The following is a 72089-nucleotide window of genomic DNA, read 5'->3' as shown; positions in this document are numbered from 1 at the left end:
TATTTAAATGTTAGCATGTCATGGAGAAACTTTAAGACTTCTCTATCCTAAAATTTTCCCCCATAGTAACGCAGCATGGCTTACAGAATACTGCAGAGACAGGTTAGTGCATGTCCCTTCAGTGGCCCTCTCTGTGTCTTTTGGATGCTGACCTTTGTGTTGTGCCCCCACGTGGGCTTTGCTCTTAGCGTATGGCTGCCCTCTATTTCCCTCTGTGTCCTCATATTCTTCAATTTACAAGAACAGGAGTCACTTTAGATTGAGAATGACATAACTGCTTCATTTTTATTTAATCACATCATGACAGTTTCCACTTCCAAGTAACAGATAAATTTAAATGTTTGAGGGTTAGGAGTTCAATACAGGATCAGAAAACATGAGAACGGAATACCACCCATGATGATTCTCTGTGATTTATCATTTAATTATATCCATTTTATCCGGTTGCTCACAAACCTAGGAATGACTTGAACATTTAAGTTCTCTCAGGAGGGTCTGTTAACATTCACTGCTTGCTTGAATTTCAAAAAATCCCCTTATGACCACTTGAACCATCTATACACCTACACCGTGTGGCTCCAGGGCGTATTTCTCCTTTGGAGGACTAATTAGCGTTCCCAGCAGAACTTGGTAACATTATTGACCTCAACTCCATGTTTTATTAATTCTTAAAGTCGTAGGAATAATCTTTTCAAATTAGAATGAAGTCGTGTCAGCATTTCACTGAAAATTTCATAAAGATTGCTCACTACACTTGTCATTAGATATATATTGCATTTTCTATTCTCCACAAAACCTCGTGTTCCTCTCTCTCTCTCTCTCTCTCTCTCTCTCTCTCTCTCTCTCTCTCTCCTCTCTCTCTCTCTCTCTTCCTGCCTGGATCTCTTTCTCTTTCTATGTGTGTTTCCCCTAGCCATTTTTATTTGCCCTTTTAATATCTTTTTCTTATTATGTCTTAAATTAGTATCACTGAGTAGTTCAGGCTGGCATAGAACTCAAGTTCCTTTTTCCTGTGCTGAGAGCTTGGAATAACACCATGTGTCACTTTATTCAGCTCCCTTATTTTACTTGAAGAGTGACACATTCTATAAACAGAAAAGAAAGCTCATTTATCCAGCTTTGTCAAGCATTAACTAGCTTGAAACAATAAATTGAGGTTTAATGGGAAAAATGAACACATCCAAAATAAGTGAATTGCCTCTGGACAGTTCCAGACCACAATAGGTCAGCTGAACTAGAAATGCCACTGTGATATTTAAATAAATCAACAATTTTGTTGACATAATTTGGAAACTATATCAGTGGCCCGAAGAAGTATGCATTTCCTTGATTTGCCTACAGATTCTGGTTGCATTATTACGATGCAGGTGCCTATGTTTTAACGTGATTTTGATGTTCCATAACAATATGTAACCAAACTATTTTAGAATGTTTATGTTTTAGCAACCTGTCCTCAACAAGGTTACTTACACTACAGAGTAATTAACCAGTTTATCCATCAAACCAACCTGCTAGTTTTATGTGGTTATTTTAATGATCTCACTTTGACAGTAGGTTTACTGAGTTCCAGTTGTATGTTGTTTTGAAAGTAATCATTGTTCTAGGAGGCAGTTGACATGCCGTGTTTGAGGCTAGCTAATTTGGTGTCTAGAGTTTATTATTATGTTCTATTGTTTTAATATCATTTATTTGCTTCTAAGTTAAGAGAACCTGTACTCATATTACAAACTACCTAATGTACAGTATTTTCTGAGTTCTGGCAGACAGGATTAAGAAACTTTTTCTATGAATGATATTTTTAATGTTATGAACACACCATCTCAGTCATGTTGCATGACCCCCTTTCCAATGTAGATCTTCCACAAAGCAGTTCGTGCAGATGCTCCTTGATACACATACACAAAGGTTTTTCATGGGGGTCCTGTTAACATCAGAAAATGTTGTGTATGTTCTTTGGCATGGATTACACCCACTGTTCCTTCTAATTCAATGTATGTCATTTTGGAAACCTAAGAGGCATACTTCTAAATACATTGACTACCACAGCATCTATGTTTATACCTTTAAATTGTATTCATTCCTTTCTCCAATTGTCACCTGTGCCCAGCCCTCAAAGCTAGAGTTACATCCACAGAAATCAGGTGCCAGAGAAGGCATTATCAATATTCCCATGGGGAGGCAGCTTAAAGAATTATTTTAGCAATGCTACACTGTGTTGTGAACTTATGATGACTGCTTGGAGTTTATAGTAAAATACAATCACAGTTTCTTACATAGGATATACAAAGCATCATATATTGTCTCTATATTTTCTGAAGATATACATGATATGCAGCTATGCTTACCAGAGGGATTTTGTTCTAGTGATTAGTGGATAATTCACATTTCCTTAAGGTGAGCATGAACATTTTTTTCTCTTGGAACTAGGAGTTCTCTCCTCATGTTTAAGAAGATCAGTAGTATCATAAATTCCCTTCACAATGTCTTATTTCAGCTTCCATACTTTTAATACAACAGCCTGAAATTTAGGATGTGTGACACATTATGTATTTCAGAGAATATGTGTGATAGTATTGTTTGTCTAATGTCATATGATGGGACTTGGCATCCTGCATTTGAAAGGAAGGTTTTGTTTCATTCCCCGGAAACTCACTCATTTTGTAACTGCCAAAACCAACACAGCAGGTTGAAGAGACTTCTGATTCTAGATAATAAAAATGCCATGTTATTCAAAGGTATTTTATTAGTACATGGGCAGGTTCTCAAAGGAATACTATGAAGATGTACAATTAAAACTTAAAACTCATTGTATTCATAATCATTCCTGAGCATCATTTGGTATATTTTTTCTTTCGGACTTAAAACATCCATATTTATCATAACATAAATTTTCACCCTTAAATTTTTCCATATGTGAAGATTATTGGCCATTACATGGTGCTTTAAAGGTTGGTGCATGCTTTATATTATAGTCTGAATGATGGGCCTGTATTGATTTTCTACAGTTTATACATGGTTAGCTTCCATAATTAGGAACATTATCAGGGCCCAATACTCAGAAGCTATAAACATAATAGGAGAGAAATAGATAGGTGAAGAGAAAATACAATCTTACAGATAGGAATGAATTAAAATGGGCATTTTCAAGATTTTCCTACAAGGCATAGTACTGGATGTATGGAACTAGAAAAAAACATCCTGAGTGAGAAAACCCAGATTCAGAAAGACAAACCCAGCATGTATTCACTCATAAGTGGATATTAGATGTAAAGCAAAGGATAACCAGACTACAATCTACAGTTCCACAGAAGCTTGGTAACAAGGAAGACCCTAAGAGGGACACATGGATTGCTCAGGGAAGGAAAATTAGATGAGATCTACTGGATAAATGGAGCTGGGGGCTTGGTAAGAGGAAGGGAAGGGGGTGATGAGAACATAAATGCTTTCTCTTATAAGTTGTCTTGTTCATGGTATTTAAATCATCACAGCAATAGAAAAGTAATTAAAACAAAATACTCCAACTTCCAAAAGTCAGTATTTATTTAATTACTGGGAGTACTGTGGAACTGTAAAGGTGAAGTCACAATCAAAATCCCAGGATGCTGTTGATGCCAGAATCATGCAATTTCTGACTCAGAAAAGCTTTAGGCATGGAGTGCAGCCAGGCTAAGAGAGAGAGATTCTGCTTCCTGCAGACAACAGAGCTGAAGAAATGGAGTTAATCAAGTCCTTTGAAGCCCAGATGATGACATCACAAGCCCAGAACCCACATGATTCCATCTCAAGTACCAGGTAACTAGGATGGAGCTGTAGGATTGGAAGAGTTTCTATATTTTGAACTTTCTTTGGTTCCATCTTTCCCTACCATGCTCTCATTCCTTTCTTTTGGAGCATTGTGTTTTGATTATTCAGGAGCTCATGCCAATTTCACTAAGTCTCAGAAGAGACTTCATACTTATACTTTTTCTTACTATTTTATCTTTAAGAATTTCCTTCATGAGTCCACTCTATTTACATAATTTCCACAATGCCACAAGGTGAAGAAATATAGGCAGACAATGGCTGTTGATGGAGAGGAGAATCACTTTTCTCCTGGAATGAGTCATTTTCCAATCCAAAACAGTCAAATATAAACCACATACACATGAGCAATGTTAAGCAGACTCAGTAATTGTGTGTGTGTGTGTGTGTGTGTGTGTGTGTGTGTGTGTGTGTGTGTGTGTAAAGCAATAATTAATAAGAAGCGATTGTGATTCTACGAAGCTTCTTTTTTTGTCACTTACACTTGTGAATAACATCACAACTGTTAAAGATTCTGCAGGCTTTTGAAGTATAGCTGAATGAAAAGTGCATTGTGAAGTGTCTTTACATCTATAGCAACCAAAGATAGAAGGTTGTGGCTTAAAAGGAACATGACTGCATTTCAGGTTGACAAAGCAATCCTGTCAACTTGAAAGGATCTATAATCACCTTAGAAAGAAATCTCCAACTTTGTCAGTGATGGGTTTCTGTGGGTTACATTAATTGTGGTAAGGAAACACACACTCAGGTGGGATGAGGTTTGGGGCTGCATAAAAAGCACAAAGATAACTGAGTACCACCACTCCCCTCTCCCTGCTTTCTGAAAGTGATGCAATGTGACCTGCTAGGTCCCTGGTCCTGCTTTCATGAATGACTCCCCCAGTGTAAGTCAAATATGCTCCAGCTTTTTAAAGCTTTTTCCCCCAGATATTTTGTTACAATAGTGAGGAAAACCACTGATACAGTTGGAAATCCCATGATGAAGAGGCCCTCGTGTTTAGTCTTAGCACTCTTTTGATTATAACTGCTACCACTAAGTCTACGCATTTTTTTGTTTGTTTCAGTGGGTTATCATCCTCAATGCTTTCATGCACAGTACAAGGTAGTTACCAGTGTCCTTTTAAAATTATTGCAATAAAAACCCAGCAGAGGCTTGATATTTTATAAATGCTTTTGGTTGGATCAGAATTTATATGCCTGGAAAGTTCAAGGTCATGACACCAACTTCCAGCAAGCATTCAGCCACCAAATTTGTTTTATATCAAAACATGTTCATAGTCCCACGAATCAGATGAAATGATATAGGCATCCCAGATTCTGGCATCTCTATCATCCAGTAACCTTTATCAAGTCCCAATGCCTAAGGATCTACCATTGTTCAGTAGAACTTTTAGGGTCCACATTTCCGGCCACAAACTTTCAGGAAAAAAAATGTTCTATGTAAATGGAGGTTCATTCCCCCATCAGTTCTACTCCTAACCACTGAAAATAACATACCCAGCACAGTTAAGAGATTAAACAAAATGTCCAACTCCATTTGAATCTTAGATAAGCAATAAATTATTGTCATTGTTCATTTATCATATTAGCGAGGCCTTTTATTTTAAACTTATTCCATCAATCCCACCACTCGGGAGGCAAAGGCAGGCGGATCTCTGTGAGTTTGAGGCCAGCCTGGTCTCCAGAGCGAGTGCCAGGATAGGCTCCAAAGCTATACAGAGAAACCCTGTCTCAAATAAATAAATAAACTTAGTCCATCATTCTACATTTGTGACACATTTATTTTATAATTATGTCAAAGAAAACTTATAAAATTGAATTATTTTATTAAAAGATGAAGATTGTACCTTCTATACTTTTATTTACTAAATCTGCCAATTCTACAATATAACCCCCCCCCCATTTTAGCAACTAAATTTTTCTGAGATAATTAAGCGTCCACCAGGGGGCAGAGCTACTCTATGTTGAGAACGGTGGCCAAGGAAATTCAGGCCCTTGTGGAAGAGAAACTGAGGGTCTGTGTTCTCAATTCTCTGCCTTTACTACTCATTGTTTCCTGGAATCTAGGATTTTGTGCTTTTCACTAACTTTGTAGCTTCTTAATGTGCATCATAACTGTTGTTTTTAACTTCACTTTTATTTGTGCTATTGAGGTTCAAATCTAGGGCTTCATAAAAACTGGGCAAGAGCTCACCCCTGAGCTACACTTGCAACATGAAGCTGTGTTTTTCAAAGAGCAGGCATTGGCAATTTAATTCAGCAAACTGAGTGGTTTGATTTGTTTCCCTTGAAAACATCCATATTTCTTTGTAGTAGTTTTCACTTCTTTTTTTTTTTTTCTACTATCAATTCCTGGAATTTTCCTAGTCTTATGACATTTCTAACATAGGGTTTTGTCTTCTTTACATTTAACCAGTTGAGTATGTTTTATATTCTTCTAAACACTTGGATGCTAGAAGAGAAGTCTTGTGGTTTTAATTTTACTGAAAATTCAGAATTGGGCCACTTTGTAATAACTGCATTTGTAATAACTTTCAGTTATGTGTGCCTCTCAACAGACTTTGTTATGTTCCTTAATAAATGTTTTGCTGAATCATATATCCTACAAACCACTTTATTTCAGCTTCTAGTTTTCAACCGAGGTGACCATTTTGAGGATTGTGGTAAGAATTAAGTTTCTGTTTATATATTTAGCTTGCTTATACACAGACACTCATGTAATGTGTTCTGATTGCAATCCATACATTTCAACTTTAAGATTCATCTAATTTATCTATAAATTTTTAAAATGAAATTAGCTATACTAATTCTTATAGAATCTCAAGAAAAATATATTGTCAATATAATTTTACTATAGAACACATCTTTATTACTGATCTTTTTCCTTTCCTTTTAATTTAGTTAATGTCAGATAGCATATCACCAGATCTAGTGATAACATAGAAGCTGGATACAAAGCACAGGTGTGAAGAACATTGAATCTTCCTTGGCATTCCTGTTCTAGACCATCATTACTCACCTTCCTCAGGACTAAGGGAGATGTTTGTTTCAATTCCATTTTCCACAAATTAAAAAAAAAACATAAAATAACAACAACAAAACAGGTGGCCAGATGGATAAACCATACTATCATATAAACAAAGCTATTTGACACATAACCTTCTTGAATAGAACATTATTCTAATGTTGCCCAAATAACACATTAAAAAGAGAAACCAAAAGGAAAGTACACTGTTCATAGCTTTTGTGTGCCCTGGGGAACTAAACTCAGGCCCTCATTCTTGCCTAGGAAATGCCTCTCCAAATGACCTACCTCTGCTGTTCCATAGGTACTTTAAAACATCTAAGCATATATCAGACACATTAAACACATTTCCCAGACCCACCAGAATGAAGCCCCAGTGCCTCCACATAGGCTTGGTAAGATTCTTTAGACTACCTTTATTCCTAATAACCATAGAATTTTAACTGGAATGGAAATTAATTTCATAAAGAATTATGTCTCAAGGAAGTATTTCATAATATAAAAATTACTAATTATTGTATGCAATTAAGTTCTACTCAGCTTGAAATCAATTTGCATTTTAAAGGGTAGGAAACATACCAATAGTAAAACAACAACAAACAGATAAAATATGTAAAACATGAGGTCTCATGATGAGAAAGTTTTAAGATGTCAGGCAGTGAGCAGCACTGTTACCTGAGCACTGGAAGTACATGATGTGAGTGAGGCCTGCAACTGAGCCTTGAGTGTTTCCAGTCCATGGTGTAGGAGAAGGAGCCCAGTGGATTCCCTGAGCTGACATGACCAAGGAGTCTAAGATACTGGAATCCATAGCATAGAGAACCAAAAAGCAGAGTAATCATAAGCACTGATAAGATAACTTCCTAAGGTAAGGAAGTAACCATTCAGGATAGACAGGAAATATTGACCTTGAGACATAAAGAGTGAAGAAGTGTATCTACTCCATACTATTAATAATAGAAAATCATATATTTCTTGGAGCATTGGCCAGAATGCACAGAAAGTCTTCCCCCAGTGGTTGGATCTAACATTTGATTTTTATTTCTTAAATTATTTCAAAAGCCAGAAAAAAAGATTTAATGGTTTCTTTGCATTTTAAATGCCTCCCAGCCAAACTTGAATGGATATCTACAGGCACACACACAAAAAATAGTCAGCATTTAACATGGTTTAACACACATTGTGGGACATTCAATGGTGTATTTTTAAAGTCTGTTAAAATCCTAGCAAATTATGATGTGTAATGGAACAGATATTAGAAATACCATATAGCAGCCGGGCATTGGTGGCACACGCCTTTAATCCCAGCACTCGGGAGGCAGGGGCAGGGGGATCTCTGTGAATTCGAGGTCAGCCAGGTCTCCAGAGCGAGTGCCAGGACAGGCTCCAATGCTACACAGAGAAACCCTGTCTCGAAAAAACAAAACAAAACAAAAAATACCAGATAGCTTTAAAACAGATATTATAAATACATTACCGGTATCCAAAGGTTTAGCTATCAACTGTCCATGCAATAAAACTAGGGAGTTAAAAAATCCCAATGGACATTTATAGTTTAATGTCAAATTCTTGAAAGGACAATATATTGTGAGAGGTTAATTCCGGAAAAAAATATTCATGAACCTGAAAGCATAAATTAAACACATAAGAAAAATAAAGAATGAAATGAACAACATTGGTCTTCAACAAAGTTCAAATGTGCAATTAACATTCTTCAAAATGTTGGACTGGATATAAGACACAATGGCTAAGGGTGTTGAAAAGATGACTCAGCTGTTTAAAGCACTTGTTGCTCTTGTGGAAGACCAGGTTTGGTACCCAGCACCCACATATCCATCATGTGGCTAACAGTTCCTTGTAATTACAATTAAAAGGGTTTTTAGACCTCTTCTGGCCTTTATATTCATGTGCATGAAGGAAGTGCACATACAAGCAAGCAGGCACACATGGATACACTTAAATAAAAATAAATACAAATGTAAAAATAAACAATGGCTTGTTTCCCAAATCTGGTGGAAACTATGAACACTTATATCCAAGAAGCTCACTAAACACCTAGAGAACCTGCCAGCACACAAAAAGCACATTCTAACCCAGATTTGCAGATTAGTTTAACAGAGACAATATCAAAATATCTAAAACGAGGTGCATTCAGAGTGACCAATAAGAATTGTGTCAGATTTAGCCAGAAAAAGTGGAATAAAAGTATCTCATATAACAACAAGTACAAAAGTAGGAAAACTCTTAATTTGTAATGGAGGAGCAGATCTCAAAACTGAAAGAGATGGACATTTGCCCAGATACCTAACAGACCTACACTATAAGAAATCTCAAGTATAGTGCTCAAAGAGAGTGGAAAATAAGAATATGTAAATGATATAATGAGCAACAGAAAAAATAAAAGAACAGCAGGAATGGTAACTTTCTCATTAATATACAGAATGTTCCTTTTATTTAAATTTCATAAAAGTATAATTGATTTGTTTGGATTATGGCACACACAGAGATAAGTTTATGTTAGCATACTTTCTAGAATATAATGATACATTTGAAATAGCTCATGATAAAAATAATGAGAGAATACAGGCTAATATAGTCTTAAAGTGACACACTGAGTTTTGTATGAAGACTTATGCTCATAATACCTGTTTTATTCCAAAAGATACTCATCATCCTTTTATGAAATTATTTGCATAATTTTCTTTGTTGTTTTACTACCTAATGCAATGTCTACTTTTGTAGTTTAGTTTTGCATACAGCTGGCTTTAAGAAAATGGAATCATTTATTTTCTGACTGCTTTTTAAATTAAAACTACAGTCACTATGAAGTAGAAAATGAGAAAAAAAAATGAAGATTTACCTGAAGAGCAAAAAAATGAGAACACTGAGGGAGAGGAAAGGAGGAGAGATAAATAGCACTAAGACTGTCTGGAAAAGCCATAAGGAACTATATTATTTTATGTCTACTTAAATCACATATAATATATGCTCATATACAAATACATATATATGTATATGAATATAATATAATGCATATGTACATGGATTATTCCACTTAGAGAGACAATGCTCTTTTCCCAAACCATAGACTTTCTAGAAAAACACCATTGCCAGACAAGGACAAACTTCCTTTGGAGTAGTTAATCAGGGGAGTTCAAGAGACACCAAAATAATATAGGCTATTGCCATTGCCCTTTGTGTGATCTTGGAAAAGAAGGCAGGATCCCGTTACTGAAGACACAACACACTTCAGACACAGGACTTAGAAACTTACATCTGGGTCTGACCTGGAAGCCTTAGGAGTCATGCAAGCTGATGAGGTAGAAAGGTAATCAATAATGCTACCCAGCTTTAATGCCTTCATTGATCAGCAAAAGGTATTCCGAAAGATGCAATAGTGGCACATATGTCCTTGGTATAACCAAAACACATCTAATTGGATGGGGATTCATATCTGGTAATGTAAATTGGCCAATACCCATGGCAGGAGAGGCCATGGTAACTTGCAGCATAACTAATAAAAACCTAGAGGACAGTCTACTACTCTTGGTCACTTTCCTAAATCAATACAATCCTTGGCTGCATTCTTTACACTTGTATCCACAGCCAAGTGCAGGTCTTACCCTCATCAAATAAGCTTATTTTTTCAGTAGATGGAAATTGTTATAGAAAGCCAAAACTGAAAAAATGGAATGTCAAACCACAATTATTATATACACAACAGAACCCCAACACCCAAGGCTCAGGGGACATTGCACAAAACAGAGAGGAAATTATTCTTGGTAACACACTATCACATCCAGAAATTTTAAGAAAGATAAAGGTAAGCAGGCCTAATATCACAGGTTCTTGTTCTTTTACTAACCAACATCAAGCAGAGTTGGAGCACTGTGTAATAAAGAATGAGGGCAAAACTTATTTTGAAGAGCATCTTATTCCCCAAACAATTTGTAACAACTATTCATATACTTAATATCGTTATCATAGGCTGGAATCTGTCATAGAATATGGTGAAGCAAGTGCTGAAACCTAGTTTGCTAGCATGCAAATAAGACATGTTCTCTTTCACAATTTTGTAGCATTTTGCCTTGTTTCATATCTAGGGGATTTGAATTCACCTAGATTAGGTACTACTTAGTGAAATTTTTTTATTCTATGTTTTAATTTAAATTCTTTACTTACTGCTCCTATTTACATATCCATCCACCATTCCCTCGACCTTCCATCCACCCATGATCCCCACCCACCCCCCCAATCCATCCCCCAACTCCTCCCCAGGGATAGTGAGACCCTCCACCAGGGACCTTCAAAGTCTGTCATACCATTTGGGGTAGGGCCTAGGCCTAGACCTTTGCAGTACCTGGGCTGCAATAGTATCCATCCATAGGGAATGGGCTCCCAAAGTCCATTTGTGCTCTAGAGATAAAGACTGGCTCCACTGTTAGAGGACCCATAGACTGTCTTGGCCTCCTAGTTGACACATTCAGAGGGCTTGGTTCGGTCCAATGCTGTTTCCCCAGCTTTATGACTAGGGTCTGCATGCTCTCACTAGTTCAGGTCAACTGTTTCTGTGGGTTTCTACAGCACTGTCTTGGCTTCTTTGCTCATCCCTCCTCCCTGTCCACAATTTGACTCCAGTAGTATGGTTCAGTGCTTAGCTGTGGGTGTCTGTTTCTGCTTTGAACGGCTACTGGATGAAGGCTCTAGCAATGGTAACGAAGGTAGACACCAATCTCCTTATAGGGTAAGGTCATCAATGGCATCTTCTCCACCACTGCTTGGATTCTTAGTTTAGGGAATCCCTGTGGATCCCCTAACATTTCCCCTGTGCCAGACTTCTCTTCATACCTGTACTGTCTCCCCTTCTTCGCTTCCTACCTCCTTCCTCTCCACTCCCCCCTCCATGCTCCCACTTTGTTCAGGGGTTCTTGTCCTCCTCCCCTTCTTCAAGGGAATATGCAATCCTCTCTTAGGGTCCTCCTTGTTTCATACTTCCTCTAGCAGTGTGGATTATAGACTGGTAATTCTTTGCTATATGTCTTAGTGAAAAATTTAAAGCATATTCAGGAAATATCTTGGTTATCTGTAGATGACTTAATGGCTTCATTAGTACTATGGTTTATTGCACAGAAAATTTTGACTCACAAAAAAGATTGGGAAAAACTTCTCTGTACATTTTTTTATGGTTTATCACTGAAAATTTCTTGACATTCATTCAGGAATAAAAGCATATTTTAATATTATTTTTCCTAATGCACAGCCTTCTACAAACACAGAATGCACAGCCTTCTAAGCTATTCCTTTGTTGTCTGAAAATCTTCTAAAGAGAAATAAGCCATGAGTTCTGATTATTTAACTCCCGAAGTGAAAATGAATTTTGGCACACACTTGTTTTTTGCATTCATTCATTTCTTTCAGAACTGGTTTCTTTTTTTCTTTTTCTTTCTTTCTTTCTTTCTTTCTTTTTTTTCTTTTTTTTTTTTTTTTTTTTAGTTTTTTCGAGACAGGGTCTCTCTGTGGCTTTGGAGACTGTCCTGGAACTAGCTCTTGTAGACCAGGCTCACTGAGATCCACCTGCCTCTGCCTCCTGAGTGCTTGGACTAAAGGCGTAAACCACCAATGTCCGGCTCAGAACTGGTTTCTTTCTTTCTTTCTTTCTTTCTTTCTTTCTTTCTTTCTTTCTTTCTTTTTTTTTTTTTGGTTTTTCGAGACAGGTTTTCTCTGTGTAGCTTTGGAGCCTATCCTGGTACTCACTCTGAAGACCAGACTGGCTTTGAACTCACAGAGATCCGCCTGCCTCTGCTTCTGAGTGCTGGGATTAAAGGCATGAGCCACCAACGCCCAGCGGGAACTGGTTTCTTAACCAATATTTTTTCAGGAATAATTCTATATTTGGTATTTAACTATCATTTATTGGTAGCATTTTGGAAAAATGCCAAATGTTAAAGTCCCCTGTGATTATCATGAGAACTGCTTTGCAAGCAAGGCTGAACATGCAAAAGTTTCCTTAGGAAGGTTATACCATCTACGGCAGATCACAACATATGTTTATATTTGATCAGATTATTCTTGTTTGTTTATTGAAGCAGTGTGCTGTGCAGCTCAGGCTGATTTCGAACCTGCTTTATACCAGAAGACAAGGACCTACCTTGAACTCTTAGTCCTCCTCCCTTCACAACCCAAATGCTGCAATTATAGGCAAGAACCATGATGCCCAGATATTTATTTATATAATTTTGTTTATCAATATAAATAAGTATATGAACAAAATATGGTATGTAATACTTATTAGCATGAATATTTCTAGCTATTATTATTTTTCACTACTGTAGAAATGTCTAATTGCAAATGCTATATTCTACTTAGCTATTGCTTGTAGTTATAAGTTAACATCATATTCAACAATTGTATAAAACATTTTATTTGTTAGTCTTACTTCTTGGTGTTATTGTGGAAATACTAGAGCACTCTACATTTGCATTTAAAGTATCATCACAATTACTTACTATTTGCATATTTATATTATTTCATCATGAAGCCAATAGTAAAACAAGTACATACTTAAATACAGAAGCTACTCTGTTTCCATCTGCACAAAAAACATGAGTAGGAGCTAAAAATGCAAAGCTTCTTTGATCCTTCAGTAACATTGCTGGCTTTTTGAATCAGAAATCAAGAAAAAAGTGATCCATGTATCTTTTTTATACCTATAAATTAGCGTAAATGTAATAGAAATGACAACCTTTAATGGAATAAATCAAATTTGCTTTGTTTTCATGTTTTGTTTTTGTCCCATGAATTCAGGATGCTGCTGCTGCTGTTCCATTGAATCAAGGACAGTGCCTGCCTATTCTGAAGGTAATTCCTTTAGCTTTGCTGACATCTGCACACATTAGTCTATAAAAGCCTTAAAAACTCAGAACATCACTGTTTTATAGGGTAATAGTTGCTATGTATATGTATGCATAGTAAAGGTTTACTACATCTACCATATAATTATCACAAAGACATTTTTTTGTTCCTATGAGTTGGTTCAAACTTCCAGTGCATGCTATTGTAATATTCTACCATGGAATTGCATGTCCAATGTACACTATTCTTTTTAAAGTGGTTATAGATGTGTATTTTTCAAAATCTATCTTTGATTAAAATATCTCCAGACAAAAAGAGATAAAATATGGAACATATATTTTTCTACAAATATATGGATGAATTCAGAACACTATGAACAAGAAAATCTATTCCAAGTCAAGTTTGACAGTTTGATGAATGTTTTTACAAGTTTATCTATGAGCAAAGAAATTTTCATTTCCATAAACAAACAAGATTATAACTTACTGAAAATTTACCAACAATAACCATAAGTTATGTGTTTCCCCCTGTTTTACTTTTGAACCCTAATGTGTTTGAAAATTTTCACATTTTATTAACCTGTATTCTGCCATTCAACTGATATTACTATTAAATACACAAGTTAACATGTGTGTATTGAGTGCCTATTACTCAGAGTTATAAAAATTGTTAGTTCTTGCCGGGCATTGGTGGCGCAAACCTTTAATCCCAGCACTCGGGAGGCAGAGGCAGGTGGATCTCTGTGAGTTTGAGGCCAGCCTGGTCTCCAGAGCGAGTGCCAGGATAGGCTCCAAAGCTACACAGAGAAACCCTGTCTTGAGAAAAAATAACCTGTTAGTTCCTAATATAAGTTGATTTAGTTCCATGCTCATAAAATATTGGGATATGTTTAACTAAAATACAGAAAACATGCCACTTACCTAGATATATTTAATTAAAAGATTATCATCAATTAAATCTTATATTCTTCTGAAATATAATATAGTGACATGCAATTGACAACCATTGTTCATTCTTCCCATAAGGTAAATAATTTATTCCTAACATTTATAAATATTCATGAAGAATTCATGAATCTGAGACTGTTAACATAAATAGGAATCTTTGGAGCACAGTGTCCTCCTGATTCTGAGGAATTAAGAAACATGTAGACTGGTTTTCCAGGTGAAATAGCAACTTTTGTGTATTTGATATAAAAATATCCTATATGTTATGTTTTATTTACTATCAGAAATTTTAGAAAATTATTCTATATTAGGGAACGGTATAAATGAGTAATGTTTCTCATTACGGAACTATAAGGCCCACTTCTTATGGATTCATTAATCCAGACACCAATTTGTAGTTTTGTTAGACTGTTTAAAGTAAGATTATGGAGTATAACAACAATACTACTGAAAACCAGAGGCCAGAAGACGGTGCCAGATACCCTGAAGCTGGAGCTAAAGGTGGTTTTGAGCCAGGCTGATATGGGTACTACTAGGAGCTGACTTATGTTCAGGGAGCTATTTCTCCAGAAACTACCTTCAGCTTTTTATGAGATGAGATCTGAATGTGCAAATCTTTTCTCACACTTCCACTGCCCCTCTTCCACCCCTCCAGTGCTGGATCACAGTGGAACCATGTTCAAGTTAGTTTCTGCTTTTTTGGAGGTGGGGGGTTTGAGATACGTTTTCTCTGTATAGCTTTGTAGACCAGGCTGGCCTGGAACTCATAGAGATCCGCCCATCTCTGCCTTGGTTTCTACTTTTTTGATTACAGACATTTTTCTAGAATGAAACAGAATCTCGGTGTAGTTTTGATTTTCATTATTTAGATGGCAAAAGATGGAAGTCATGTTCTTTAATTGTCTAAGAAGTATTACAAACTTTCAAGTAATTTTAGTCCAATAATATTTGAAAATGGGGTGAAGTCAAGAGCAACACTGTGAAGCTCTACATAAGAGTTTTAAAACATTAAGAATGAGCTGAAATTGAAGTAGGGAAAGAGATTTATAGTCCTTGATGCCATCCCTGAGATAAACTTTATAGTTTAAAGACCACTGGGCAATAATTCTTCCATTCATGAAGTGTCCATGTATGTGTGTGAATGTATATCCATGCTTGCTTGCCTATGTAAATAGGCATTCTTAGGAGCTGATGAAGAATCAAGTTAAACACAGGCATGTGCTATCAGAGAGTAGTTTTCAAGGAATACTGTCTTTTGTGATGCTCCTCAGAAAACCTTGAATCTTTTGAGATAGAAACTTGAGACTCTTTGTACATGAATCTTCCATCAAAAATAAACGAGTCCATAGAGGATGATTATTCTAGATGAACCAAGTTTCACATACTGGTCAGCATCCCTACATTCTTTACATACTGGACTCTAAAATTTGACTAAAAACAAAGCTGACTATCTCAGTTGATGGATGATTAAAGAAGGAACAAAATTTACAATAATGGAACAGAATTTGTATTTATTTGCCTGCTGGCAAATGAGAATACAGTGTCCCTCCAATATCAGCACTGAAATACACTAGTCTATGGCAGAGACACAAAGGTATGTAATTAGAGACATTGTGGTAGTACAAATTTCCATAAACTTGAGATTTAATTCATCCATTATCCACACCATACTAGGGTTCTACTTGGCACAGATTTTGAATGAAGCAAGAACTCTAGTATACATTTAGTCAAGTATGAATACAATTACCTCTATGTATAAAAAGAGTCATAATCAGTAAAGTAACGCCTGCCTATAATTTTTTCTTTTTTGTTTGAACAGACACAATGAATTTACTAGAATGGATTGTCGCCATCATAATAATAACAGAATTTCTCTTAGGAAACTGTGCCAATATTTTCATAATTCTAGCGAATGCCATTAACTGTATCAAGAGAAGAAAGTTCTCCTCCACTGACAGAATGATAACTGCTCTTGCCATCTCCAGAATTGGCTTGCTCTCAGGGATGTTATTGAATTGGCATTCAACTGTGTTCACTGCAGATACATACAATGTACAAATAAGAGCTTGGGGTCGCATTATCTGGACTGTAACCAACCATTTTAGCAATTGGCTTGGGACCATGCTCAGCATGTTTTATTTGTTCAAGATAGCCAATTTTTCCAACCCTCTATTTCTTCACCTAAAAAGAAAAATTGAGAAGGTTCTTCTGGTAATATTTTTGGGGACTTTCCTGGTTTTTGTTTCTTATCCTGGTATGGTGAACATCAAAAAGATTGGTTGGGGGAGTGATTATGAAGAAAATGTGACTTTGAAGAACAACCTGAAGGACATTACAAGCTTTGCAGACATACATATCTTTGGCCTGATAAATATCATACCATTTTGCATATCACTAACATGTGTTCTGCTCTTAATCTACTCCCTAGTCAAACATCTCAGGAATATGAAACACCACAGCAAAGGATGTCAAGATCCTAGTACCATGGTCCACATAAAGGCCTTGCAAACTGTGATCTCCTTTCTTGTGTTATATGCCACATATGCTCTCTGTGTAGTTATAGCAGGTTGGAGCTTACAAAATTCACCAGTCTTCTTATTGTGCATGGCAATTGGTGCTGTTTACCCAATAGGTCATTCTTTTATCTTGATCTGGGGAAACCAGAAGCTGAAACAATCCCTTCTGTTGTTTCTAAAGCAGGTGAGATGCTGACTGAAAAAAATGGAAGCCTTCACATCTATAGATAAATAACAGATATGGTATCTTCTAGCTAAATACAACTGATGTTAATAGTAATAATTTTCTCTCCACTACTATTTTCAGAAAACATGTTATTAAAGAATTTCTAAAGCTATCCATAGGAAAGTCTCATTCCAAAACTTGTTACATAAAAGGATACATGGATGCATTTTGGTGAGAACAAACAGACAAAAAAGATTGAAAAGAACATTCTGTTCATCACTGGTTTCTTACAGATAATCTAGTTATAAAGAATATAGAAGAAATATTTCATAACCATAAATTCTTGTATAGTATCCTATTATTCTCTGAGAATAACACTTTGCTGTATGATCTAGAATTCAATGTACCTGCCATGGTTGAAACATCAAAATCTGAACTTACATTACACCATGACAATTAACAGTATAATAGAAGCACATCACATGTATATTATGCTTTTATTCTCAAATAGAGAATATTTTTTAAAATATTATCACAATAAAAATATAGAAATAATTGCACATATTCACTATTTTCTTCACTTATCAAGACTACATCTGTGAACTATATAAGACAACCATAGGGAATCTCTTGAGAATTTGGTTTCTTAAAATCTTGTATAAATTGTGGAAATGAGAGACATGTGTTGATATAATCATTGATTGAAAGTTCTACTATAGGCAGTAAAATATTAATCATTGAGTGCTATCCAAGTGTCAATTTGGGACATCATGCTTAAGCAGTTCCTCTATTTTTATTCCCTTTTAGAGTGTTTTTTGTTTTGCTTTTTTAGTAATTTATTTTTTACATTTCAATCCCAGTTGCCCCTCCCTTCTCTTCTGCCACTCCCCCACTCCTCCCTCCACGTCCAGGCTGCTCCTTGGAGAGGGTAACGTCTCCCATAGGAAGTCTACTATGTCTGTCCCATGATCTAGTTGAGGCAGAACCAAGGCACTTCCCCACTCCCCACACTCCTGTCTAGACTGGGCAAGGTATCTCTCCTTATAGAATTGGCTCCACTAAGTCAGTTTGTGCATTAGAGTTATATCATGGATCCACTGCCAGTGGTTTCATATATTGTCCTTTTTTAAATTCTTATACAAATTAATATGAGTCAATATATTCCATTGAGTTTGTTCTTATTTGTCCCCTCATCCCCACTTCTCTGCCTGTTCTCTTACTATCTCTACAAAGTCTCCTTTTCCATTCTCAATTATCTTCTATCTCCTTCCCATGATATCTTCGTCTCCATTTTCATGGGCTGCTGTCTAGTTTTAAGATACACACAAACACAGAGAGAGCCTAAATTAAATCTCAATCCATCTATGGGAGAAAACAAACAATATTTCGCTTTCTGAATCTAGTCAATTTTGCTTAACATAATATTCTAGTTGCTTAAGGTTCTCTACAAATGTGTATCACATTTTCATTACCCATTCGTCTATTGATTTTCTTCTTATCTGCTTCCATTTCTTATTTCTTACAGACAATGCAGCAATACATATGGGTGTACTAGTAATGTACTATGTGTTTATTTGTTAGCATGGCATATACCCATGAGTAGATGATAATGGTGGTTCAATTTTTTGAATGAGGTTTTGTGGACTTTGTGCCATGCAGTTTGGCATGGCTATTGTCATTGTTCAGCTCATGTTTAGAAAATCAAGTTGGTGATATTTTAATGGGTATATTTCTGACATCACTAGGAGACACTATCACAACAAACTTCCTGATCCTTTGGTTCTTACAACCTTTCCTTCCCAGCTTGCATAATTATCCCCAAATCTTAGGTGCAGCAGTTGATTGTAGATATATACATAGGACTGGGCTCCACAACTTTGGCAATGTACTCTACCCCCTGAGCCTGAGGATGCCTCAAAACCACTGATTGACTCCACAACATAGAATAGTGTCACACAGTAGAATGTACTGGGTGGGTCTGTAACAAAGCTATGGTGTTTCTGTGTGTCCACTGTTGTAGACAATAATGTATGTGCAACAAAGTCTCAACTGCCTTGCCAAGGTAATAGAAGATTTTCCAGTGCAAGAGAAAAATTGGAATTATAAAATTAGAAAGATAAAAATTCTAAAACCTTAGCATGAGAAGAAGACGTATGGATACTATCTGTGGCACTGGCCTCTATTTGGCAGGAAAAATGGTAAAAGCTGGAAGGCAGGATGAGATGCAAAGGAAATAAAGTACAAATTACATCTGTGATAAAGAGTCCTTCCAGAAGTATAAAATCTTGAAACCCATGAGAGAAATTAGATAGCCAGATACTAAGGAGATAAAAGGACATTGAAGAAGTGGTAAGAGAGACCTTTTAGGCCTGGCATTTAATACAGATTTTGATGTATAGTCCATCATGATAATACTCCAGTGTAGAAAACCATGATGATCAGAGAATACTTGAGATCTCAAATCTATGAATAGAAACTTTTTAATTTTTCTTTTATCTTTAATTGTGTTAATATGTATATACCCTGTGTGGCTATGTGAATATGTAAGTGCAGATGCTGGCACTTAAGTTAAGAAGAGGATGTCTCATCACATGGAACTGGAGTTAAAGGTGGTTGTGAGCTACCTGACATAACCTGAGGTCCTTTGCAAGTGTATTATGCTCTTAACCACTGATCTATCTCTCCAGTCCAAGGAAATTACTTTGTGAACAGCAGTGAAAAGGCCTCTGTGGCCTATGGTGTGAGACTGATGTACATGAGGACAGATAGGGTGAGGCTTGGTGATGTGGAAGCAGAGAAACTGAATGAAATAACTTCCCTTCTCTCCCTGAAAAAAATGGCTACATAACTATGCATATGGAGTTGGCAATGAGTGCTTCTGCCTTGCAAGAGAAAGTACAGGGTGAGGATGAAGATTACTCACCCTGTCTGGGAGCATATCAGCATCCCTGCTCACCCTTGAAGCCTAGTTAAACTGAGCACTACAAGATGACCCTATTGAGACAACTAAGAGATGGGTGGTGTTCTGCATCTATAATAGCAGCAGAAGCCCAGAATGAAGAGGACAGATGGCTTACGGATCAAAACTGTGAGTTATTGACAGCTATATAGAGCACTGTGCTCTGTCCATGCAGCTATACCTGAAGGGACCAGCTCCCCATTTCGGCATCCATAACAGCCGAACAGGTGCTGGCCATGACCTTGCCTTGTTCACTAAGAAGTCAGATGCCTGCCTCGTGGCAAGGAACCAATCAGAAGTTGGCTGGTGGTGCTATGCTTTACGGCTCTGGGTGTGCTTTTCAGACAAGTGCACAGCAATGACTTGCAGAGCATAGCAACCACCCTGGGAGGGCCTATGTGCCATAACAACCAGTTGACCAATTAACACAGAGCAAGCCCTCCAAGCCTGGAGGCACACCAATCCTGAGCCTGTGCGTACCGCTAGACACTCCCCTTTTGCTGCCCTATAAGATCTCTATGCAGACGCTTTGAGCTGTCTTTCCTAGCCATCCGCCATGGTGGATGGATGGAAGGTTCGAGCTAACATGGGGTTAGCGCGTTAAACAACTATAATAAAGCCTCGTGCAGTTTGCATCAAGCTTTCGACTCTGCCTGGTGTTTGGGGTGACCGTGGTCCTGGGCTGAGATCTTGGAGGCCTGAGCTTCGGGGGGGGGGTCTTACATTTGGGGGCTCGTCCGGGATTTTCGACCACCCCCTTACCTGAGTGGAGTCGATCTTGGAGGTAAGGTAGAGCTTTGTGTCTTGTTATGTCCATGTTTGATAATGTGTCTCTTGCTGTTTTGTTGGTTTGGTGCCATGACTTGAATTTGATCTGTGCCTGTGCAGGACTTGTATTTGGTAATTTGGACCACAGGGGGAAACAGATGTGTCCTGAGACCCCTTGGTCCTGCCCTGGACGAAAGTCCAAGGTGTCTGGGGAAGGGAAGGATGTGAAGCGTCGATTCTCTGAGGCCCAACTGGCCCCCCAGACTCCGCTTCCCTCCCGCTCTGTAATTTTGGTTTGGTGCCATGTCTGTGTCTGTAATTTGGTCTGCTGCACAGTTTGTCCTGTCTGTTGTGTCTGTCCTTCTGTTTTTGCTGTTTGTGTCTGTCTCCACTTTCCCCATGGGTTAACAACTAACCATCCCCTTTCATTGAGTCATGTGGTGCCATACCAGGTAACTTTCTTTTTTTTTTCTGTCTTTGTTTCTGTACGGTTTCTATAAAGCCTGGAGTGTTGGAACAGGCTTTATGACTGACTGGGCAGTTGAGCAGGTTTGCTATCTGTGTTATCTGATCTGTTGCAATCCACACCTTGCCTGCATGCTTTTCGGTTCTGTGTCAGTTTTATGTTTTCAGATTTGCTGTTTCTGTTAATTTTGTAAATATGGTGGCTAGCTGCATCTGTAAGTAGGCCTACAAGAATTATTTAGGGCAGAGTTTCAGGCGACAGCTTCCGAAATCTGTAAGGGGGCCAGGGGTCCCAAAGTTGCCCAATCTGTAGGACGGGACTTGCTGGAAGCAAGTTGCCTGCTCCATCTGTAAGGGGACCCAGGCGGGTCTCCAATCTGTAGGGCAGACTTGGTTTTGGACCAAGTTGATCTCCATGGGGCTAGCCATCTGAAATTCCAAATAGGACCCTAGTCTGTGTTACTGTGCTGTCTGTCCAAGTTTCACATTTGTGCTGTGTATTTGTTAAGCATCTCTTTCTGTCCCTACTGCCCACCCACATGGTATGCATGGGTCAGGGGTCTTTTCTTGCTGCGCTGAGTATGAGGCGCAGGACAGGAGTTCCTTTGCCTGTGTGCCATGATTTAGAATGTGCTCCAGCAGAGTCCCCTGAGGCTGCTACTCTGAACTCCAACCATTGCTGCGGCCCTCACAGCTGAGCCTGGCCGATATAGGTGAGTCTTGTTTTTCTATCCTCACCTGCTGGCCTGTGAGGCATGCAAAGTGGAGCTGTCTCTGCCCCAACTGCTATCCTGCCATGGGTCCTGGCTTGCGGCAGGAGTTTCCCTGCCCTGAGCACATGGCTGCAAGGCCACCATCTCCCTGGCTGCCCCGCCTTCTCTGTGCTCCACACACGTGGTATACAGGGAGACCGAGGGGGTCTTTTTCCCAACCCTGCATTGGCGGATGGTCTGGGATTACCAACAGCACCCCTCCACCCCAAGGTCTCTGCCCTGAGCACATAGAGCTGGGGCAGGTAAACCATCTGGCCTGACCCGGATGTTTTGTTGCAAGAGATTTCAATTAGGGATTTTTCATTTCAACAAACTGGTCATAACCAAAGCAAAAGGGGAAATGAGAGATGTGTGCATGTTTTGCGTGTATGGTGTGGCCACACTGGTATGCCTGAAATGTGTTTATGAATGTGTGAATGTGGACAAAAGGAACCGCTTAAATTGCCTTGGATATGACTAAAAGGATACTTAAACTGCTTCAGATAGAGTTTTAAAAGATAGTTAAATTGCTTAAACATAGTTAAAAAGAGCATCCAATCTATCAATGTCTTCACTAGAAAAGATTGGCAATTTAAGCCCTCAGAGCATCAGTGAAAAAATAGCAAAAGCCTACAGTGTTGACTTAAGAGCAAAAGAAATCTATACAGATGACTCTATAGCATTTAACAAAAGAGATGGTACAAAAATCCTCCAAATATTTTTATTGGTTAGAAAAGAAATCTAAAAATAGAAGTTAATACTTAGTAAGAAAAAGGTTTTTGAGGAAATGCCTCAAGACAGCTGCCCTGTTAGACGCCCCCACCTGGAATGATGTCAGTGTAGGTGCAAATTAGGCATGTCAGCCAAGATACAAATGAGGCCTTGTCAGCTAGTGAAAGCTTAACAAGTTGAATTAGGAAAGACTATTCAGAAACTTTAAGTAATTTTCAAAAATTGTTTGGAACATATGTTGTTTTCTAAAGATATTAAGGCTTAGTAGATAGGAATTAGGAGAGTTTACAATGTTTGAGTGATTTTTTAGAAGTTGTTGAAAAATATTCAATGGTTACATCCCTTTTGGGGGGCATCTAGTGATGATTTAAAACCTTTAAATGAGATTCTATAAGGAGATAATGATCTCAATTCACCCAGACAGGTATCTAAGAGGGTAGACAAACGCTTCTACTGTTAGAGAATGTAATCCAGCATCAGCAGATGTTATGTTAGCAGTGCAAAGCCATGGGAAGCTTATGTGCTCCCCACAAAGCATAGTCTGACTTCTGTTCTATGGCAGGAGGGACCTTTACTGTGGTTACACCTACCTGTCTTGCCAGCCAAACTATTAAACCCTTATTTTAAAGCAGTAGCCTGCATGGTGCAGAAATGCCATGTGGAATGTAGGAGGTATTTTTGACAGAGAACCAAGTATGACACATGTCCCTTATACCAAGCAACAGGTTGATGGGTTGTTTCTAAACAGTAAATCATGGGTAATTGCCTTTTCTCCTTTCAGGGAGAATTGGTAATCAGTTTCCAGCTCATAGACTTTTGCAATTTACTCTAATGCATCCTTTTATATTCCTCAAAATTGTAAAAAACAGTCCTATAAAAAATGCTGTGTTAGTTTTTACTGATGGTTCTTCTAATAAAACAACACCTTACGTTATTGATGGAAAAAAATAATGTGAAACAGATGACTCCAGCTTTGGCTCAAATAGTTGAATTACGAGCTGTTGCAATGGTTTTTCAGCTTCTAGTAAATGATTCATTTAATCTGTATACTATAGTCACTATATTTTTAAAGCTCTTTGAGTAATGGAGACAGTTCAGTACATAGGAACTAATAATGGTCAGGAGGAGAATGAGGCATGCTGGCCACCGGAATGTTTGGTGAGATTCGTGGAGGGGAGAAAAATCAAACCTGAGACTTCGGGACTGGGACTGTCTGAACCAGCTGGAGTGAAACCCACTGAACCAGTGTTCCTGATCATTAATGACATCTGAACTACAGCTGGAGGAGGAAAGGAGACACCCAGTTCCAGTTTCACGGTAGTTTCTAGAGTTCCAGCTACTCAAAAGGCTGGCTACATCCACCTCCCCAGACCCGTGAGTTTTCATCCTGAAGCTGACAAAAAAAAAAAAAAAAAAAAAAATAGACGATAAACAGCTTGCCTTCTTGCCACAACTAGAGACATAGAACTGTTTTTCCCGTTGGGGAAAAAAAAAACCATTTAGAACAATTGGACACTGGTCTAAACCATGGTGAGTGGCAGAAGCCCCTTCACAATGCTTGGATGAGGCATGGACAAAAGGTTTTGCAGTTAACTTTCAAAGACTGATATAAATGTTAGACCCCCGAAAACTCAAGTATCCGGGGTCCCAGGCCACGTTTGTGGTCACCCCAATCACCAGGCGGATTCGAGAGCTTGCTGCAAACTGCACGAGGCTTTATTGTAATTTAACGAGCTAACCCCATGTTAGCTCGGGTCTTTCACCCACCCGCCATGGCGGATGGCTAGAAAAGAGGGCTCCTACAGGCTCCCAAAAGATCTTATGGGGCAGCGTAAGGGGAGTGTCTAGGGGTATGCACAGGCTTACGCACAGGCTCACGATTGGTGTGCATCCAGGCTTGGAGGGCTTGCCCTGTGTTGATTGGTCAACTGGTTGTTATGGCCCATAGGCCCTCCCAGGGTGGTTGCTATGCTCTCTATGTCATTGCTGTGCGCTTGTCCGTAAAGCACACCCAGGGTCGTAAAGCATAGCGCCACCAGCTAACTTCTGATTGGCTCCTTGTCATGAGACAGGCATCTGACTTTCTAGTGTCTAGGGCAAGGTCATAGAAACACGTGTTTGGTCATTATGGCTGCCAAATGGGAAGCCGGTTCCTTCATTACAAACCTGATTTTGGAATTTTACAGCAAACAGAGCTTTGGACTTTAGGCAAGAAATAGAAAAATTCACAGGACATTGAGCTCTAAACAGGGGAAAAAGGAAAAAGGTTTAGGATTGTGGGAATGTTCACACCCCACAGATTGTGAGAATATCTTATTGTCTTTTGATTGTATTGTAACTCACCCTAATGTATGTTCATACTGAAATTGTTAATTTTTGTAACCTTACTTATGTGCTATTCAAATGGTTATTGGATACAAGAGGTTAGTGTTCATTTTAATGGGAATGCAATGTTTTAATTTATAAGTCTTAGGCAAAAGTGTATTTAGAGAGGCAAACTTAGGTTTTGACATAAGCAGGGGCACTGGAGACATTCCCATGCTTTTTTGAAATGCCATTTTAACTCTTTCATTGTGGCTTCTTTTTTGAAAGAGACTGCTGGCAGTCATAAGAGCACAGATGATGTTTCCTGTTTCAGGAGTATATGCAGTTAGACCGTGCCCCACCCCTCATTAGCTTTTTTGTTTGTTTGTTTCAGAGGCTGCTTTGAGCCAGAGACAGGGAAGGTTTTTTTCTTGCCTCCAGGGATTCCTAAGATAGAACACACATGATGGAATGTGTGATTTGATGACAGGCCCCTCTGATAGGTTGAAGAGAACCATCTAAGCCAGGCACAGTCATCTGTCCTGTTGAAGAAGCACAAGTTTCTTTTATTAATTTGAGAGAAGGGGATTGTTGGGGACCAAGAACTATCAATCAGAAAGTTTTTCAGGGTCCATGCCTCCAGCTCCATCTTTCAGAAACCTGAACCTCCATTGTATTGCAGATGCTAGATAATTGCTGCCAGGTGGCCTGGCCTCAGTGAAGAATGTCTCCTAGTTTGCATTAGAACAGGGCTAGACCTTGAATGGGCCATACCTGTGCTGAGAGATTTGCCTACATGCCTAAAGACCTTTTTTAGGTGTGCTGCTAGGGTAAAATGATGACTCAATAGTAGATGCACACAAGTGGACACCTTGACTGTTGGAAAGCAGCTTAAGAGGATGATAGAATAAATTGGAGACTCCAGTTTTCAGATGGACTGAGAGGGCCTCCAAAAAATGACAAGATGTCTGTGTGCCTGGTCTTTATCACCATTGGGTAGCAAGGAGTTTTCAAGTTCATGCTCCCCCACTCAGGGATGAACCTGTGGCTATTTGGATCGCTCTGATCACAGCCCCCAAGGGCATCAGTCTGGAATAGATAGCCTCTGTAGTGTGGGACTGATACAGGCCCCACCCTGTGGTTTCTATGGCATGGGACTGATACAAGCTGGACCCTAGCAGTCCAAGATGGAAGAACATAACCAAATATGTACACCACTACCTCCAGAGCTCCGGGGACATTTTAGAAAAGGAGGTGTAAAAAATGTTAAAACCAGACAGAGGGATGAAGTGTTGTGTAGTCAGTTCCTTTATACTTCAACATTCCTTTCTAGAGTTACATATGGCTCAGAAAAAATAAAAATAAAAAAAATGAAGCAAAAGACTTGGGAAACTCCCTAAAATTTCAAGGTTTATAAGATCCTGCTTAAAGTCAGAGAAGCACTGACACTTTCTAGAGAAAGGGGGTTTCCTAGCTGGCTCAGGTATCAGCTAGTTATTCATGAGTAGTTACCAGTGCTGGGTGGACTTCTCATTATGCAATTACCTTTTCTTCCCTATGCTCCTGCTAGTCTCCCTTTACACAGGATCCTGTTAATAAACACAATAAACCCAAGTTTGTTAAGTTAGACTCAGATGGAATTATTTCTTTGGTCAGTTATTGTTGCCTTCTCTGGGATGAGTCAACATCTGCTCACATCTCTGTACAAAACATCACACTATGTCTTGTGTTCTCAATGGCCATCAAGCATGAATCATCTATGGCAGAAAGACAATGCCTTGGAGTTTAGGTAAACCCTAGCCAATGGGAAAGAGAAGAAAGAACTGAGTTTTGAAAAGAAGTTTCTGGTACACCATTTCATGGGCTAATACTGCACCAGCTCCATTTGATCATTTGGTAAAGTATGTGGGCCAGCATATGTATGTGCTGACTGCACTGTTTTCTCTTGCCTCTGTTTTGTGATGCATTTGGCAAAAAAAAATTCTCACTGACTGAAAATTTTCCTCATAAATCAAAATTTCCATATTTAATGCAAATATCATAGAACTACTTTCCTTTGATGTAAAACAAGCAGATATTTTAAACAATGCTATATAAGACTGAATGAAAGAAAGTAGGTTAGAGGGATAGACGTAACCAGTGTGGTAGAACATGTCTTTAATTGCAGTGCTCAGGGGCATAGGGAGGTGTATCTCTGTGAGTTTGAAGTCAGTCAGGTCTACATAGTGAGTTCCAGGATAGCTAGGCCTACATAGACAGACATTGTCTGAGAGTACCACCAGTCACACCAGGTCTGGTCACAATACAGAGAGAATGTCTATCCCTTAACACACTTCATCTTCTTCAGCATACGGAACATGCCTTGCTTTGATTTTTTGTTCCATGAAATTAGAAGAAAAGGATGCCTATATGAATTGAAAAATACCAGGTTATGAGAAAAAGGCTTCACCAACAAATTGTCTACAATGTAGACAAGATCTTAAAAGACAAGATCATCAGAACGTTGCTTATCAAATGGTTAAGAAAAAAGAGTAGAAATGAGACCACAATTTTCCAGATTTTATATGGGCCATCTCTAACATAATCTCAACATAAATGGCCTGCAGTTTCATTCTTCTGGTGCGGCTTCATAGCAAAATCATTAGAAGGAAAAGCAAAATCAAACACACTACAAAATGTTGATAAGAAACAATAAGAACATGACATGCTAAGGAAACATCTACGGTCTCCATAAAATCAATTGATATTTTTTCCAGTTTTGACCATTCTTGAATAAGGTCAATGTTTCCATGGAAATCGGAAACATTGATCCATAGAGTATTGTTACAGAGACAATCACAGAAGTTCCTTTTATTTTTTGTCTCATCCACAGAAAAGGGGTATTAAAGCAGTTGCCTGTTTAAAGGGAACAGAAGACAGTGAGGTAGGTGGTGCAAGCTATGCAGAAGCTATCACTGGATCCAGAAGATTTCAAAATTAGAATGACCACCCATAGACTGAAATAATTTCCCATAGCTTGTGTCAAAAGAGATGCACACAACTAGTATCCGCAAAACCATATCCTAGAGAGATTCAAGCAGGAGAGGATAACGTCAACTGAGGAAATCTTCTGGCTCCTGGCCCAGTCATTTTATCAACGTGATGAATTCATTTCCAAAAATTTCCACTATGAATTCTGCAACTGAAACCGTCATCAGTAAAGTTTCTACCACAGTGGGCATGCTGATCATAGGAAATCTCTGCCTTCCTTCATCAGAAATTGACACATTTCAAATTCAGGAGTATAAATAGGAGTATGCGAACCTGAGATGTGTGGTGAGTGTTGTCCTTCTGGTATTCAGAAAACTCAGGAAGCATGTTCCAAGTGAAATCTTATTTAAATAGTAAAATCTACACCTGCTTTCTTTTTTTTATTTTTTATTAGTTCAAATTAGGAACAAGCTTGTTTCACATATCAATCCCTTCTCCCTCTCCCTCCCCTCACCCCCACCTCTCCTCCCCCACCCGACCTACCCCCCACCCCATCCACCCTCCACTCCCCAGGCAAGGTAGGGCCCTCAACTGGGGCTCCCCAAAGTCCACCACATCATCCTGGGTCTGGCCTAAGCCCATCCCCATGTGTCCAGGCCAAGAGTGCATCCCTTCACGTGAGATGGGCTCTCAAAGTCCCTTCTTACACCAGGGAAAAATACTAATCCACTACCAGGGGCTCCCTAGAGTATGCAGGCCTCCTTATTGGCATCCATGTTCAGGGGACTGGATCAGTCCTGTACTGGCCTCCCAGACAGCAGTCTGGGATCGATGTGCTCCCTCTTGTACAGGCCAGCTATTTCTGTGGGTTTCACCACCCTGGTACAGAACCCTTTGATCTTCATTCCTCCCTCTCTTCAACTAAGTTCCAGAGTCCAGTTCAGTGTATGTTTGTGGATGTCTGCCTCTGCTTCCATCAGCCACTGGATGACAGCTCTAGGATGGAATAAAAAGTAGTCATCAATCTCATTTTAGGGGAAGGGCGTTTAGGTTATCCTCTCCACCATTGCCTGGGTTGTCAGTTCTACACCTGCTTTTTAAAAAGGATATCAACTAATGATTTTCAAGTAAAAAAAAAATGTTTTCTTGGGGCTCTTGGCATCAGTTATATTTTACATACACGTTTTGAATTGAAATCTGAAGCTAGGCTGTTTGTTGAAGCTGGGGATTCAAACTCAGATCCCCAAGCTTGCAAAGAATCACTTTACTGAATCATCCCCCCAGTTCCTAGAGTCTAGTTTTTAATATTCGTGTGTGTGTGTGTGTGTGTGTGTGTGTGTGTGTGTAGCTTCTCTAGGTTTGATTGCTATTAAGTTCATTTAATTTTTTTTACTTCCAAAATAATATGATAAAGATCAAAAAATTGTTTCAGTGTGTGAATATTTTGCTTATGCCCATAATGACATTGATTTAAGATAACTCACTGGATTCAAATATAAATCATCAGCCTACTAACTTTTCAGTTAACAGGAATATGTTATTGTGTGGTGGCACGTCTTTAATCCCAGCACTCATGAGACACAGGCAGGCAGATCTCTATGGTGATATATTGTTTATGATTTATTAAAACTTGCCTGATGAGTCAGAAAGCAAAGTCATCCACAAGCCTTAGAAGCCAGACACATATCTTTAATCCCAGCAGCCAGAAAATAGGAGGTGGTGGTACAAATATTTAATCCTACAACTCAGGATTAAGAGGCAGAGGGATTTCTGTGAGTACAAGGCTGCCCAGGAATACACACGATAGAATCAGTCTAAAAGAGAATTATAGCTCACACCTTTAATCCCAGCATTAGGGAAGTATATAAGACAGAAGCAAGGTCTCAGTGAGGGATTCAGTTTCCAAACACATTGAATAGTAGAGACATTCATTCTCCAGCCATGCCAAGGAGAGATTGAAGTCTGAGGTGTGGTGAGATCTTGTGGAGACAGGATCAGCCCATTCTGTCTGAGGTAGAGGTGACAGCTAGTGGCCAACTGCTTTGCTTTTCTGAAATTCAGCTTGAAGTTTGAAGCCCAATATCAGTGTCTGGGTCATTTGTTTTTCATGTTACAGATCTCTGTGAGTTCAAGGCCAGGGCGGTCTACAGAGTGAGTTCCAGGACAGTTAGGACTTTTTCCCAGAGAAACCCTGTCTTGGAAAAAAAGTATATATTCATAAAATCTGATTCTTAAATCTCTATATAAAAGCACACTGTTTTAGTATTGTTCTAAATTTTTGAGGGATTTATCATGTATAGAAGAAGCTAGAAATTATTTATTTTTAAATATTTATGCTTTCCTAGGGCTGTACCGTTGAGTGAGTTCTATATGCCTAATATGCTGTTTAACTGCCTCGTCGAACAGTGAATTTCTAATGCTTTGGCCCACATCTCAGCTGCCTCAGCACCAAATGACAGGCCTGCCTTAAGTTAGCATGTCCCAGAATCAAGATAAATGAGTGGCCTGAAGGGTAGAAAAGCCCAATAGTTAGGCTAAGCATATGATCTAGTCCTTTTTGATGTGTCATAGGAATCAATGATATAAAAAAGGATATGAAATAAGAGGCATAGAGCAAGAGGAAGGAGACCATAATTCTCAAGGCATTCATGTGGGCTTTAGTGCTGGGGTCTTGTTCTCCTCTGAAATTTAGCTGCATCTTCTGGCAATGTTTCCACAAGGAGACGATTAGCAGGATGAAGGAGAACAGGGCCACCATGAATGGTGTTAAAGAGAACATAATCATCTTGAGTAAGACTAGCTCTGAAAACCTCTGAAAACCACTCGTTCTGGAATTCCAGGTTGTGTTTCTCTCATATTGATACATCCACTCTTCTATATGTTTGTTTACTTGTATTAGGTTGAAAAGCAAGAAGATTGCATTTCCCAGAAGGATTGTCAGAAGCACTTGCTTTACTCTCCACTTCAGATAGAGGAAAACAGGCCTGGAGAAACTGGCTATTTTGAGCAAATAAAAGATGCTGAGGATGGTGGCAAGCCAGAGACTGAAGTGATTGGAAACTACCCAGGTCAACATAATAACCTTTACTTCTGTTCCAGCCATAAATGAAAATGAATACTGCAGATATTTTAGCCAGGCTAGTAACATTTCCAAGATCAAAACCATTCTGGAAATGGCCAAGAAAAGCAGGATCCAGCCAATGGAGGAAAGAGTTCTTTTCCTGACCCAGTCAATGAAGTGTGTCAGTACTATGAATCCATTGCTCAGATTTCCAAATATAAACTCTGCAACCATTACAACAGTGAAGAAGTTATGCAGTGTACTTCCCATGTCCAGACAAAGATGATACACTGCTGGTCCTTTGCTAAACTCAAATGGCTTGTGTATTCTGAAACCCACACTATGCTCTCAACTTTTGCTTCTTCTGTAATGACTGACCTGGTGTTGAAGAGAGAATTGAAGGTTTGCTAATGACTCTGCATATGTTCTTGTGAAATCTTTTTTTTTTTTTCTGATCTCACTGAGGGCTAAGATATTTATATCCTTCTAGAGTGTGAAGTGTGGTACCAAAGATCACGAACTGCATCCAGGTGTTATTTGCTAACATGCAAACAAACTTATATTCGCTTCCATTGTTTTGCATAGTCACTGCTGAAGAAAATTTGATTATGGCAGCTTAAGTTATGGGGGACAACAATGTGATTCACCCAAAATGCAGCTAAGTGTATACTCTGAGTCTATCAACATCACTACTGATGACTTATGGAAAATAGAGTGAGTGCTCGATAGCACTCCATGAGTCCTCAGTTTCACACGGAGCTCTAGCTCCAGTTTTTCAAGATGTCTGTTACCACCCAGTGATGCTTGCAATGCCTAGGAACCACATGCTCTCACATTTTATCTACTATGAAATATTTCATAGTTATATATTATAACTAATAATGTATTTTAAATGATATGAAGTAAAATATCCATGAATATGTATGTATAATATTATTACAAAAAACAAAGATCATGAGTTTAGATTTATATTATTCATGTTAAACATTTAATCCTTTAAATGTTCCTTTGTCAATTCTCTTAAAAGTTACATATCTAAACTATCTCTAGTTCTGTTTTATATTTCATATTAGTAAAAACATCATTAGCAAATTATCCCCAATTGTTTGTGACTCCCTAATCATAAGGTTTTGTCCATATTTATGGAAAGTTTTATTTTATAGAGGGCACTATTTAATGCATAACCTCATAACTGGTCTAAATGCTGAGAATAAGTGACTGTTAAGTCCTTAGAACTAAAGCATTTACTGCAAGACCTATTTGTAAAATACATGATACAATGGATTTCTCTTGCTGTCAGTAGCTACTGAAAATATTTTTATATTTATCTTTTGCTCATTCTTATGTTCAGAAAGAAGATATGTGCCCCATGGTTATAGATAGAATGTGAGATTGTGTGTTTGCAGAGCACTGCAAGCATCACTAGGGGGATAGAGGCAGCCTGGGGGTTTTGTACATGAGCTTTCTTGCAACTCAGACGTTGAAGGATTATTTTCTCCTTTCAGATATTAAAATAAACTCCAGGAGAAACTTGTTCTTTTGAGCAAATAAAAAATGCCATGGATGATAGCAAGCCAGAGACAGAAATAATTGCAAAATATGCAAGTCAAAACAAAAATTCCTAATTCTATTTCAGCCATAAATGGAAATGAATGGTGCCTAGTCTTAAATCAAGTGACTGACATTTCTTTTTCAAATCAAAGCAACTCCAGAAATTTCGAAGGGACGGGAATTTGATCAACTGAAGACGGCTTTCTTTTCCTGACCTAGTAAATGAGTCCTTCACTAAGATTCCCAAACACAAGCTCTACAGTCAGGATGATGGAAGAGATGCTGTGCGTACCCATGCACAGACAGAGAAGATTCAGTGCTTTTTATTTGCTCAGAGGTAATGCCCTGCACACTCTGACATGCACAGCCACGCTTTCATTCTACCCCAGCTTCTGTAATCATTGACCTAAAGTCCATAAGAGTGTTCAGGTACATTAACTTACCTAAAACTATTCTAGTAGAACCTCTTTATTCTCCGACTTTGCTGCAAAAGCCAAGCTCTTTATGTACTCACACAAGCTGAAATATTCCATAAGAGATCATGAAGTGCAATCAAATTCACATTTGTTGACATTAAATAAAGCTACATTCTTTCTCTGCTTGTATGCTTTGTGTTATTACTACAGCAGAACATTTGGTTATGCTAGTTACAGCTCTGTATACATGGAATGGAAGTCATGAGATTAGAATAGGGACTAAACGCTAATATCCCACATGTTCCAAGATTATAGACTGAGTTCCAGGACAGCAAGGCTATCAACCAAGAGAAGACTTGTTTCAAAAAATGAGAAATGGTTAAAATTCCCTGCTTCTCCTTGAGGTTGCACAATATCATTTGAACTTAATGTTCTCTCCCATGGTTTATGAAGGCATAATTCTTCTGAGTGACTGTAAGCAACTGAGTGCGTCTCCTTTTTTTGTTCTAAGATCAAGGAAGAACATCTGTCATCCTAGATCACTGTGACAATCAAAGAACTAACACAAAAGAGAAACCAAGCAGTAACTGCACATTTCTGTGTGATGTTACTGTGATCGTGAGATCTTCTTAGGGTACATAGCCTAGGGTGCTAGGTCTTGATGAGTATGGGATTAATATCATGAAATAGCATCTTGTTGAATAAATTGTTTAAACTATAACTTTGGCTTAAATATTTGATGGTAAATAAGAAAATGCATCACTGCTCACTGACAAATTGAGGAGTCAAAATGCATTTGGCAGACTGTATCTATGACTTGGAGAGTCAACAACACATTTGAGACTTTTTTCTACCCTGAGGGAAGAAAGTGTTGATAATATTGAATAAAATAAGTGATGCATGAAACAATACTCTGCAAAAAATAACAGGAATTCTAGAAAACGGGCATCATCCATCAAATGATATCTCTTACAAATTACACAGAGGCAAGACCATGAGTCAATACGACTTTGAAATGTTGATATTCAAAAAAAGAACTAAAAAAATAAAATGCCTCCAGGTTCTGGCTATTCCAAATAATGCCGCTATGAACATAGGCGAACAGATGTCCTTATTGTATGAATGTGCTTCTTTTGGGTATATGCCTAAGAGTGGAATTGCTGGATCTTGTGGTAGACTGATTCCCATTTTCTTGAGAAATTGCCATACTAATTCCCAAAGTGGCTGTATAAGTTGACATTCCCACCAGCAGTGGAGGAGTGTTCCCCTTTCTCCACATCCTCTCCAGCATAAATTGTCATTGGGTTTTTTATTTTAGCCATTCTGACAGGAGAAAGATGGTATTTCAGAGTTGTTTTCAGTTGCATTTCCTTGATGGCTAAGGATGTTGACACTTTCTCATTTGTCTTTCAGCCATTTTATATCCCTTTATTGAGAATTCTCTATTTAATTCCACCTTTTAATTAGATTATTTGGTGTTTTGTTTTTTCTTCCATTTTTTATTTAAATTAGAAACAAGATTGTTTTACATGTCAATCCCAGTTCCCTCCCCCTCCCCTCCTCCCCTGCCCCCCACTAACACCCTATCTATCCCATACCATTTCTGTTCCCCAGGCAGAGTGAAGTCTTCCAAGGGAGTCTTCAGAGTCCATCATATCCTTTGGGATATAGGGCATAGGCCCTCCCCACTGTGTCTAGGCTGATACAATATCCCTTTATGTGAAATGGGCTCCCAAAGTCCATTCCTATGCTAGGGATAAGTACTGATCTACTACAAGAGGCCCCATAGATTTCCGAGGCCTCCTCACTGACACCCATATTCATGGGATCTGGATCAGTTCCATGCTGGTTTCCCAGCTATCAGTCTGGAGGCCAAGAGCTCCCACTTGTTCATGTCAGTTGTTTCTGTGGGTTTCACCAGCCTGTTCTTGTCCACTTTGCTCATCACTTCTCCTTCTCTACAACTGGATTCCAGTTCAGTTCAGTGTTTAGCTGTGGGTGTCTGCTTCTACTTCCATCAGCTGCTGGATGAAGGCTCTAGGAAGGTCATCAATCTCATTATCAGGGGAGGGCATTTAAGGTAGCCTCTCCACTGTTGCTTAGATGGTTAGTTGGTGTCATCTTTGTAGATCTCTGGACCTTTCCCTAGTGCCTGATTTCTCTTTTAATCTATACTGGCTTCCTCTCTGATGGCATCTATTTTGCTCTCCTCTATTCTTCCCCCTACACAAACTCCTGCTCCTTTACATCCTCCTCACTCCTCCTCTTCTGCCCTTCTCATTCTCCTAGCTCCCTCTCCCCTCCCCCCATGCTCCCAATTTTCTCAAGAGGAGATGGAGGTAGGAGGAGGGGTGGGAGGGAGAACTGTGGTTGGAATATAAAATGAAATAAAAACATTTTTTTACAAGTGGAAAAAAAGAAAGAAAACAAAACCACAAACTAACAAATGTTGAAGTATGTTATGATATCATTTATTAATAGTAGCAGTATCAATTTGGAGAATCATTTTGAAAGATATGATAGATGATATTAAAAAATGTATAACTCTCTAGAATAAACTCAATACAACAATTTTCAATTTTCAGTTACAGAAAATATTGTAAATTAGTTATATGGCAATTAGACAGAGCTTAAAACTTACAATATTATCACTGAAGGCCTAAAATAAACAACTAGGCTTGAAACATAACTGAATAACAGTATCAAGAGTACAGGTCATAAGATTGCAATACACAGAAACATCATTACTTTAAACCAATGTTTTTTCTTTTCATTTTTTGCACAGGGTAATCTTTGGGGGATATAAAATACTTAATAACACTAAGGACTTATTAATAAAACTATGATTTGGAAGACAAAATTAGAGTTAATGGCATTTGTAATTTGATAGACACATATTTGTTGGTTATCTGGAAGTCAAGTAGAAACCCATTTCTTAAAAACCCATGGATTTTAGCTTCAAGGTTTTTGATATATAAAATGACTCACTTCTTAAAGTGTTAAAAAGAGGAGCTCCAGTGTAATGGTGTTGAGTGGTGTGCATGAAAACCACCTACAATACAGAAATAGCTTGCCTAAAGTGCCAATATCATCACATTTGACTGAGTATCAGGAAGACAGAAGAATGAAAAATGCACAGTCAATCAGAGCCTGAATGATTGAAAAAATAAAATAATACTCAATAGGAGGCTGTAACCATAACTGCTCCTTTCTACAATTTTGTCTTGCCCACTTCTCGAATTCCTGTATGAGTCTAAACCTTGAACTTGTTCATAGACAGCCTAATGATGATGCAGGTAAGATTTGTGCTGTTTTATTCATTGACCAGATGGCAACCAATGAGCTTCTTTGATAGTTTCAGTTCTAATACCCATGAAAAACAATTTGACATATGTAAAGAATGATGTTATTTTCAGGAAAATAGAATTTGAGATTGTCCACTAATGCAAAGAAGCCAGTTTCAGAGATTCCAGGTTTTTAATATGAGTGTGTGTGTGTGTGTGTGTGTGTGTGTGTGTGTGTGTGTGTGTGTGAGAGAGAGAGAGAGAGAGAGAGAGAGAGAGAGAGAGAGAGAGAGAGAGAGAACTTTAGGAAAAGAAGAGGTCTAGTCAGAGATGGGAATTGGAGGCAGGAATGAGAAGATGGTAGTGTATGGCTAGTATTATCAATACATAACATGTGTGTTTAAGAATAACACAATGAAACCTAGCATTTTTATGCAATGTATATATGATATCATGAAGAAATTTTTATTAACCACTAACATTACAGGGCATCCAGACAACAACTTACTCATGCAAAATCTTCAAGTTAAGAGATTATAAGGAGCACCCCCATTTATCTGTCTTTCTCTAGTAGACAAGAAAACTATTATACTAACACCTAAAATACAAAATATGTGTGCTGAAGACCCTATCAAGAATCCAAATGAAAGCATCATATACATAAAGACTTAGATTCTATAACTATGTAAAGTTAATTACTTTTTAAGAGAAATATGTGCCACTTTAATTTGACCAATATATCGCTATAACAACTTTCTGAGCTAAAATTAAAAATAATACAATAATAGTGCTATGTCATATCTAAAAATTCTTTAAATCATACAGAAAAGTTTGATGGTTTGTAAATAAAGATATGCTAACTTATAAATTATATTTTCATTAAAATAGTTTTCCATCACCCTCCCTTCCCCCTTGCCACCCACTCTCTGCTCCCCATTTGCCCCATGGTGTGTGTTTTAAGTTTAGCTCTGTTTTATATGCTTCATAATTTATTTTCTTGAAGTTCTTGGAATGAACCAATGACTGCCCAATTTAAACATTGAGTACATTAGAGGCTAACTGTATTTTGTGAAGATGGATCAACTTTATTGCAGAATGCAATTAATCAATGGGTGTTTTCCTGGTTCCTGCTCCTTTTGAAATATTCTCTTACTTCTCTTCAGTAGCTTGACCCAGTGAAGTCTTGTGAAACATGAAATCTAGGGCATTCTTAATCTATGTCCTTCAAATTCAAATTCATAAAATATTTTTCCATCCCTGTGTTTACTATAGTTATTCCCAGTAGGTGCAATGTAAATTTATTCTACATTCTGAATTATAGATTGAAATATATTTGTTGTGATAGTTTTTTTATAGATACAGTATACCTTTTTCTCATGAAGATGCTTAAAGGATGGTCTCAAATTTGTAAATAATTCTTAATGGTATGTCCTTTCAATGATATGATTTTATTCTGTATAATAGTTTTATAAAATCATAAATGTGAATGTTTATTTTAATGTTGGTACTGCTAAAAATGATCAATTAATTCACATTCTTAGTGTGGGCATTTTAATGTTAATTTTAAGAATTAAATAGTTAAATTCATATGTACAAATTTATAAATGTACATGTATATTACAAATGAACATATATACAAATTTTCACACATTTGAATTCTATTTTATTTTCATGTTACCATATACCAATAAAATTAAAATTATTTTGTAAGGTAGTGCCTAATTTAAAATATTTTCCCAATATATCATGATATTATTAAATAATATAATGTAAACAATGTTGAAACATTTTCTATTAATTTTAAACATAATGGATTTAGTCAACAATTCTCAATAGCATATAAAGGATAGAATGATAGGAAAAGAGGATTTGCAAAAGGGTATAGGAAGTTCTTCATCTTCCTTCCTCCCATTTTTCTTACCTTAGAAAATCACCAGTCATATTAGATGTATTTACTGAAATGTGGGATAACCTCCACTATGACATACCAACTTTCTCAACATACAATGCAATGCCTGTATCAATTTTCTGTCCCATAAAATCAGAATAAATGGATGAATAGATGAATATAGAAATGTTAGTTTATGAGCAAATGTCTATGCAGCCACATCATCAAGAATGGAGCACACCAACATACTATAGTGCTGCCGATATAATATATGATGAAGAAGAAGCAAAATGAAATCATAGTTTCGTTGCTCTTTTGTGTGCTTCTGTACAGGTGTCCTTGGCATGTGTGCCCTGTAGCTTCATTTTCCTGGTGTGGCTCCATAAGGAGAATATTAATAGAGGGAATGAGATAAGAGACATTACAATAATAATAACAAGAATCACATTATATAGGATATGGTAGACCAAGAAACCATTTAGAATATCTAAAATAGCGAGTGTTGTAATTTTTCCATTTTGTCCACTTATTGATAAAATTCTTCACTATTGCTTTCATGAAAATGATAAATATGAATAAATAGATGATTTACTTAGGCCAATAGTAAGAAGCTCCTTATAAAGTCTCTATTTAATCCAGAATAAAACTGGATTAGAAAAGATGTCTATTTGAAGAAGTAGAAGAGACTGATTCAGGTGACACAGGCTGTACATAGTTGGATCCTGTCCAGATAATGTCAAAATATTAATGAATCTTTCGATTAAAGTAATGTCTTGTAGGATTTACCCATACACATAATTTTAAAAAACATAATACTGCTTCTCAGCATATCTTAAAGGACTTGACATCCTACTCTTCAGACGCTTCTACAGTTGTGTTTGTAACTACTCTATTTACAACATCTAGGAAATGAAAGCACCCTAAATGTCAAACAGATGAATGGATAAGGAAAACATGCTACATATTCAATGGAAATGCTATTCGGCTGTAAAGAAAAATGAAATCATAAACTTTAAAGGTAAGTGAATGGACCTAGAAAAGACCCTATTGAGTGAGGTAACTAAGACTCACAAAGATAAGTGGCACATGTTCTTTCTCCTCTAAGGCTCCTAGCCTCAACTTTTCAGCTATGCATATCCAGGAATAACTGCAGAAACCAGGAAAGTAAAAAGAAGCTATTGCCAGAGTACAGAGGTTGGGGATCAATAGAGAGAAGAATAACAAGGTATAAGTGATTCAACTGGGAAATGGGAAAACATGGGTCTCTAAGTAGGGAGGAGGAAGGAGTAAATACAGAAAAAGAAGAGGGGAGAGAAGCAATATGGATGCCTGAAAGGGGAATCATATTATTGCATATCTACCTAAAAATATCCTACAATTGTAGCAAGAGATCTAACTATGAATCTCTGGCGCTGACCACACCCTTTGTCACAGGTGTGTATGTGAGATGGGGGGATTTAGGCTGGGTTGGAAATAGCTTGTAGGATCCTTGGAGCTGGAACCTGTGGCAGCCTCTTGTGTACGTGTAATCTTTCCGAATAAACCTAATTTAACCTGTACTGAGTCTAGTGAATCTCGATTCCCACGTGACGTATAATGCATGTAATTTTGTATATAAATTACAATTTGAATTACAATTACAAAATAAAATACAATTTTGTATACATATACAATTTGAATGAAAATTTCTCATCTGGGTTGACAACACTCCCTCCAAGACCCAAAGACTGTCTACTAGACCCAACACCAGACTTCAAAGCCCTCTTTTGAGTGCTTCTAATTTAATTAATTTATTTTACATCCCAACTACAGTTTCCCCTCCTTCTTCTCTTCCCATCCCCCCTATCTCCATCCTCCCCTCAATCTAGTCTTCCTCTGCTTCTGTTTAGAAAGGGGCAAGCCTCCCATGGCTATCAACAAAGGATAGCACATCAAGTTGTAGCAAAACTAGGCAGATCCCCTTGTATTACGGTTGGACAAAGAAATCCAGTATGAGGAATAGGTTCCCAAGAGGCAGAAAAAGTGTTAGAATTAGACCTTGCTGCCATTGTTAGGAATACCACAAGTAGACAAAGCTACAAAATTGTCACATATATGTAAAGGGCCAAGATTGGTCCTATGAATGCTCCATGTTGTTGGTTCAGACTCTATGAGTTCCTATTTGCCAGGTTAGTTGTTTCTGTGGGTTTTCTTTCAATGTCCTTGACCCCTCTGAGATATAAACAAAAGATGACCAAACATGAACTTTAGAACCAGGGCCAATAGAACCCTAAGATGGAACTGACCTGAATTCCTCCTTCCTGAGGACTAGTTTTCATATTTACAGAAGGTACTATGCAAGCTTCCATGGAAGGAAAGCAAGCAAGAGTCCAACTGTGCTATGACACCTATCAACCACAATAATGGCCATCATAGCACAATAGCTCTAAGGGTGCAGTGGTGGCAAACATACCTTGACAGTTACCAATAGCTAATTCAACTTGAGGCTCACTTAGCAAGAGGACAAACATGCCTGGAACGTGAAACCTAGCTAACTACTCAGGGATATTGAAGTCATGAATCTTAGAGGAGAACCTACAGCTACTACCTTACTAAACCAGAATAAATATTTGTCCTTATACTCATATATAAGCATTGACTTCACCCACAAGGACACTTCTCTTTGCAAAGATAGAGACTGCTACAGAAAAAACAACCAACCAAAATGCAGAATTGTTGAACCCTGTCTCAAATGATATGCCTGCAAAACAGCTCCTGCAACTAAGGCTCAGAGATCATTGTGGAAGAGTCCAGAAAGATTGGAAGAGTCAAAGGATCAGGGAGTTTCTTGAGAGATTCTATTTGCTGTGAATGGCAGAAGCTACACCCATAATGCCTCACTGATTGCCTAATCATGAGCTGAACAAGGGCAACCACAATGGACATATCAAAATGGGCAGAGGAAAGGGTCATGAGGCCTCAACCCTCAACCCTCAACAAAGAAGTACAGAAAATTACGAAATTCTAAAAGCAGAAGAAATTGTCTTCTCCAGTGAGACTATTTATCCAATACCAGATGGTCAGAATCATACACACAAGTAACATTATGGAGAAAAAGCATGTTATATTTATATATTTAGATATGTACACATACATATGTACATAAATATGTTCACATCTATGCATGTATATGCCAACAATTAATAAAATATGAAGTCATAAATTTGAAAGCAAGAGTGAGAGATAGGTAAACCTAAAAAATTAAAAATTTGTCATGACAGTGTTTCTAATGCACTATCAAAAATAAAAATCAGTACAAAATTACTAATCAAAGCAATTTTTTACGATAGCCATCTTCAGTTCTTGTATGTATAAACCAGTTTTAAGCCTGGAGTTGGTGGTGCACACCTTTAATCCCAGCACTCGGGAGGCAGAGGCAGGAGGATCTCTGTGAGTTCGTGACCAGCCTGGTCTACAAGAGCTAGTTTCAGGACAGCCTCCAAAGCCACAGAGAAACCCTGTCTCAAAAAACCAAAAAAAATAATAATAATAAAATTTAAAAAATTAAAAAATAAACGAGTTTTAATTACAAAGTATGTAAAAGTCATTTGGCATTTCCCATATTACTGTTAATAACTCATAGATGCCCATACAGTCAACTTCACCAGATCTGACATTATCTCTTGAAGTTTCAATAAGGCACAAACAAAACCTAACCAAATTTTACAGAAAAAGTAATAGCAGTAACAATTGCATGAGAAAGGGTAAAAATCAATCCATCTTAACTGTTTCTTTTTCCATGTGTCACTCTCTGGAAAGCATTAGAAGCAGTTCTGAGACTTTCTGTATATTGTCCCAGTTCTTGGGTTTCTGATTTACCTTGTACATTTTTTTCCTCAAATGCATAAGTTCTCACTTAAAATACACAAGTGTACGTTGGAATTCAAACACTTGTTTAATAGGTCTTGGTTCCTCATCCACTTCCATGGGGTTTTCTGGGCTGACTGTATTCGCATCGCCATTCTTTGTATTTGGTAGCAAACCTTTGAGTCTTCAGTACAACATCTTTGAGGAATGGTCTGCATTTGAGAAACTGAGATGGGTAGTGCAAAGGGGATGCCTCAAGATAGGATGGCAGGACAAATTAAATGTGATGCTCTTTTTAATGCCATTACTCTCATGCTCATTATAAATATGAATTGTATATATGACATCATAAACTTACCTACGATCTGAAAAATTTAAAACTTATCAAAACCTTAAAATATATTTACTGTAAAGATTTCTTATGTTTAAGTATGCTTTGTCAATATTCTTCCATATAAAACTATACTAAGACTGAAACATGACATATACAAAAAAAGCTCTATGAAACCAGTGATTTTTCTAAACACATTTGTGTTTAGAAACTTTATAAGTTTAATATATAAGTTATATAGACAATCCAAAACTGATTTTCTTGTAGAATATGTGAGCTGTTCTCTGAAGTGCTCTAGGGATGTGAAGGTCCCTTGTCTAACCTGAACCTCACCCACTGCAGTACAGAATGCAAGGCCTGTCTCAGTTTGCTATTTCCCAGAATCTGTACACATGAGTGAACAGCAGGAAAAGTTATGAGAGTGGCCTTTGTAAACAAGATGATTTCAATATTCTCTAGTTCAGATGTCCAAAATATTGCAATTATAGACAAAAAGAAACATATGTAAAGCATTAGAAAGACAATCACCATTTGCAGGGCCTTTATGTGGGCTGTGGTACTGATGTCTCTGCATCCTTTGGTGCTGTGCTGCATGTTCTTCAGATGTCTCCACAGGGAGAAGATGAGCAGGAGAAAAGCCATCAAGGACACAGTGAAGGGGATGACTGTAAATATAAAGCTGGGTAATATGAGACACCTAAAGAACCGTGGGAAACTTCTTACAATGGAAGCGTAAGATGCATTTCTTCTAGATTTTTTAATCATGATATCAATGTTGCCATTTATCATTAGGATATTTAAAAACAAGAGCAACAGAGACAACAGCATTGCCACTGAAACCACCTTTTTAAATCTCCACTTTAGGTAGAGGAACATAGAGTTAGAGAAAATGGCTATCTTGAGAAAATAAAGGATGCTGAGGCTGGTGGCAAGCCAGATGCTGAAATGATTGGTTACTGTCCATGTAATATAAATAATTCTTACCATATATCCTGTAGTCAAAAAAGCTGGGTAAACTGCAGAAATCCACCAGTCTCCGAATATTACCCAGAGCACAGAGATTCTAGAGACAGCCAAGGCAGTGAGAATCTGATCCACTGAAGAGATGTTTCTTCTCTTGACCCAGTCCATAATGTTTGCCACAGCTATGAATCCATTCCCTAAACTTCCAACTATGAATTCCATATTGAAAATGATTGCAAGTGTGATCATTAACATCTCTCCAAGTCGCCTTAAGACAATGCCACAATGCCAGCACTCACAGATGATTCCTTTGAATTTACCTAAAATGCTGAAAATGTCTGAGTCATGAAAATTCCAGAACATTCTCCATGTTTAAAAAGGACACTGCAAAGCAGCCAAAGACTGTGTAGCTTTCTTTTCTCAGCTCACCTGCACTTCATACAGATTCTGTGTCCTAGCAACAGCAGCTCAGTCTTTTGTCACCAATGATGACACCGAATTCTAAAATGCTGCAAGTAAGTAAATGTGGGCGTATTTGCAAGTCTGAACTTGGCACATCCATAACCTGCCCTCTTGTGTTTGAGGCTTTAACAGTGTTAAGTCTCACCATGCAATTTGTGGCTTTCTGAGCACCGAGCTTTCTTTCAAGCTTGAAAACAGCCTGCAACATCAGATGTGAATATGTCATTAAATGTGCTTTCTAAAAACTATCAGCTACTTAATGAACTATTTCTCACATATTCAGTAATGAAAAACTACATTTTCTGTCTATTAAAATCTATATTCTCTCTCTCTCCTCTCATATGCAAACACATACATACACACACAGAGAGGAAGGGAGACAAGTGTTTTCCAATAAACACATTTTATTTGGATTAAAATCTTTATTATTAAAACTTAATAAGTCATATTATTTTTAAACAATAAATGTGTGTATCATGCTTAAATTGTGTGGATGGCTAAGAGTTTGTTTAAAGTGCTTTCAAGTATACATTATTAAATACAGTTGGTCAGTAAACTTGGAATAATACTTCATCTGTGCCTGTGAATGCAGGAGGAAACACATCTGTTGGCTCATGAAGCAGGTATTGAAATGAATGAGTTCATTCACAAGTGAGAATCCTTAATCTCTGCCTTCTCCTTGCTCACATGGTACTTTCTTCCATCAGCATAAATGATGGCCCGATTTTTGCTGTTTTTTTTAAAACAATTTTTTTCTAATGTTATATAGCAATCCCAGTTCCCACGTCCTCTACTCCTCTTGCTCTGTCCACCTTCCCCTCACTCCCCACCCACTCCTCAAAGAAGGTAAGGCTTCCCATGGGGAGTCAATGAACTCTGGCACCTTACTTTCAGGCAGGACCAAGGCCCTCCCCCTGTGTCTAGGCTGAGCATGGTAACCCTCCAAAGAGAATGGGCTCAAAAAGCCGGTTAAAGCACTAGGGATAAATCCTGGTCCCACTGCCAGAGGCCCCACAGGCTGGACAAACCACACAATTGTCACACACATTCAGAGGGCCTAATTTGGTCTTAAGTGGATATTAGATGTAAAGCAAAGAATAACCAGCCTATTGTCCATAACCCCAGAGAATCTAGATAACAAAGAGAACCCTAAGAGAGACATACATGGATCCCCTGGGAAGGGGAAATAGATAAGATCTCCTTACCTTCCATAACATTAACATAATAACCATCAGTAATTCCTATGTTTCTCTCAAAGCTATTTTATTCTATGCATATTTATATAGTAAGAAACTTGATTATTTTCTATTCCCATGAATAGACTTGTTCATAGTAGAGTATAGCTACTTCAAACAGAAACACAGATTTTTTTCCCACAATCCTCCTTCAAGAGCACCAGTACCAGTGGATGCAAAATTCCTTTGTGTAAAATGATGTAGGAACTGGGAACAAACTACTAATTGCAAGTGGTGGTGGTGACACGCACCTTTAATCCCAGCGCTCATGAGGCAGAGGCAGGCAGATCTTGACTTCAAAGTTAGTGGGTCTACAACCTGAGTTCAGGACTGCCAATGCAACCCCAAGAAACTTTATGTTGTGGGATATTTGATCCCAATGTTACACTCTAAGACTGTCACTAAAGTTTACCTTGAATCAGGGCATGGAGCCAGCAACTAGCTGAGCTGAATTAGCCATAGAGAAACCAGCAAGTTGGATAGAGATGACACACAGGAAGGAAAGGGCAGGGACTTGGGTTTGGGTGCTCTTTTTGGTTTGGGGAGGACTGAAGAGACATGTCTTGCTGGCTCTTCAGCCAAAAATCAAAGTCAGCAGGTTGCTTTTCAACTTCTGTGATCTATCAGATTTTCACCTCCATAAATGACGTCTGAGTCATTGTTGGTAAATAGAAGGATAAAGACTTAGTTTAAACCTACGTATCACAACCACTCCAGAGCCAGGGATGCTGGACCAGAAGTCTCTCCACGTAGTGGCTGGAGTGGCTAGTGGGGCACTGACTGTGGGGCGTTAGGGCCAAAGACAATAATTAAAACATGAGTTGATCCTGGTACACCATCGTCACTGGCCTTGAACCAGACCAGTGAATCACTGCAAGGAATATTTGCTGATTGGACAAAAGGATATAATAAATAGCACACTGAGGCCCCCAATGCCACCAGGATGAATGAAGAGGAATTGTAGAGGTGGGGAAGTAGAAGTGGAAAGTTTTATTGTTGTTGTTTTTTTTGTTGTTGTTTCTTTATTCTTGTTTGTTTGCTTGCTTGCTTTATTTCATTTGTTTTGATTTTTTTCTTTAATTTCATTTTGTTGGGGGGTGCTTCAGGTGTAATGAGAAGATATGGGGGACCAGGAGGCGAGTAGAATTGGGGTGTATGATGTGAATCTCCCAAAAAATCAATAAAGAAGTTAAATTTAAAGAGTATAGATTCTTGTACAGCTGCTAAGATGACTGAAATAATCACCTTGTCTTATTGAAGAAAACCTATTAATTGCAACTTAAGATTTAATACTCACACATAATTATATGTATTTCTGACATTTTTATAGATTATTTTGATTATCTATTTGTAGCTGTTACTCATAGTTTCATTTCTTTTCCAACACCCTTAAGTATATTAATGAAATTTTTCTTTTCTTTTTTTTTGTTTTTTTTTTATATTTTTTTATTCATTCAAGTTAGGGAACAGGCTTGTTTCACATGTAAGTCCCTTCTCCCTCTCCCTCCCCTTACTCCCATCCCTCCTCCTCCACCTCCAACCTATCCCCCAACCCATCCACCCACCACTCCCCAGGCAGGGTAGGGCCCTCAACAGGGGCTCTGCAAAGTCCACCAAATCTTCTTGTGCTGGGCCTAGGCCCTTCCCCATGTGTCCAGAGCCAGAGTGTATCCCTTCACATGGGATGAGCTCTCAAAGTCCCTTCTTACACCAGGGAAAAATGCTAGTCCACTTCCAGAGGCTCCCTGGAGTGCAGAGGCCTCCTTATTGGCATCCATGTTCAGGGGGCTGGATTAGTCTTGTACTAGCCTCCCAGATAGCGTCTGGGGTCGATGTGCTTTCCCTTGTCCAGGCCAACTGTTTCTGTGGGTTTCTCCAACCTGGTACAGACCCCTTCGATATTCATTCCTCCCTCTCTTCAACTAGGTTCCAGATTTCAGCTCAGTGTATTTCTGTGGATGTCTGTCTCTGCCTCCATCAGCCACTGGATGAGGGCTCTAGGATGGCATAAAGAGTAGTCATCAGTCTCATTTTAGGGGAAGGGCGTTTAGGTTATCCTCTCCACCATTGCCTGGATTGTCAGCTCGTGTCATCCTTGTAGGTCTCTGGAGATCTCCCTAGTTCCAGATCCCTTCTCAGACTTATAGTGGCTCCCTCTAGTATGGTATCTCTCATCCTGCTCCCTGTCCTCTATTCTTCCCCCTACTCAATATCTCTGCTCCTCCATTTCCTCTCCTCTACTCCTCTTCTTGTGCTCTTATTGTAGCAGCACCCACTCCCCTACCCTCATGCCCCCAATTAGCTCCAGAGTTCATGCCACTTCTCATTCCTGGGGTCTATTTATCCCTTAGAGTCCTTCATGATTCCTAGTTTCTTTGGGGAAGAGGATTATAGGCTGGTAAACCTTTGCTCTATGTATAAAATTTGTATATGAGTGAGTATATGGATTTAAACAAATCCAATAGTAATACTTTATGTGAAGATAAGCTTGTTATACATGGCCCTGGTCTCTTTTTGTTTTCTGTTTGGCTTTTAGTGTTTGTTTCATGTAATGTTTAAGACCATATTTCTTATTGCTTAGTCGGGCCTTTCACTAGCTATATAGCCCAGGATGACTTTGAACTCTCAATTCTCCGCCTCTCTCTCTGAAGTGCTAGGATTACCAGCATGTGCCATTGTGGCTGGTTTTATGCAGTACTGGGTATGCTGGATAATTTTATGTTAACTTGATACAAGCAAAATCCGTCTGAGAGGAGGAAATTTTAATTAAGGAAATGCCTCTGTGAGATTGGATTGGGCAAGCCTGTCAGGCATTTTCCTAATTCTTAGTGACTGATTGGAAAGGCCCAGTTTTTTTTTGCAGGTGGTGCCATCTCTAACCTAGTGGTCCTGAGTTCTATGAGAAAGCAAGTTGAGCAAGCCATGGCCAGTAAGCTGGTATGTAGCACTCTCATGGCTTCTGCATTAGCCCCTGCCTCCAGATTTGTGCCCTTCTTGAGTTCTTGCTCTAACTTCCTTCATTGATGAACAGTGATAAGAAGTGCAAGCCAAAATAAAATAAACCCTTTGCTCCCAAAGTTTTTTGGTCATGGTGTTCTATCATAGCAATAGAAACCCTAACTAAGAAAATTTCATGAGCAGTCTCAGGAGGTCAGACTTCATGCATGCTAAGGTAGAACTCTTTCAATTAAACCACATTACCAATTCATGAACTGCTGTGGAATAAACCTCTTGTGTAAAGATCTGTCACTAGAATTGGTTAATAAAATGCTGATTGGCAGGAAGTATAGGTAAGGTGATTAAGCTAAGGATACTGGGAAGGAGAAAGGCAGGGTCTAGAGTCACAGGCCAGGTACAGAGGGAGCAGGAGGTGAACATGCAATTCTAATAAAGGTACCTCAATGTGGCAGAGCATAATTAAGGAATATGGGTTAACTTAAAATGTGTTAGCTAGTAATAAGCCTGAGCTATCAGCTGAGCATTTATAAATAGTATTAAGTCTCTGTGTTGGTTATTTGGAAACTGGTGGGCCGGAGTGAAATGTTGGACTACAATGAATGCTATTTTTTATATTAAAAAGATATTAATTTAATTGCTTATAAAAATTTCTGTGTGGATAGTTATGGTTACACTCTAAGGAATTTGAAAATAGGAATCAGTTCTTTTTCAGTACTGAAGTTTTGAGGGGAAAATATTACTCAAGCAATTAAGTTTGAATTGTTTTCCTTGTAAATATTACTTGTCATAATTTTTTATACAGTTTCTGAATTTCAGTTTGCTTCTGATGGTGTCAAATTAATGCTAATATAAACATGTGAATATTTATGTGACTTTTTATTTGGTTAATATAGACAGCATACATGAAGGAATGCATTTGTGTACAACTGTTAACATTTATTACTGCATTTCATCAGAGTGGAATACACAATTATCCTAGAAAATAAAAAATAGTCATTTGGTAACCTTAAACAGATATTTTACTATAAAATATATGCATATCAATTTAACAAGTGTTTGTGTCAAACAGAAAGTCAGTCTTACACATATTGGGAAGTCTGGAAAAAAAAACTTTGTAATGGACAGAGGTGATAATTATCACAGTTACCTTACATTTTAAATCTTGAGCAATTTTATTATACAGCCAACTTCTGTAAAAAATAGTAAATAATTGGAAACAATAAATAAAATAAACATTATAAACAATCATATGCAAGTGATATAATATATACCTATAAAAAGACAAGAGAATCAAGTTAAAAAATGAAGTATAGGAAGACACACTTGGAGGTTTTACTATTTTTTAGTAACTGTAACTCACTGCAGAAATATATTGCAGTTGTAAATCTTAAAATGGGATATATGACAAAATAGTTCCAAGATTGTTTATTAATAAGTAACTCGGGCATGTTACCCTAAGTTTGAAGTATGTTTGGATAACCCCATCTGAACAAATTACAATAAAATTCAGAAAGTTAAAAATATATGAAAAGCACAAATTTAGAAATTTAATAATTTCTTATAAACCTCTTCTCTAGAAGAGTTATAGTGGCACAAAGAGGATCTATGGATCCAAGGTTCCCACTTGCTTGCACCAATACCTCAGCCACCGCAATACTGAAAACAAGTCCTGTCTCAGCTTACTGTGTCCCAGAATGAAGACACATGAGTGTATGGAAGGAAAAATCGTTATACTGACCCTTGCAAGCAGAAGAGTCTCCCTTCTCTCCATATCAAACATCCAAAATTCTAGAGCTAGAGACAGAAAGAATGCCATGTAAAATAGGAGGAAGACAACCACAGTCTGCAAGGCTGTGATGTGTGCCCAGATTCTGATATCTTTGCATCCTTTGGTGAAAAACTGCATCTTCCTTATGTGTTTCCAAAGAGAGATGATTAGGAGGAGGAAAGCTGTCAAGGATACCCCAAAGGGTATCAAAGTGAACATTAAACTTGGCAATAAAATAAGCCTGGGAAATTCTACAAAACTTGGACTCAAACTGTTAGATGTGTTTACTTTGTATCCATCAATCCAGGCATCAATATGTTTGATAACTAGAAACATATTCAAAAACAAAAGGACCAGTGATAACAGCAATGCCATCAAAACCACCCTCTTAATTTTCCACTTTAGGTAGAGGAAAATAGCATTAGAAAAAATGGCTATCTTGAGAAAATAAAAGATGCTGAGACTAGTAGTAAGCCAGACGCTGAAATGATTGCTTATATTCCAGGCAATCTGTATCATTCTTAGTGTATTTCTAGTAATTGATAAGGGTGAGAATTTTAAAAACACCAACCAGTCTAGAAATAGAACCCACACTGCAGAGAATCTGGAGATTGCCAGAGCAGTGAGGATCTTATCCACTGATGGAATCTTTCTTCTCTTTACAGAGTTCACGCAGTTTACCAGTGCTATGAATCCATTTCCCAAATTTCCAATAAAGAACTCAATAATGAAAATGATATTCAGTATGCTCTGTAGAATAGTAGCCATTCTTTAGGTGGCCCCCAAATCAGTTTCAAATGGTGAATAGTTCTTAGTGGATTATTCTAAAATTCAGAGAGATTATATATTTTAAAAAAGGACATGTACAAAGTTAAAACTGAAAAATGAAGATTTACTTGTGACTTACTTCTGCATTTTAGCATGAAAATTTTGCATTTTCCTTCCAGCTTGACTGAACTTCTTTCAGTCCATAAGGAGCCACTGAATTACAGTGTGCTAGAATGCAAATAAAGATGGGCTAATTTGCATTTTTCATTTCTTCCCTTGTCTGTGCAGATAACCTGTTACTTGATTTTATGCAATCAGCATTACAAAATCAAAATCACTTGGAAATCTTTCAACTAACCATGCTACCTAATAAGATTGCATTATTTCCAAATGTTGAGCAATGGATCACAAACACACACACACACACACACACACACACACACACACACACACACACCCTACTACTAGTACTACTACTATGCCTACTAGTAACTCTACTTTTACTTTGAACAAAACCCCTGTTTTTGCCTATTTTACATATTCTGCTTTTTAACACATATTACACATATTATGCTTTAGCCTCATTATTAGTACTGTTTTAGTGGTTAAGCAATTGTGTAAAAAAATTCATATATATGCTACAGCCTTAAATGATGATTCTTGAATATGTACTAAATGCTTTTCAGGGTATGAAATGCTGATGAGTCTTTTGCCTACTTGTGGAAAAATGAGGTCTTGAATATGAAAGTCTACCTTGTGGTTTGTGTGTTTTAATGCATAGTCCCCAGATGATGACATTATTTTGGGAAGAGGTAAACATTTCTATAGTATGGGCTATATTGGAAGACTGTATATCTTGTCCCCCAACACTTTACACTTCTTTTCATGTCTTTTGTGAAGTGAGCTCTTTGTCCTCACCACATGCTTCCTGCCATAAATTCATTCTTGTTTTTGGTCCATAGCAATGGAGTCAGTAGATCATGAACTATACCTTTTATACCATGAGCCAAAAATCCGTATTTGTTTCCCCCCTAATTTAATAGCAACAGAACAGTTAAGGAAAACAATCTGTTTAAGCACAAAACTGGAAGTTATAGTATCTTTAGAGTTTGGGATAGTTTTAATAAAACTGTTGGTTGCTTTGTTGGTTGCTTTGTCCCTAGAATGTCATCTTGTGTCTATGCATTCTGGAAGTTTGAGTTACTTTGTTATTGTGAGTGTGTGTGTGTGTGTGTGTGTGTGTGTGTGTGTGTGTGTGTTGGTGTGTGTATGCTAATACAGACCTGAGAAGGATATTGGATGCCATCTTCTGTCACTGTCCACTTTATTCCTTTAAGGCGGCTCTCTTCCTGCACCCAAGGCTTGCTGTTTTGGCTAGGCTATCCGACCAGCCATTTCTCAGAATCTGCCTGAATTCTCTCGGTGTGAGGGTTACAGGCACATACAGCCATGCCTGGCTTTTTATATGGAATATGGTTACTTAGGCAGTAACTAAACCTTTTGACATCTGTCCTTCTGTAGTCTCAGCAACTGTGTTTGCTCTACATAGGTAATTTTAACATTTTTCACCCAGAAAAGAAAGATGACACAATTGTTTTTGTGATACAGATACTATTGGAACACAGAATACTTTGTTTGTTTCTTTAATCTTATGATGTAACATATTTTTGTTTTTGTTTTTCAGGGTGGAGATGATATGCCAATGTCAGAGAAAAGAAATCCATGCCTAGTACCACTGGCTGTGACTTCACCTCTGATCTAACCTCCCTATCACGCCCTAAAATTTAAACTTGGACCAAAGCTCTTGCCTAATCTGTGACCAGTTGCAAAAGAAAGGTAGTGGGTACACTAAAGGATAAATTTAATGAAGCATTTGTGAAAACTACTCTCAATCTCCAAACACTGCACAATAAAATATGACATTACCTTTCCACAGGAAGGAATTATTTCAACCTGGCGATGGGTAGAAGTTGAATATTTACTTGCTGGCATGTAAACTAAGACATGCTCTCCTGTATGTTTTGCAAGTTTTTTTCCTGTTTGTCATATAATATGTGAGTTTAGCTTGCATGCCAGATGATATAATTTAAAATGTGATACACATAATTTGCTTTAAATATCAAACTTGACAGATGGGAGTCATGTGCAGATCACCTGATGGCTCCATTTCACTAGTGATTTATAACACACACACTAGGAATTAAATCTGAAATAGGGGCTTTAGTAATAGTTTCAGTGTGCAGGAATATTTAGGAACTAGCCACTTTGTGAAAAGATCTTTAAATGAAGTCTATGAGGATAATTTGTTTTTATTTTATCATTTTTTCTTCTTTTTAGATATCTGTTTGTTTTCTACTAAGAAAGAACAAGAAAAGTTCTGGATTTGGGTGGGTGGGGAGGTGGAGAGGATCTGAGAGTAGTTGAGGGAGGGAAAACTGTAACCAGAATATATTGTATTAAAAAAAAATAGCTGGGTGATGGTGGCGCACACCTTTAATCCCTGCAGTCAGGGAAGCAGAAGTAGGCAGATCTCTGTGAGTTCAAGCCTACCCCTGTCTAAAGAATGAGTCCCAGGACAGCCAGAGCTACACAGAGAAACACTTTCTCAAAAAAAAAAACCCACTTTCAAAAGGAGGAATTTAAATTTCTCACAGTGCTTTAAAAATATAAATCAGCTATTTTTTCTGGTTTGGAGAATTGGAAGGTGTTAAATTTCACTAATGCAAACAAATGTGTGGGTATTTATTTGACATTGTTTAATATAGACTACATACACTAAGGAAAAATTGCCAGTGTTTCATGTAAAAATATTAATATGCATAAATATTTTAACTTATTAGAGGTAAAATATAATCATAATTTTATTGTAGGTTTTAACTGAAAAGTATAAGCAGAGAAAAATTATCTGTCTACTATAAGGAGAAGCATTTCTGATGAGCTTTTACAGATATTCTGATCTGTGGGTATAGCAATTAACCATTGGGTGTCATTTTATTATTATGTCCATTTGTAATAGAAGTTATACTGGGTTTTGTTGATTTTTGAGGCATCTTAAAGAGACAGGAGACAGAAAGACATGAGAGTCTAACCATTTAGCAGACTGGACAGTTCATTGGCTCACAGTGAAGGACAGTCAATCTCCGAACACTAAAGGGATACAGAAACTGGGGGGCCTGGGAGTATAGTTTCTTCCTTATATGTTTTCTGCTGAGAATGATCATTGGTGGGGGAAGAGGGTGTAGTTCTAGGTCCATGGAAGAGCCACATGGTGGCTCACAACCATCTGTAATGAGATCCAGTAACTTCTTCTAGGCTGCAAGGATACATGCAGGCAGAACACTGTATACATAATAAATAAAAATAAATCTTAAAAAGTCTGATCATTGAGATTAAAGCTGGATTTCAATAAAAACAGAAACATCATAAAGTTTACAAACTAATGGAAACAGGGTAACTCTCTATTAACTGAGTCAAGACAGAAATGAAGAAGGAAATTAAAGACTTTCTAGACTTTAATAAAAATGAATATGTAACATAGTCAAACTTATGGGACACAATGAAGGAAGTTCTAAGAGACAAATTCATAACACTAAATGCCTACATAAAAATTAGGAGTGATCTCACACTAGTAACTTAACAGTATACCTACGAGCTCTAGAACAAAAGGAAAAAATCACACTCAAAAGGAGAAGATGGCAAGAAATTATCAAACTCAAGATTGAATTGATAAAATAAAATAAACAAAAAATGAAAAGAAACATCAATGGAACAAAGAATTTGTTCTTTGAAAAAAATCAATAAGATTGACAAATCCTTATCCAAATTGACTAAGAAGGAGAGAGAATATCCAAATTAACAAAATTAGAGGTGAAAGGGCAGACATAACAACAAATACTGAAGAAATCCATAGAATCATAAAAGTATACTTTAAAAACCTGTACTCAACCAAATTGGAAAATCTAAAATAAATGAATAATTTTTTTGATACATACCACTTACCAAAGTTAAATCAAAATCAGATAAGCAGTTCAAACAGAACTATAACCCATGTTGAAATAGCAGTAACTAAAAGTCTTCCAGCCCCGAAAGCCCAGGGCCAGACTCTCAAAGAAGAGTGAATACTAGTACTCCTCAAGTTATTCTACAAAACAAGAACAGAAGATACATTGACCAATTTCTTTTACAGGGCCATAGTCATCTGGTACCCAAATAACATAAAGACCCATCAAAGAAAGAAAATTACAAATGAGATCACATATATTCCTTTATTGCATGATCTAGCCAGGCTGCAATCTTTGGTAGCAGATACTTGAGTAGAACCTCAATTCTCATGTTAGCATGCAAATGAAAGCATATTCTCTTTTAAGGATTTATGGACATTTATCTTCTCACAACCACATGATTTGGCTATTCAAGTACAGATATCAGCTAGTAAAATTTTAAACCCTAGTAATTGAACCATGTAGGAAATATTTAAATTGATAGATGGAAGTTAGCTATTTTGAGATGATATATTTGAAAGAAATAATCCCATGTAAGCTGGCACTATGTACAAAGAATATACCTGATAAAATTGATTTATGAAGAATAATTTGTCAATTCTGTAGTTTTTTCTTTTATTAAGCTTCTCACTATGCTTAACAACTTAATAAACCCTGAGTGTTGAAAGCTAATACTTTCAGCTTTGTTGTTTGCATGCCATAAACATAGACAGACACAGTCTCTCACCTTCTCTTACACATTTTGTTTGTCCCTGCTGTAATTATAAGTAATATAAAACTAATGTGTAAGTATCAGTTTATTATATTATGAGTAATGTAGTAAATAATAAACTGAGGCATGAGGTATCATACCCTGTAATTTTCCAAATGAGAAGAGTCATGGAAACTTGCAGCTCCTTTGTCCCAGTGAGAGCTGTCATTCTGTGAGATTTATCAAAGCACACCATTGATGCATTGCTTTCACACATTACTTCCTGACCTAATACTTGCATGTTTGTTGTTTAATTATAATTTCAGGAATTCTGTAGATATTTCTGAACTCATTGTGAATTTTATTGTACTATCATTGGACACAGAGTCTAAAATCAAACGTCTGTTAAGAAACTGAACCTGTCTCCTCAATAACAAGATTTATGTTTCAAATTGTTCAGATCATCATTTAATGATGTCTAATATAGTTTAAAAAGTCTGAAAAATGAATTCCCTAGGTTATCTATAATCTTCCCTGATAATATTACAAAGAGTACTTGAAAATTTCATTTTCTGAATATTTATTGATATTAGATAGCTGTATTTAACATTTTTGACAATCTTGCTGGACATTAGTATATCTTATTAAAAACTAATCAATTTTTGTGGATGTTATTGTGTTTTTAATTAAGTAAAGCATTATGAACACAAAATAAGCCTTGTTATTAATTTTTCTGCTTATCACTACCTATTTTGCTACAATATATAGCTCTACTACAAAGCTTTCTTATTCTCATATTTGCATGAAAAATTCTATACTTCAACATCAAGCACAATGTCCCTATATTTTTTAGTGTCTTTCAGTGACAATGTGTTATATACCACTTATATTAGCACAGGAAAAGATTTAACCAAACATTCAAAACCATTAAATTCTAATTTAACCAGAAAACAAATTACACAAAAATTTGACCAGAAAACATAAAGAATTATTGAACATAAAATGTTGATGGCTACACCAATCTTAAGCTTTCCCTGCAGTTCTGAAGAACTGAGAAGGAACACAGCCCCTTCTCTAAAGCCAAATACATGCCTGGCAGAGTCAGTAATGGCCCTGGGACTTGGAATCTGGGAGACTGGAGCTTTGGATCCTAAAGATCCAACTCTCCTCACACTGAAGGACTATGATTAGTCCCAAGGTTGCATGTGCATGGCCTCTGCACCCTTGAAAGACCATGTGTTCCCCAAATGCAGCATTGCTTGGTTGGCTCCTGCTGACTTGTCCTGTTGTGTCATAGTTTTTTTTTTTTTTTTTTTTTTTTTGCTAAACTTGTTCCATTTTAACATTCTGGAAAAATTGTGTATAAGATGCTCTCAATAAACTTGCTTGACTTGAGACATAGTTTGTGCAAGACTTTTTGACCCTAGATTTCTTATATTTTTTATCTTATCATCTTCTACCCTTCCTTTTATGACCCTGACACTGAAGAATAACCTGCTGGCCAATGTTATATAGGGTAACAAGTGAGGTTAGGATTAACAGGCAGCAAAGATGACTACAGTATGAAGATATAGTAGACATGAAAAATAAATAAACAAACATCATGCTTGAGTCTAAGGAAGGGTACCAAATGAAAACCTACACAGATACATGTGATCCCCCCCCCCCCCCCCCCCCCCGCACACACACATGCAAATCCCAATTTAAAAACAATACTCTTTTGAAGACCACATATCAGGGCCCACCCAGCTGACCCAACACAAACTTCTGGAAAATTCACAGTGTTGATATGGTGGTAAATCCCCTCTGCATGCGGAGTCAGCTGCTCACATACTGATTTCTTGACAGAGGTGAATAACGTGTATCAAGCTATTTGAGGAGCTTTTTGAAAAAGCAGCTGATATTTGGGTGCCATGGTCCAACACATAACAGGAACCTGAGTAAAGGAGCTGCCCACACTGTCTGCCAAGCACAGTCTACCTGGTATTTGTAGCTTCATTGAAAAAAAAACTACCCTTATATACTTACAATTTTTTGTTGTTGTTGTTTTTTCGAGACAGGATTTCGCTGTAGAGCCTATCCCGGCACTCTCTCTGGAGACCAGGCTGGCCTCGAACTCACAGAGATCTTCCTGCCTCTGCCTCCCGAGTGCTGGGATTAAAGATGTGCACCACCAATGGCCGGCTACAATTTTTTTACTATGTTGTATTGTATTTCAGATATTATCTACATTCTTCATGTTTGTGCGTGTCTATGTTTATGTACCTAATTTTAAGCAGAATCCTTTGGTTTTACACTCAGTTTTCCCTCTTAGTTTTCTATGTCAATTAGATTCTTCTTTAATTAATACAGTTGGTCCTCTTTATCAGTAAGGTGTTTATCTGCAAACTGAAACATCAGCAAATAAAAAGTAAAAACAGAAAATATTTTCATTATCACTGGGTATATTTGGAATTTCTCCATCATTGCTCCTTGAACACTGCAGCATGATACCTACTAATGCTGTCCTGATATCCAGATGTATTTTCTGTAGCATGTAGGAGATGATTTGAAATGTAAGGAGGGTGTACATACAAGATGACGAGGCACAAACACCTGAGTGCACACTGTACTAATAAAATGGTAACACAAGATTGGGAATCAAATTGTCTATGCTCACAATTCAATTATTTTTATTTTCTAATTATGGGACACTTAACAAGCTCTTAAATTTCTTCTGCTTTCTTTTTCAATGCATACTAACATGGTATCAATAGGAAAGTTTATATAGAATAGTGTATATTGACTTTAAATGAAGAAATCAAGTAATTACTTTTCTAATGTTTTCTACAGCTTTAGACTAATTATTAATTTCTCACTGTTTAATTTTAAAATTCTTCTCATTCATTTCTTGACCACTTATCACTTAATGGATTAATAGACACGGATTTCTACAATTTGCTGAAACTTTTCATCAAATTGAGCAGTACTTTCATTATTGTTTGTCTGCTCTGGAACTGATTCCAAGGTGGGACTCCCAGTTCCCCACAGGTATCTCTCTCTCTCGTGTGTGTGTGTGTGTGTGTGTGTGTGTGTGTGTGTGTGTGTGCATGTGTTTCAAGCTCATGTGCATAGAGGTAACATCACTCTCTAGGCAAATGTGGATTTGGAAAGACTGGGATTACTGTGGTTGGAAGAAGGGAAAGGCAGAAAAGGGGGCACATATGTGGGCAATATGAAAGCCAACATTTTGTAAAATGCCATGCACAGATAAAAGAGAAAAAACAATCAAAATAAATGTTATGCTGTAAAAAGCAACTAGAGCAGGTGATCTTCATCTTTGAAAATGTAAAAACTTCATAAACTCCACAGTAAAAGCACTTAACTAAATAAAATAGATCATTGGATAGAGTTTTAAAAAATGGAGCCCTGTAGCTGGAGTTTTCCCATCCTGGCATCACTTCCAAACAACTACTCTGAGACTTACATTAGTTGTTAACGCTTGATCAGTCGATCAGGCTTATTATTCATTAGCTCTTAAATTTTAAGGTCAACCACATTCCTTATTTATGTTCTGCCACGACAGTTCCTTTACTAACATGGCATGTTCATCTCCTGCTCCCTCTGTGTCTACTGGACTCCTGAGTCCACCTTTTCCCCAGAGTTCTCTGTCTCTGGCTGTCAGGCCCAAACTTCCTGATTGCTATGGGCCTGTCAGCTTATTAGCTAGTGACAGTAATGTATATTCACAGAGTACAGAAATATTTTTCCACAGCAGGACTCAATGATGACTCATTTGACGATGTGTTTAACACACACCTATGAAGACCTTAGTTCAGATCCTAAGATTCTCTGGAAAAGCTGGATAGGGCAGAATGTATCCTTATTTTCTATATTCTGATAGTGAAATGGGAGGCAGACAAAGGACAAATCCTATAAAGTCTTGGTTTGGCTGGTCTAGAAAACGCAGTGGTGAACAAAAAGACTCAGCTTTAAATAGACAGAAGACAAAGACAGACACCCAAGGTTGTATTCTGTCTTCCACACATGAGCCATGGCATGTGTGCACCCACAGTCACACAGATGAACACAAGTGGGCACACACTCACACAGAACAATTTAAATGTCAATTCTTATCTTTGAAAGACCCCATAAGGAAAATTAACTGGTAATCCACATGTGGAAAGAAAATATTTACTAAAATACATTTGATGTAAGGAAATTTCTCAGACCTTAAAATAAGCAGTTCAAATTTGGTAATTCAAACAAAACAATGAACCTAACTAAATAATGGGCAGATTTATAAATTATAAAATCATAAACCCTGAATGAGAAAATTACACCTATACAGATATTAATAACAGTGTTATTTACAATGGCCAAAAATTAGAAACCCTTCATAGTTCATTAACAGGTCAAATGATTTTATTAAAAGCAGTATATCAAATAGTACTCAGGAATTCTATTCACCAATACCAAATAGGAAGAGCATCAAAACAACCCAAACAAAACAAATATAACACAGCTATTCCATAAAATTAATAAAACTTAATCAACAGTATAGTCTGAGACACTTTACAAGTCCTCATTCTGTTACTAAATATATCCAAAACTATAGAAAACAGAACTATGCATAGTTGTTAAAAACAGACATGAGATTGGATGAGCAGAAAGTTGGTAAAATGGTGCACTTCAAAGGATACTGGTATCAGGCTTCCCTGGGTAAATCTATCCATAATCAAAATTCTAACTAAAATTATAACAGCTATATTTTGCTACATATTATTAACCTCTCGAGTAAAATATGCATTTATATACATGTATGTATAATTAAAAAGAAAGGTCATGGTTTTATATGGTAGTTAACTGCATTAGCCTTTTTAATTACTGTTCATGAATTACCATTATCAGTAAAATATAAAAAATAAAGACTTCCTTATTTCAGTGCTAAATACCTGCTGTAGATAACTTTCATTAACAAAGTAAGAACAGATTCATGGTACAATCAAGTGATTACCTCAAATGCCCAACCTAATGAATAGTTTAAAATTGTCACTAAGAGCCTGAAGGTGGAGGTTTATAGTTAGTGTCTCAGGGAGTAATTGGGTGTTTACAATTTAAAAATTAGTTATTGATACTACTTAATGAGGATTAAATCTATTAATGATTTCTTCAAAGCATTTCAAAATGTCAATATTACACATAATAACAGTAATCACGTATATTTAATGTTTTTAGATAAAGAAATTTCTATATAATCTTTTTAAAAATTATAACTTTCATAATGCAAGAAGCAAAAGGAAGAAATAAAATGTCCTGAAACTACATCCTTCTAGATTTCTTTGCTATCTAGAACACATGACAGTATGTCGCCTGGCTGCCTCCTGTAGTTGGGATAGTCTGTCCTTTCAGTCTGCATCCCAGAGTCTTCAGCATCAAAAGAGAAGTCTGCTTTAATTTGGAGTTTCCTAGAATCAGAATTAATGAGTGAGCTGAAGGATACATGAGTCCAGTTATCATACAAATAATGTGAACAGGTTCATTATGATGCTTCTCAGCAATCCATGCTATCAGAAGGGACAGAAAGTAAGTGGCATAGAGAAGGAGGAAGGAGACCATAATTTTCATGGCATTTGTGTGTGCCTTGGAACTGGGGTCTCTGTGTCCTCTGAAATTGAGCTGCATCTTCTGCAGATGTGTCCACAAAGAGAATAATAGCAGGAGAAAGGACATCAAAGCCAATGAAAATGGTGTCACAGAGAACAAAGTCATGTTGAATAAAGTCAGCTCTGAAAACACAGCAAATCGCATACCCTTTAAACTCACAGTTGTGTTTCCTCCATATTGATGGATCCTCTCTTCAAGAGTGATGCTTGTTTGCATCAGATTTGCAAGCAAGAAGGGGAAGCTTCCCAGCAGTACCCCCACAATCAGTTTCTTAAGTCTCCATTTCAAGTAGAGAAAGATCTGCCTGGAAAAGTTAGCTATCCTGAATAAATAAAAGATGCTGAGGGCCGTGGCGAGCCAGAGACTGAAGTGGCTAGAAAGCATCCAGCTAAAATAAAGAATTTGTATTTCTATTCCAATCACAGATAAAGATGGATCACATAGAGTATTAAACCAAATATATATTTCCCAGATAAGAGTAATTCTTGAGATCGCCAGTGTAAGAAGTATTTTATCCATTGAGGAAAGCTTTTGTTTAGTGATGCAGCCCAAGAAGCTTGACAGCACTATAAATCCATTGCTCAGATTCCCAAAAATGAACTCTGCAACTATGACAATAGTGGCAAAGCTATGCAGGACAGGGTCCATGTTCAGAGAGAGTTCGATGTCTAATAGGACTGCTTGTCATAGGCTGACCAGGTCCCCGTGTGTGCTACAATGTGCTGTTAAATTCTTTCTTCCCTTTGTTCTGCTGGTTCTGAAATCTCTTGACAGTACAACAAGCTGAACATTTCCTGTTTAGCATCTAATCTGCACATTTTCTTGTTAAGTTTTCTGCAATTCCCTCTACAGTCTTTGTTAGCATGTTTGTCCACACCATGGGCTGGAATGTTCAGCAGATGATTTAGAAAAGAAGCCAAACTCAAATTTTCTAATATGCAAATCTTACATGTTTTCTTCCACTGTTTTGCATTTTCATCTTGTTTCAGCTTAAGGGAATTTGGTTGGGCCCCTTGAGTTCTAAGGTCATGGGTTACAAAATTACAATATGAAGCTTAGTGAAGTCTGCTCTACAGCCTTGCCACTGAGGACTTAGGGAAAATGCTGAGACCAGTTTGTGTTGTTTCATAAGACTTCAGCTTTTCCATAGCTCAGGGTTCCCCCTTTTAACACAGAGAGGAAAATGGCACCCAAAGAATGAAAGAGGTATTCATGTGACAAATCCATAGCCCTCTCTCAAGAGAGTCAGCAAAATTCTGAAAATACATAGATGTATGAAAATAGCTAATTTGATATTAATGTCAACAAAATACTTGCAATACTATCTTATCTTGATGGTAGAAAATGTATAGCTTTATTGCTTTATGGGAAAAATACTTCATAAATGCATTATTCATAGTTTTAAAAGGTCTATATTTTATTAGTCTTATGCATTTGATCAGGTGGTTTTCAGAGCAAGAAGATATTTACCGTTAATATAATTGCATCATCTTTGCTATCCCTTTTCCATGCTATTAGTCATATACATCAAGGAACTTGAAATCCAGGCACAGGAGGGCTAGTTATTTGGAGCTCGGGAAGTGAAAGAGGTACTCTGAGTAACGGTAGGATGACAATTCTTCTGCAGGTTGGTCATGTACATCAACCTCCCATTACTCAAAGCTCAGAAAACTTCATGGAAGAGGCATGGATGAGGAGAGAGCTGGGATATGCCAATGCCTGGACATGATATGGAAGTTGTACACATTAGCACACAGCAGCTGCAGTTGTCGATGTGTACAACAACTGCATAAGACCAAGCCAGTCAAAATTCTAGCACATGTTGGGTAGGGAATCTGAAGTCCCATCTGAATTGGGAGAGTTTTGTAAGCTGATGTCCATTGAAGTAGGTAGCATCAGTTTCCTTTGGAGACAAGAAGCATTAAAAAGTTTTCCATGCCTAATCTGGCTACAATCTATTCATTTGGATATGGGTGCCACTAAGTGGGTATTGGGAATTATTAATAACAAACATGTATGAAGTTGAAAAGGAAATAGTGTGGTGGGCACTAGGGGAAGTTGATGGGAGGTAGCGAGGCACCGATATGACCAGTGTACACAGTATAAATGCAAGACCCTTTCAAAGAATAAAAAAAAAAGATTTTAAATAAATACATGGAATGATAATAAAGTAAAAAATAAAGAATTCTACAAAAATTGGTTTATACATTGTATAGTGATGTGTATTTAAAAATTGTTCACTTTTATTTATTTTACTTTATGGGTATAAATGTTTTGCCTGAATATTTGTATGTGTTCCACATGCATACCTGTTGCCTGAAGCAGTCAAAAGTGGGCATCGGATCCTCTGGAACTGGAGTTACAGTGGCTATGCCCCACAACACGGAACTGGGAATTTAACCCGGGTGCCTTTCAAGAGCAGCAAATACTTCTAACTGCTGAACCCCTACTCCAGCTCCTGACGTATGAATATTTTTTTCTTTGCTAGAGGTTCAGCCAATGGCCTTGTGCCTGCATGTAAGTTCTCCAGAATGGAATAGCACTGCTATCATTCTCTGTGCACTCTTAAAAGTTGTTGTGCTCTAGGGTATCATTTAAGGTAGTCATCAATTCACAGTGCACGGATGGACTTTGGGAGCCCATTCCCCCCTGGAGGGACACTCTCTCAGTCTAAATACATGAAGGAGGTGGGGCAAGCCTAGGCCCTTCCCCAAATGATGTGACAGACTTTGATGATCTCCCATGGAAGGCATCACTCTGGTCAGTGGATGGGGAGTAGGACCAAGTTGGGGGGGTTGGAGGGAGAGGGAACTGGGATTGAGATGTAAAATAAGTTTTTTTTCTAATTTAAATTTAAAAAGTTGTGAAATCTTTTGCATATTTCTCATATCACACTACTTTTATTATCTCTATTGTGATTTTTTTTTCATGGCTTGAAATTAATGTGAGGGCAACAAATGCATTGATCAACTCTGCATTTAATATACCCCTTTGTTTTTATGCTACTATTCATCACATGTTCTAGGAATGTGTATAACTAGAAGTTTCCCTTATTTGTAAAGTTGTATTTTTGAGTTCTTGGGTGAATTTAAAGGAGTTGTTACATAAATACTTTCTAGCTTTGACCATATTTGTGTAGGTTATTTATTTCCTTATTTATTTTTAAAATCTTTTTTTTGTTTGTTTGTTTGTTTTTCAAGACAGGGTTTTTTTTTTTTTCTGTGTAGCTTTGGAGCCTGTCCTGGCACTCTCTCTGTAGACTAGGCTTGCCTAGAACTCACAGAGATTTTCTGCCTCTGCCTCCCGAGTGCTGGGATTAAAGGCGTGCACCACCAACACCTGGCGAAGTTTTTTATTTCCGTATGAAATCTTTCATGAACTTTCAAGTTTTTTAAATGACTTTCAGAAGAGACTTTATCACAGAATTTCCTGCTAAACTGACTCCTTTTGTTTACTTTAAGTTAATGGAACAACTTACCGTTTTTCCACATTCTTGACTTCCATGAGATTTCCATTCATTGTGAGTTGCTGCACTTATTTAAATATAACTAGAATCACCGAAGACACCAGATAGCCTTAAGTTTTCTTTCCTGTGCGAACTTTCCAAATACTTTAATAAATATTTATTTAAATTAGAAACAATCTTACTTTATATATCAACCTCAGTTTCCTCTCTCTCCCATCCTCCCATGTCCCTCACCAAACCCCCATCCCAACCCCCATCTAAAGCCAAATGCAATGTCAAGTAAGAACTAGATTGATAACAGTTTATTAAGACAGTACTCATGCAACGGAACCAGTGACCAGGTTTACACTGGATGCCTGCTTGTCGGTTCAGCCAGGTGAGAGAGGGGAAAGAGAGGGCCGAGTGCATGCATTTCTGATATTTAAAACCTTGTTGCATCACTCTGACCATGCCCAATTGGGCGTGGTCAGTGGAGCCTGTGCTAGCCTCAAGCTGGTGTGGTCGGCATTACCTGTGTCCCAGCCCCAAGTGTGGTCAGCATTTCGCCCTATACTCATCCATTCCCCAGGGAAGGTGAGGCCTGTCTGTCACATCATTTGGGACAATGCCTAGGCCCTCCCCCAATGCCTAGGCCCTCCCCGTATATCCAGGCTGTGAGAGTATCCCTCCATGGGGCATGGACTCCCAAAGTCGATTTGTGCACTAGGGATAAATACTGGTTCCACAGCCAGAGACCCCATAGACTGCCAGGGCCTCCTAACAGACACCCACATTCAAGGGGCTTGGTTCTGTCCTATGCTCGTTCCCCAGCGGTCAGAAATGTCTCCTGGCTTTGTAAACTTCCTCTTTGAGAACAATTTTGTCTTGAAAAATCGCTGAAACAATTCAAGGGCTCTCCAACATCCCACCCATTGACAAGCCTTCTCTCTGCTGAGAGCGATTTCCTGTACTTGAATGCAACTGAAACTGCTTGGCCACATGCTTTTCACCTTTACAGGATTTCTCTACAGGACAGTTCCCTCATGGCTTTGAAATAAACTGAATTACTTAAGATTTAACATATGATTTACAACAATAGATTTTTCCATGCACTATGTAAATATTACATATTTGAATGCAACATGGAACTCTTGACTATGGACACTTTTTCACATTTCTTGCACTAATTACGCCATGCTTTAATGTTTATCATTACGTGTTGTGGTGATACACTGTTTATCATTAGTAAAGTCTGCCTGAGGATTCAGAGAGCAAAATCAGCCTCAAACTATAGAGATCAGGCAGTGGTAACACACACCTTTAATCCCAGCATCCAGAAGTTAGGAGGTGGTGGCACACACCTTTAATCCCAGGACTCAGGATTAAGATGTAGACAGATCTTTGTGAGTTCAAGGCCACCCAGATCTACACAAGATTGATCCAGTCCTAAGGAGGGGATTTGAAGGGTTTCTGAATATTTTTCTTAACTTCTGTCTTTTAATTTACATTTATTATATGTGTTCATAAAATAAGAACTTCTGTGGACTCAAAGTAACTACTGTGTTTCTATATTCATGGGTGTTTTCCTGTTTACATTCTTTTAAGTCTTAGGAAAGAACTGAGGTTATTAAGGGCAGAGATGTGACTTATAAACAGCATGGAAGTCATGATAAACAGCTGAGACTGTGAATCCCGCATGGTGGAGTAGGCCTTTAATCCCGGCACTCAGAGGGCAGAGGTGGGCAGGTCTCTGTGAGTTCAAGGCCAGACTGATCTACATGAGCAAGTTCTAGGACAGCTAGAGCTGTTATACAGAAAAGCCATGTCTTGAAAAACCAAACTACAAAAAAGAGAAAGAAAGAAAGAAAGAAAGAAAGAAAGAAAGAAAGAAAGAAAGAAAGAAAGAAAGAGGAAAAAAGAAAAGAACTGAGACTGAATACTAATATTTTAGTTAGTACGGGATTATGAGAAAAGTATTGCTGAGGAGTACGACATCCCTCTTAAACTTATGCATGGTCTTGTGAAAGTTTCCATCAATAACATGCTGTGGGCATACCACATTGCTTCTGAATGAGCTGACGCCCTACGGGAATTCCCAGTTTTCCTTGAGCTATACAGGGTCCAAGAAATAACTATGTGTCAGCTTACACCCTTCTACAGGCACAATACTTTTGGACAAACCACAGAAGCAGAAATAACACAATGCTTTAAGAAAAATGAGAATAATGTGAAGTCCTGTTATTGAAGTAAATGTGCAATGTACTAATTTGATCAGCATTTTGTTCAGGTTTTGCTATAAATGGTGCTGAAACATTGAATTAGTGAAAATAAACTACAGTAATTGCAAATAAAATACATAATGATTATATCACTATATATAACATTATAATTCTTATATAAATAATTATATTAATAATAATAACAATTTTGAAAACATTTAATTAATATTTGAATCCTTCCTTAATAGCAACCAAGAAAAATAATAGTTAACTGATTATAAACAAAATAAGAAGCGAGTAAACAGTTATTAAACTGTCACATTTGATACCACATATTTGAGGATTTTCTCACACCATAAGAAAACATTATGTATGGATAATATTCATAGTAAATTTGTCTGCATTTATTTTGAAGTGAACTCAGAAAAATAAATACTGCCTGTTTAGGGAAAGTATGAGAGATTTAGAAGCATGAATCTCTTCTGGCTTTGGAAGAGCTTATTTTTTTGTCTCAAAATCAAGTATTGTTTGATTATCAGAGCTAAGTTAAAATTTAACAAAGTGGATACAATCATCTCTATAATGTGGCTAGCAATTCAATATTGAGAATGATTGGATTAGATTTATAGATAAAGACCCAGCTATATCTGATTGTAGCCAATATCAAGCATAGTTAGTTGCAGTTGGCTAAAGCACAAGGCTAAAAGGAATCAAATGAGCACAATGTACTTCTTAAAGACTGACAATTCAGGAAGAAAATTGCCAGCATAGTCAGTTCCTTCATATGCACTTAAGTAAACTAAAATAAAGTTCAGACCTGAAAAACTTCCGGTCAAGGATAGTGAATACCAATGAATTTTATTTATAATGGGCAATGATTAGAAACCATTCATAGTTCATCAGAAGGTAAAGTGACTTATTTTCAATGTACTATCCATTACAATCCTGGAATAACATTGCAGTACCACCCAGGAACAACAACAGCAATATAATCAGAAAAATTTTATTTTGCTATATTTATTATATGCTAATATTGTTCATTTTAAAATGCTTGATGTAAATTATGCATTTATGCAGATTCACAACATACTTAAATTGAAAGGCCATTGTTTTAAATAGTAGTTAATTATATAAGTCTTTTTTCATTTGTTGAAAGCAGCCAACAAGTTGAAATCAACTGTGAAAAACAAATATCTACTATAAATGTTGGAAGTAACATGTAGGTATGGGTTTGTAAGTTTTTTTTATTTATTATTCCTCTCATACAGTATATCCTGAACAGTTTGCTTTCCCTCTGATCCTCTCCGTAACACCTGCACACCTCCCCTCTCCCCCATATTCAGTATTCCTCTGTTTCTCTTCAGAAAAGAACAGGCCTCCCAGGGATATCAATTGAACACAGCATAGCAAGTTACAATAAGACTAGGCACAAACCTTATATCAGGTCTGGGGGAATCATCCCAGCAGGAGGAAAAGAATTCCAACATATGGCAAAAGGCTCAGATACCCCAACTCCCACTACAAAAACACCAAGCTAACAACCATATTTGCAGACAACCTACCATTCTTTTAACTTTAATACAGTACTTCCATAATTTTAAATCATTTTATATACTATAACTATCAGTAAAAGCAACAAATCAAAGCTTCCCTGTTTCAGTTCTAAATAACTGCACTCAAGGCCCTCAATTCAACTAAACACTGCTTCATGATTTAATAAAATAATTACATCAAGTATGTCCCCCAATGTGTAATATAAAATTGGTCACTTACAGCTAGCTTATTTGATGTCCACAAATATCATATAAATAATTGTAGCTATTTCTAAATGGTGAGGATATTGATCAATGATTTCCTCAAAAAGGTTTCAAATTGGCAATAACATGAAAGTATTAATCATAAATATTTACTGTTTTTATGTAAGACAAAAGTGTATATATACTTTTAAAAAACTATGATAATCTTCATGAAGCAAGAATAAAGAAATAAGATGCCCGTGAACTTCTGGCTAAAATAAAACTTTCTTTCTAAAGTTTCTTCAGTTAGGATAGTTTGTTACTGCAACAGGAAAAGTAAGCAAAACAGGTAAATAAGAAAACTCTTTTTTTTTTTTTTTTGGTTTTTCGGGACAGGGTTTCTCTGTGTAGCTTTGGAGCCTATCCTGGCACTTGCTCTGGAGATCAAGCTGGCCTCGAACTCACAGAGATCCGCCTGCCTCTGCCTCTCAAGTGCTGGGATTAAAGACGTGCGCCACCAACACCCGGCAAATTGGTCTATTTTGAATATAGCATATATAATATCACAGCCTATATACTTGCTGGATGGGTTGTATGCTTTAAAATAAGATACACTTTTATTAACCAAAACCAAGATTGCATAATGTAGTTTTGTAAGCAGATAACTGCTTCCCAGCACTTCAATCAAGCTAATTTATTTTCCTACCATTACCAATCACTTTTTAAAAGAGTATATTAGTCTCTAAGCAGGATGACTATAAAGGAAGCCTGTTCTGACTTGAATGTACTTCCAGTGACTCTTGGCCAATTATTTCTCAAATATGATGCAAATAATTCTGCAGCATTACTTACTCAAATTTCATGGAGGAAGATCTTGCAAAATTTGAACTTGTTGCCTGGCAGTGGTGCTTCATGCCTTTAATCCCAGAACTCAGAAGGCAGAGGCTGGAGGATCTCTGTGAGTTTGAAACCAGCCTGGTCTACAAGAGCTAGTTCCAGGACAGCCTCCAAAGCCACAGAGAAGTCGTGTTTTTTTTTTTTTGTTGTTTTGCTTTTTTTTGTTTATTTGTTTTGGGGTGTGTGTGTGTGTGTGTGTGTGTGTGTGTGTGTGTGTGTGTGTGTGTGTGTGTGTGTGTGTGTTTTGGCTATTTTTTATTTTAATTGGAAAGAAGATTAATTTACATGTCAATCCCAGGTCCCTCTCCCTTCCCTCTTCCCCTGCCCCCCCCCAACTAACACCCTACTTATGCCATACCCTTTCTGCTCCCAAGGGAGAGTGAGGCCTTCCTTAGGAGGTCTTCAGAGTCTGTCATATCCTTTGGGATAGTGCCTAAGTCCACCCCCTTGTGTCTAGGCTCAGGGAGTATTGCTTCATGTGGATGAGCTCCCAAAGTCCATTCCTATGCTAGGGATAAGTACTGATCCACTACAAGGGGCCCCATAGGTTTCCGAGGTCTCACTAACACCCACATTCAGGGAGTCTGGATCAGTCCCATGCTGGTTTCCCAGCTATCAGTCTGGGAACCAAGAACTCTCACTTGTTCAGGTCAGTTATTTCTGTGGGTTCCACCAGCCTGGTCTGGACCACTTTGCTCATCAGTCTGGATTTCAGTTCAATTCAAGGTTTAGCTGTAGGTGTCTGCTTCTACTTCCACCAGCTGCTGGATGAAGGCTATACAATGGCATATGAATTAGTCATCAATCTCATTATCAGGGGAGGGCATTTAAGGTAGCCTCTCCTCTGTTGCTTAGATTGTTAATTGGTGTCATCTTTGTAGGTCTCCAGCCATTTCCCTAGTGCCTGATTTCTCTCTAAACCTGTAATGTCTCCCTCTATTATATTATCTCTTATCTTGCTTTCTTCTGTTCTTCCCCCAACTCAACCTCCCTGTCCCATCATGTCTTCCTCACCCATCCTCTCCTCCCCTTCTCATTCTCCTAGTTCCCTCTCCCCTCCCCCCATGCTCCCAATTTGCTCAGGAGATCTTGTCCCTGTCCCATTCTCCAGGGGACCGTGTATATCTTTTTTAGGGTCCTCCTTGTTTACTAGCTTCTGTGGCAGTGTGGATTGTAGGCTGGTAATCCTTTATGTCTAAAATCCACATATGAGTGAGTACATATCATGTTTTAGACAGTCTCTTTATGTAGCTCTTTTCCTGAAAACTGCGTTGTAGACTGGTCTTGAACTCAAAGAAATCTACCTTTTCTTATAACTGTTGGTAGCAATGGCTTTACTAGAGATCATCAGAGTATATAGCAGGTGACAACTAGTATTCAGTAGGTCAACCTACCAGATGAATGACTCTCTGATGGGGAGCCCCACCAGGAAAAGCCATGGGATCAGTCACTGGAAATGACCAGTTGCTTATGTCTGTAATTTCTTTCGTGTGCTATTGCATTTCTTCCCTAATAACAGCTCCAGGTGTGTTTTCACTGCTTGTGTGTTTACCTCATGAAAATATTCCATATGTTGGGCACATATATAGCTGTGGCTAATCAGGAAGATGATTTCTGCTTAACTGTGTAACTTTGATGAATAGAAATAATACCAGGATATTTTACATTACTCAGGCCAACATAGGAAAGTAATAGTATCCTCAGTCACAAATATAGCTAATTTTCTACTTCAGAACAAATTTAAAGCAAACTGGGTGCCCTAGAGGCAAATATCTGGTTGCCCCTAGTGACAAATGCATGAGGTCATTTTCCCAGGTGTTTCTTGCTGACTCGAGGTCAGGCTTGAGGCAACTCTAGTAGCCATAAACCTCGTGCAGTAATAGACTATTTTCATGTACTCGTTATGATTCAAGGTCCAGCTATTTTATGTCTGGTAACCCTCACCATCTCAGAGCTATGTGTATAGCCAAATTGTACTGGCCAGTCAATGTGACATCCCTAGCCTGAGAAAAACTGTGTGACCTATCTTGTGTTAAGAAAATGAGTTGGGGCCCCCCAAAAATGTAACATATAATTGTGCAGAGTTTGGTGACACAAGGAGGCAATGCCGAGTGATGAAGGCTGTGTAAGGCTATACAGGAGAGGTATGCAGAGCTAATTAGAGAGAAGATGCTGTGTAGAGCAATGAAGAAGCATGTAGATCTAGGTAGACAGCTGGGCAAAGGAGAGAGTGTAGGTGTGAGTGTGAGTGTATGCTTAGGGAAGGATGTAGCTAAACTAGCAGAGAGAGAAGGTGAGAGAGGAAGAGTGAGGGAAGCATGTATGTCTGTGGGCTGGGTAGAGAACACAACTGTGTGAAAAGAGATGTAACTGTAGAAAGATGTATGGCTGTGCAGGAGGGCGATAGATGTATGTAAATAGAGAAATGTAACTGTATGTAAATCTACAGATATTTTGTGAAGAAAGGGAGATTATTTAATATAAAGTAAAATAGAATGTTACCATCAGGAAAACATGTGCTTGTTCCTTTTTTCTTAAGATACCATCAGAATGCACATGTTTCCCTATTTACCCTCAGATAGAAAAGTCTAGCCCTCACTGCATTCTTGGACTTTTTTGCACACTCTGGTGACCACCTTGGAATAGAATCTCCAAAGGGCCCTTAG

General features: G+C 37.7%; 4 protein-coding genes and 1 pseudogene across 4 annotated transcripts; 1 reads left to right on the top strand and 4 right to left on the bottom strand.

The window, feature by feature from the left end:
• The first annotated feature begins 16449 nt into the window (after nt 1-16449).
• LOC100773598 (taste receptor type 2 member 120-like) lies at nt 16450-17337 on the top strand. Its single transcript, XM_027429961.1, has one exon. It carries the CDS (start codon nt 16450-16452, stop codon nt 17335-17337), a length of 888 nt encoding a protein of 295 aa, XP_027285762.1.
• A 13333-nt stretch (nt 17338-30670) lies between these two features.
• LOC107978448 (taste receptor type 2 member 13-like) lies at nt 30671-31588 on the bottom strand. Its single transcript, XM_027429770.1, has one exon. It carries the CDS (start codon nt 31586-31588, stop codon nt 30671-30673), a length of 918 nt encoding a protein of 305 aa, XP_027285571.1.
• Nucleotides 31589-38521: 6933 nt separating this feature from the next.
• LOC113837127 lies at nt 38522-39198 on the bottom strand (annotated as a pseudogene).
• Nucleotides 39199-49855: 10657 nt separating this feature from the next.
• LOC103160616 (taste receptor type 2 member 14-like) lies at nt 49856-50788 on the bottom strand. The gene has a single exon (XM_027429980.1). It carries the CDS (start codon nt 50786-50788, stop codon nt 49856-49858), a length of 933 nt encoding a protein of 310 aa, XP_027285781.1.
• Nucleotides 50789-60808: 10020 nt separating this feature from the next.
• LOC100754012 (taste receptor type 2 member 102-like) lies at nt 60809-61819 on the bottom strand. The gene has a single exon (XM_027429769.1). It carries the CDS (start codon nt 61772-61774, stop codon nt 60809-60811), a length of 966 nt encoding a protein of 321 aa, XP_027285570.1. The 5' UTR covers nt 61775-61819.
• Nucleotides 61820-72089: the final 10270 nt, after the last annotated feature.

The sequence above is a fragment of the Cricetulus griseus genome, chromosome 8 (genome assembly GCF_003668045.3).
Source record: "Cricetulus griseus strain 17A/GY chromosome 8, alternate assembly CriGri-PICRH-1.0, whole genome shotgun sequence".
NCBI lineage: Eukaryota > Metazoa > Chordata > Mammalia > Rodentia > Cricetidae > Cricetulus > Cricetulus griseus.
Note: the sequence above shows the minus strand (reverse complement) of the source record. Positions and strands in the feature narration are given on the sequence as shown.

Excerpts from the sequence above, each read along its gene's own strand:
- LOC100773598 (XM_027429961.1), top strand. The coding sequence starts at position 16,450 with ATGAATTTACTAGAATGGATTGTCGCCATCATAATAATAACAGAATTT.
- LOC107978448 (XM_027429770.1), bottom strand. The coding sequence starts at position 31,588 with ATGGGAAGTACACTGCATAACTTCTTCACTGTTGTAATGGTTGCAGAG.
- LOC103160616 (XM_027429980.1), bottom strand. The coding sequence starts at position 50,788 with ATGGCTACTATTCTACAGAGCATACTGAATATCATTTTCATTATTGAG.
- LOC100754012 (XM_027429769.1), bottom strand. The coding sequence starts at position 61,774 with ATGGACCCTGTCCTGCATAGCTTTGCCACTATTGTCATAGTTGCAGAG.